Raw genomic sequence first — 72,089 nt, 5'->3', positions numbered from 1 at the left:
TGTTTAGTTGACAGGACATGCATCTATGTAGGATTTAACTGTTTTAGTTAATCCATTCCATATGTATGAAGGGGTAGGACTTAGCTTTTTGATCTAATCCATCCCTGATATGTCACCGTCCCATACCGGTACATTTAATGCAAATGATCCACCAGTGATGCACATTCATTAGAACATCAAGTATATCCATGAACCAGCATAATAGAAAATAGGTATTATTAAGATCGTATTATGCATCCAGTATATGATTATAATCATAAAACTCCTGTTAAATTGTTATAGTACTGTTAAACAATTTAAATTATCCACATCCATCCAATTGACAAAACAAAAACTAAATCAGTTCATCAATTAACAACCATAGCAGGGTATAATGATTTAACCATAAATCATTCCTTTAAATTGTTAAAGTAATGATAACTAACTTAAATTATCCAATTCCATACAATTGATCGAACATAAATTTTAACAGTTCATCAATTAACATCCATAGCACAATATAATGACAAATAGAGTTATAACTGTGCACATTATACTAGACTGCCAAAAATACCTCCATACTAGTCCAGTTTGTTTGCTAAAACAAAACTAGTAATCACAACCTACATCATCCTTGACAGCATGCCAAGGAATGCTTAAATTACATGATGTCCCTTTAATCCTCACTATAGATCATGTGTTTGATATAACGACACTCAGAAATCTACCCAGAGTATATCTTATGAAACCCCAAAAGTATTCCCATACAAGTCCATTTAGTTCGCTAAAATAAAGCTAGCAACTAAAACTCCTACAACTCCTATCGGCATGCAACCTATCAATTAAAATTATAGGACGACCCAAACCATAGCATAAACAACCCTCTTGGAACTGAAACATGTCATTTATATCATTGGTATAAATTCCAAACACTTACCTTTATAGCAGTTTATTTAATTTGCTAGCCAACCAACGATTCCAGTTCTCCTTCCTTCTTGACAGTATTGGATATTCTTATTTTAAAATTTATGTTGTCCATTCCCATGACTTGAATCAATACATCTTAGGTCTTAAACATGCTCTGTACACCATTTAAGAACCCCCATGAAACTCTAAAATTACCCTTTTGCCCCTAAAGTATCAAAAATTACTAGAAATACCCCCGGAGGGGTTTCTGTTCAAAGGAGCCGGCTCCCCCCCATGGGAGCCAGCGCTTCATCTTCTAGAGTCAGCTCTCCCTCATGGAGAGCTGGCTCTACCTTCTTGGGAGCCGGCTCCCTCATTTAGGGAGCCGACTCTCTTCCCCTGAGAGCCGTCTCTGCTCCATTGCTTCGTCTCTGCTTCGTCTTGTTGCCGTCTGTGCTTCCGGCGAAGTCCAGTGTTCTATTCCATACCTTTTTAAGATTATTAAGGTTCCATTAATGCTCTTAAACCCCTTGAGAGTCCTCCTATCCTAATGTGAACCAATTGACAAACAAAACTTAAACTACACACACAGTTTATGCAAGAATAAGTTTAAACTTTAAAAAGCAGAACAGATTTCAGAAAACATCAAGCATGAATAAAGTCTATTTTTAAAAGTTTAATTAAGTTCCTGGAGTCTATATAAGATGCACTGAACACAAGTTTACATGAGAGGAATAGATTGAAACTTGCTTTAGGATTCCGGTTTGAAACCTTCACTGCCGTCTTTAAGTTTCAGAATTTCCAAGACTGCATTCCACCTCTGACCACCATTCCAGTTCTCTGTTGTTTCTTAATTCCATCCAGAAACAACCCCTCTGTTCTTCCCCTATTCTTCCCCCTTTAGCCTCACAGCTTCTCCCTTAAGTCTCTCTCTGTTCCTCTCTTCTCTAGTTACGGGGAAAAGGGTTTTTCAAACCCTTGCAGACATACAACATATATATATGTATATATATCTACCCTATCAACCCTAATCCTAATCCCAGCCTAACCATATGTCGGCTAATTAATCTCTATAGAAGAAAAACCCTAATCATACGACCATACAAAAAGAATCCATACCAACTAAGTCATTGTAAAATACACGTCATTAATCCAAGTAAATCACAATTATTTTAAATAATTAAAGGAAATCACAATTACACAGCTAAAAATACAACCAACATACAATTACAGTTAAATAACTTATTTAAAGAAAAACCAATACAATAAATAAAAAAATTTAAATAACCACTTTCAAACAAATAATAAATAAAACAAAACACCTAAGTCACATAATTAAATTAATTAAACAAAACTAAATCCCCATTTTACCCTTTTGAAAACTTGGGGTATTACAGAGGGGTATCCTTAGCCAGCTCCAGCTCAGTCCTCATCAGCTGATTCCAGACTACAGTCTTCAGCTATTACATCTTCATCCCATTCAGATGAGGTTGAGCATATACCTTCTCCTTCACCACCACCGGCACAGTATGGCCAGGACTGAGATAGACCTCTCCCAAGATACTCACGCATTCAGGTGGCACGTGAGTCGGTGTTTGAGATTACCTTCTTCTCCCGGTCAGTCTTGATTCAGGTAGACTTTGACGACATCGAGCGGCACGGCATTTTAGCCATTTTGGCGCCAGTTACTTATCCTGTTTTCCCGCGGCTAGTTCGGCTATTCTTCCAGAACCTTCGGTTGGCCTTGGGTAATCTATCAGAGCTGCAGAGCACTATCGATGGCTAACCCATCTGGATCACAGTTGACACATTAGCCAGAGCTTCTCGGTGCCTTCCTGTTTACCCTCCTGACCTTCATTATCATATCTTGAGGAGGCCTTCTAATGGAGACATGGATATTGCATTGATAGGCCACTATGCAACTGGCAAGACATTTGCTACATTGATTTATTTGCCTGATGATCTTTGGTTCTACGATTCGGTCTTGTACCGAAACGTATTTATGGCTGGCCATAAGATCCAGAGGTGTTTAGACTTCTTGGCTGCTTTATACGCATTCTATATAGGCCATTGGGTATCTATTCCGGCACTATACCGGAGTGTCATGATGAAGCTCTATACAGACTACATCAGCAAGGCGAAGCCCAAACGGGCTAAGTACCTTCCATTCGCTCATCTTATTACTCAAATCCTACGGGACTAGTGCTTCCCTTTCTATCCACAGGAGTGTTCTGAGACAGGGGCTTACAACTTCGTCAAGAAGGACTGGAACAAGATTTATAATGCTCTTATCAAGTGCCTGGAGGACGATGCTATCTTAGCAGATGAGGAGGTGGAGCTTGCAGAGATGGAGGCGGCAGTAGCAGCAGCAGTGCCAGCAGAGCATGATCCAGCAGACCCACTGGCGGTTGCGGACATGCATATGGATATTGATTTGGAGCGAGAGCCAGCATATGAGTCACCATATCACTCTCAGGCAGGGTCGCCATTATATGTCCCGGAGCTTAGTCAGGATGAGCATCCTTCTCCTGACCCAGTCATACCTAATGCGCCAGCACAGACACCCGGCCTAAGAGAGCGTATATAGATTTTGGAGGACGCCGTTGTTTCTCTTCGATCCGATGTGGCCTCCCTTAGCACTGATGTTGCATCTCTCTACTCAGATGTGATGGCTGTGCTACGAGATGTATCTAGAGATATCTGGGGATCACGCCCTGCTCGCCCGACCTCCGCTGCCTGATCTCTCTATCTCTCTACTTTCATTTATATATCTGTGATATTACTGTTACATTGCTACTGTTTTGATATTTTTGCGGCCAGTCTATTAGCCCTGATACTGTGATGTGTTGTACATTATTTCTTTTTATGCATGATATTTTTGGATGTCTGGATTTTATATTGATATATCTGTCTGTGATTGACTCTATTTATCAGGTGCATCCCAGTGATTTCAGTAAGAGAGTGCTGCCCAAAATTTTTCAGGACCATCATTTTCCTCTCTCCTTAGTTCATTTCTTATCCTATTTACACCTATATGTCCACTGTGCACTGTTATTATCCCTTTTGTTATCTGATGAGTTTTATCCAAGTGCTATCTTTTCAAGACCGCAGTTAATTCCAAGTTTGGGGGGGGGGGGGGGGGGGGTTATACCACCCACTTTGGATATTTGCATCCCTGCCATTCTTTGCCTTAGTTGCACTGGTATACTATTTCCTTTTGTTCTCTTTGCACATTGAGGACACTGTGTCATTTAAGTTTGGGGGTAATGAGTGTTAATTACAATATTTGCTTCCAATTCAAAATTTTAAGCATGACTTATGTATTTGAGGGATTTTCTATGATTGGTCCATAACTAGCTGTGATTTTGATCTTTTGAGGACTATATTGCTTAAAATTTAAAAATTGCTTGACTTGAGAGTCCAATACTCTTTGTATGCCTTATGGATGCCATTTAGGAGTAAATTTTTTGAAAGATTGATATCATGCTTGCACTTGTGGTCCACATCATCCTGATTTTATGATTGTTTTGAGATCCACTCTAGGATTCTACACTAGCACAGGCATACACTAGCATTCATTTGTGGGGTACATGCTTTGTTGATTATTGAATTGGTTATATCCCAATTGAGCTAGTAGTGCATTGAAGGCATTCATTTTGATAAAAAGTGGATAACAAACCCTTTTCATTGAGTAGCCAGGATTCTAGCCTTATCAAACATTGAATTTCTCGCGCTGAAAGGTGGAGGGCCCAAACTCTAGGTTAATAATTGAATTTGAAAAAAAAAAAAAAAAAAAGAGAAAAAGTTGCAAAAGTAATAAAAAAAGTGAGGACTTCTCCCAAAAGGTGAGAAGTGGGAAATGATTAGATGGAGGTTGTTTTGATTTGTAGCCTAGTTGATTTGAGCTTGTAAGTCCTTAGGGGTGTTTGAATACCTAACGCCCTAAAGCCGTCCGATTTGGGAGTCTTTTACCTAACGCTCGACCTCATGGATTACTAGAAAGCTTAATAAACAACACATTGCACCATGCTTCCATTTTTTATCCTTAGGATTTAAAAAAAAAAAAAAAAAATCGAGTGAAAAGAATAAACGCACCTAGATCAATAAAGCTTTAATAAAAGGTCCATTCTTTGTCTTGATGATCGGTACTAGATTTGTGTGCTAGTTTGAGGGTAAGGATGTGATTATTTCTTTAGTTGGCTTAGATAACAACATATTTGATGCTAGTCCACTCAAAAGGATTCTAGAGTTGTTTTGATTTACATGATCATTTTCTTGATGTGTGGAGGATCATATTTGTTTGCTTGATGTTGAGATTTAGGGAGATTGCTTGGATATGGTTGAAAAATTGCATAGTTGAGGTAGTTTTCTTCTAATACTTGTTTGGAATATTGGTGCCTCTTTTGTGAGAATGAGCTTAATGTTTGTGGGTATCATTTCTGGAAACCCTTACAAGACTTCACTCGTGCACTAGGGGTAACCTAGGGGTTTAAAAGGCTTGTTATATATGCTAAATGCAATCGTGTTCCCTATGAAAGTGGCATTATCCATTTATTACTTTCTAGTTCGTAGTTGTTTAGTTGTTCATTTTAATCCATTACTTTGCAGTTCATTGCTAGGGACTAACAATATTTAAGTTTAGGGTGATGATGAGTGCTGAAAAGTGCGCAATTAAACCCCTTAAGCTTAAGTATTCTAGGACCTTTATCTATCTTACTTTCCCGTCTTAGACTAATTTCATGTTATTGCCCTTTTCAGGCATTTATCCAAAAAAGAAGTTAATTTAGCCATATAAGAGCATTAAAGAAGCTAACTCAAGCTGGATGGAAGAAAGGAGCAAAGTGGAAGCAAAATGAAGCAAAGTGTGGAGATCAGCATGTTCGATCGATCTCAGCAATCCTTCGATCGATCTGGAGTTAATCGATCTGGACACTTTAAGCTGGATCCAAGCCTTTGTTCTTATCCAAAAGAATTCATTAAGTTCGATCGATCTAACATCTCTTTGATCGATCGAAAATATTTGATCTTATCCACACTTATCACCCCACCTACTACTTTTGTCTCTTTCCCAAAATATCCCAAAATATCTCAGAGATTTGTCTTTATTCAAAAAAGCACCGCCAAGGATGATCGATCTCTGCAGCATTCGATAGATCTCACCTAAGTTCGATCGATCTCAACACAGTTCGATCGATCGAACCTCCTCAAGTCCGAAAAAAATAAGTTCCAGCTCATTAAAAGTTGGCTCATGGTGCAATCATTGCAAGGGCCCTTGTGCACGAGTCCAGACCATTGGGTGTGACACTTGAGCCTCCTATATAAGGATTTTGAGCCATTTTTACACATATCTATCATCTCATAATACTTAGAGATATACTTAGAAACTTTCTTAGAGGGGAAGAAAAGAGAGGAGGGGAGGCTAGAGATACATTCTTGGGAGTTCTTCCATTCTCTCCATGGTGGGGGAGCCGGCTCCCTTGAAAAAAAAACCCCTACGGGGTGTTTTCGGATGATTTTATGAATCCAGGGGTAAAAAGGGAATTTTTGGAAAGTTATGAGAGATTGTTAATGTTAAAAATTAACATGTTAAAACCCTAAAATAGTTAGTTAGAATGGTGTGCTAATTGTAGGAGACATCATGAAATACAAACAGTTAATGGGCATGCTGTCAAAGATGGGGAAAGGTTTAATTGCTAGGCTGTTCTAGCAAATTAAAATGGACCAGTATGGAAATTATTTTTTGGGTTCTATATATATGATTGATATATCATATCTGAGTCCCAGGAATGTTGGTATATGATACTAATGGATTTCATGAAATTAAAATAAAAATATGCATGCTGTCACGGGATATAGAAGTTTATTTGCTAATGGTTGTTTTAGCCAGTTAAACGGACCGCCAGGAATGTATTTAGGATTGGAGTGTATGTGCTCAGTTTATACTTCTAAGTATCATTATAGCTTGCTGTGGATTCATAATGGAGGATTAAATGGACATCATTAAATGTATATAATGATTTGCATGATGTTAAAGATTGGGGAATGTTTAAATTGCTAGTCTGGTTTAGTAAACTTAATGGACTAGTATGAAAGGATTTAGTTGGGATTTTGGGTATAATGTGCTCAGTTATTACTTCTGATTGTCATTATAACATGCTACGGATGTAAATTGATTTACTGATATATTCTCTGTTTTGTCAATTGGATGGATATGGATGGTTTAAATTGGCTATTAATACTTTAGCAATTTAAATGGAAGTTTTATGATTATAATCATATATTGGATGCATGATAGGATCTTATCAATATCTGATTTCTATTATGTTGGTTTTTGGATATACTTGATGTTCATTTGAGTGTGCATCATTTATGGATCATATGCATAATATGCACCGGTATGGGACAGTGGCATATCGGAGATGGATTAGATCAAAAAGTTAAGTCCTACCTCTTCATACATATGGAATGGATTAACTAAAACAGTTCTGTCAATTAAAACAGTTGAATGACATAACGGATGTTTGCTTTACTTTTTTGTACTAGGAAAGATTTATATATATCTTTATGGTACCATGATATGAGCTTGAGTCTCCTAATCACGGTTAGGGTGCGTATATTGCCTCTGATGGAGAACTGGACCTAATGACGTTCCCTGGTAGGTCTAGGTGTGCATGACTACGCTACGTGCATTTTGCATGTTACCTTCTACTCAGGTGTGATGACTATAGGTTAGTGAGCGTCCTATAGTGTGTATCTATTTCTATATGGATTATTTTAGATATTGTCGAGCTATCTAGGATGTATCTGCGTATCGGGTTTATGTATGGATTGTAGTAGGATGGAACTTGCGTGTAGGCCTAACCCACTCTAATTTTTCAGATGTTCGTCAGTACCAGACTTAGAGCTTGATCGTGTTGATGCAGATACAGACACTCACTCTTCCGACTATATAGGATTTTCTTTCTTATTTTAGTTTTGGATTTTGATTCTGTAAATTTATTTATCGCTTGGGATTATTAGGGGTCCACTAGATGGATTCCTGAGTTGTACGGATCGAAAAGATTTGAATTATTTAATCTTTTATATTTGGAGGATTTTTACATTTAGAATTCTTTTCAGCTTATTATTTATTTCCTTTTAATTCTTTTGTAATCTGCTTGTTTACATATTAATTGTCTCATATCCCTTGGATCTATGCTTGGACTTGATCACCCGTGGCTCTAGAATCGAGGGGTATCATAATTAGTATGTCACCTTACCGTCTCGTCTGTGGTAAAGGGTGCCATCTTCCTATAGAATTCGAATACAGAGCTTTCTAGGCTATAAAAAAGCTCAATTTTGATATGAACTTTACTGGACCTAACAGGAAGCTTCAACTAACAGAGCTCGAAGTATTACGTAATGATGCTTATGAGAGTGCTAAGATTTACAAATCAAAGACTAAGGCATTTCACGACAAGCATATCTTTCGTAAGACTTTTGATGTGACGACCCAAGCCCGGAGGTCCGAATCGTTAGCCAGGTCCTTGCTTGAACCTGAGGTCACCTAGGTCAATCTTATCATTTCTAATGTCAAAATATCATAAGTAGGATCAAAATAAGTTCTCCCAAAGGCTCAGAACATAACCCAAGAGTCAAAAGTAGGATGATAAGGAAAGAAGAGCAAAACAAATCCAACAGGTGCACTTCGGTCAACCGAAGTGGAGCTTCGGTCGGCCGAAGCAAACCCTCAAGAACTGGTCAACCGAAACCCTCCATCGGTCGACCGAAGGGTGAGATCCTGAGAGCAAGAGGATGGTTCGGTTGACCGAACCCCATTTCGGTCGACCGAAACATGCAGATCGTGAGAGCACCTACTTGGTTCTGTTGACTGATGCACCATTTCGGTCGACCGAGATGGCTCCTTCGAGCCCTGAAGCTGGAACTGACCTGCTGCCTTATGGAAATGAAAGGGGGACTAAAATGGAGACTTTGCAATGGTTTGAACTTGAGTTAAATCATCAATCATGAGTTACTCTACGGTAATAGATAAGAGAACCAACACGTAATCAACTTAACACATCATTGAGATCAACTACATGGAGTTATGAACTTGAACTTTACATCATGAACAATTTACATCAAAATGGATTTAAGGTTCGAGTTACATTATCATTTACAAGCCAAATGAACTTAACACATTTCGTGACATGTGCTTAACAAAGCGAGTTCAAGTTCTACAAAATATATATCCAAAGTGTCCTTCGAGTTCTATCAAATCTGTGGTGGATTATCATTCGCCAATTCCTTTCCATGACCTGAAAAGTTATAAGTATATGGGGTGAGCAATTTGCTCAGTAGATGGCACTTAAGACACGCTTCTTGTGTCTTTGTAAATCCATACAAATAATAGAGTAAGGGGGATGGGGATCATACCATATCGGGATAATACAACACAACCACTAATCTCAACATAAACATTGTAATGCAATGGAATGCTATGCTATGCATGCTAATGTCACTCCCCATTTTCAACATTCAAACCATCGCTTTAAAACTGTTAATATAACCCGCCCTTTGGTGACCCCACAGTGACACGAGAGAAGGATTGGCTAGTGTCCCTAACCTTTGGTACCCCCGCGGTGTCATTATGGGGCCCAGCTAGCTCAACCACGCTAGGGCAATGTCCCTAGTTCCTTTTAGGCTATATTAACACTCCGGCCCTTTGGTACCCCCGTGGCGACCGGATTTTCATAAAACAAGTTCATCAAAAACACTTCCCCAAAATTCCCTTTTTCATTTCAAAATGATTTCTCCCATTCATGCCCAATGTTAGTGCATAAATGCATCAATGCCATGTCCATGTTCATATTTCTCAATTAACTCAAGTTTGACTAACAAAGCTTGGTTCACAAGAATTGATAAGGAATTTACAACATGCCTTCATATATTAAAATTTTAACATTTTAGACATACTAAAATTAACACATAGGCATGCTCTTCACATGGATCATTTAATGCATATAGTCACACAAGTAACATTCATGTATACACAACAACCAAACAATTTGCTAGGTTCTATACAATTTAATCATGCTAAGCAAAAATTCATGTAGAATTAACTCATTAAAGCATAAGATTTCATGGATTAAGAATCCCTACCTCTTAGAATGCGAAAACCCTCAAAATGGGTTCAAATTTTGAAAATTAAAGGGAGACCCGAAGCTGAAATTGTTGGTACTCACGTGTAGAGCTCATCGTGGTCTCCATTTTGCCTCAAACGACACAAAAAAATTCCATGTTTTGAAGATGGAATCAAAGCTTGAAGTTTGTTTCCAAAAAGAAAAGAAAAACAAATGAAGAATGAGAGAGGAAAATAAAGTTACGGGGAGAGAGAAAGTGAATGATCAAAAATGGTCTCTAGACCATTAGAAGTGTGAGTGGTGGGTCCCATCACCAACCTTTCTTTTCCCTTTTTCTTTTATTTGCAATTCTACACCACAATTAAATATAATGCACCACCACACAATTACTACATAGCTCACATAATTCAAAATGTATGAAATGCAAATGGACTCAACTAAAATCCCGTACAAAAAATGTGAAAAGACAGAAATGCCCTCGCATCAACGAAATTTCAGAAAAATGAAAAATGCTAAAAATTAGAAACATCACAATTGAGCCTGGGAAGAAGGTTTGGTTGTTTAACACATGACTGAAACTTTTTCCTGGCAAACTGAAGTCACGTTGGGAAGGTCCTATTGACCTTGAATCTAAGGCTTTTGATGATCATAATTCATTAATGATGTTCTATGCATACTAATGTCTACCTTGAGCAAAATTACAGATCTAAGCTTTAATCAAGACAAGACATGACACAGAAAAGCAAAAATGAAGAAGCATCATGAAGGCATGAGAAAAGGTCAAAGGAATCAAGACTGAAAGACAAGTCATCAACATCTCATCAAATGGGGTTAGCCAGGATGGTGAGCTTTCTAGGAAACTTTATATAATGAGTTGTGGTCTTCATAAAAAGGTATTGCATTCATTTGAGAAACATATCCTTGCAATCTTATGACCTTTTTATCATCATACACATACTTCATATCTTCAAAGAGTATTGAGCTTCAATTTATTCATACATACTCTAGAGTGAGTTGAATCTTGTACCTTAGATCTAAGAAAGATCATCTTGTACTTCAACAATCTTATTCAACTCTTGTAAGGGCTGGTGTGGCCCAAGGAAGACTAAGAGAAAGTGTTTCTCTTAGCATTTAGAAGCAAAGAAGGGCTTCTTGTAAAAGGTTTGTTCTCCACCCGTAAAGAGGTGCCATAGTGGATTGGGAAGTCTCAAGAGGGGTCATGAGCCGAGGAGTAGGAGTTTCCGAATCTCGCTAAAATCGCCGAGTACTTGTTTGTAATCTCTCTCTTTATCTCTTATATCTATTGCTTCAAGTTCTTTTGAATTTATTTCTTGATAATTGCTGATAGGTGTAACTTAGACTTCAAATTGCTTTGTTAAATTATTATTGAGAAATTTACTTTGCTATTGCACATCAATTGAAATTAAAAATTAACCATTATTTGCTAAAACTCTATTCACCCCCCCCCCCCTCTAGAGTCATTAATTGGGCAATAGGTCCATATATGGTAATTTCTGTTACACCATATGGTGCAATTGAGATACAAGATTGTAAAACTGGACAACTGTCTAAGATCAATGGACAGAGACTTAAATCCTACATAGAGGGTAGTGTGCAGAGAGGTATAGTGGAGGCAGTAGAACTTCATGATCATATTTACTTGGACTAGAGAGGTTAGATTTCGTCGGGCTATTGGCATTAAACTTAGCATGTTGTCGAGCTATCAACGTTAAACTTAGCATTTGTAAGTTGTACCATAGTTTTATTTTATTTTTATTTATTTTAGTTTGTTTTTTAATTATTTTTATAGGTTTTAGGTAATTTTTTTTTGTTTATTTTAGGTTTAAATTAGATTAGGTTTAAATAAAATAAGAAAAGAATAAAAAATAGAAAAATAGAAAAAAATCTAAAAATTTGTTTCAATGCTTGAGACTGAAATTTGGGGCTTGAGCATCAGTTACTAAAGGCTAGAGCTTGAATTTAAAGCTCGAGTCCTCCATCATCATGAACTTTAGGATTTGTGGCAGCAGGCTCGAGCTCACATCTTATAAGCTTGAGCCTTAGGTTTTTAAAATTTTAAAATCAAGAAACTGAGTACTCCGTCTTCTACTACATAAAGGACATCCATCCCTTATGACATTTATCCCTTATAAAGTCCCTCCAAGTTTTTTCCATATTCATATCTGGTGAAGCTTCACATTCTCCTCGCAGATTTGCAGGAAATATAGAGGTAAAGTTCTTTTTCTTCATCCTCTTTCCATTGTCTCTTCCTTAGATGAATAAATTTCTACATCTAGAGAGGAAAACATGAGTTACTCCTTGGATGAATGATTCTTTAGACCTTTATACATTATCAACATATATGAGTTGTTTAGATCAATTCTTGATTGATTTAGGAACTGATTTTTGAGATCTGTTGTGGTGAAGTCCAGGTAAAGCTCGAGCTCTGCAGTTTTAAGCTCGAGCATTGGTTGAAGCTCGAGCCCGAAAGGTCAACCTCGAGCCTCAATTTCCAGATTGCAGGATTTTGGGAATTTTGGGTGATTCTAGGGATTTTATTGCAAGATACTATTAATTGAAACTAAAGATGGTTCATCTTGCTCCTTCTAAGCATGCTAGGGTGACTAAAGATGTTGTGCCAAGTGCTTGGAAAGAAATTCCAATTTCTTATGAGACAACTTTTGATTATCAAGCATTCATCACTGATCCTCTCACTAGATGGGCTATGAAATCTTTTAGTTATAGGCATCTTTTGCATCTTATGGTTCCTGTAACTAATATTACATATCCTTGCCTTGTTTGCTTGTTTTATCTTAATCTGGTTTATAGTGAGGATGACCCTTGGGAGCTTAGGACTATGATTGATGGGCATGAGTTGATTATCAATCCTTGTGCCATTACTGTAGCTTTAGATTATTATCATACACTTCATGAAGTGGTAGATGAGAGGCGTAGTTATCCCATTTTCATACCTTTCCCTTGGGTACCAATTGCAGAGAATTTAATTCAAAAGTTGTGTGATGGACGATTTGCCAGGAGAAAGCGTAGTAGCACTACCAAGGCCAAAATTCCTAAGAGGTTATGGATTCTAGATTCTATCATCTCTGCTAATGTTCATCCTCTTGGACATAAGAACATTAGGAATATTGATTTTCTACAGGCGCTTTATGCTATTCAGTTTGAGCATTGGTATTCATTTCCTAGGATGATTTTCTGTCAGCTATTGGAGTTTTGGTCAGAAATTGGACCACACAAGACTGTTCCTGCACATATGCTACCTTTTCTATATATGATTACTAGATTGTTAGAGCCATAGGGTTTTATGGTAGGTCCAAAAGAAAAGTCATGTGATGAATCTCCAAAGTTTGGAATGAGGGAATTGAATAAAGTATGGGCACATATGCCGGCACATTGCCGCAATGCAGTAGAGTTTGGTGATGAGGGATACATAGCAGTTACTGCTAAGAGGGAAGATGATGATGAGGCTACGGAGGATAAGATAGATCTCTTCAATAGCCAGTCGCCACCGCGAAGGATGCCAGTTCTAGCAGCCCAGCCTGAGAGTTCTTCTTAGGCTGAGATTCGAGAGCTTCAGGCCAGGGTGGCCGAGCTGCAGGAAGGATAGATGGTGCTGCGGCAGATGCTGACTGCGCAGTAGAACATATTAGAAGAATTACTATGCCGTACTCTGTCCGCTCCATCTACTTTTATAGATACTCCTCCACCTCATATGGATTAGCTTTCTAGGGCATTTCTATATTTTCTTTTGTTAGTTAGGCATTTTTGATGACTAGGACAATATTTTTGATGTATTTATTTCTTTATGTTGTATATCTATCCTAAGTCTGTTATTTTGAAAGCATTGTACTCATTTTGCTGATATATATACATACTTTTTGCCTATACTTTCCTTGTGTTGCTATTTGAGCTACTAGTAATATTTCTCTATTACTACTCCATATGCTTGATACTCTGATGTGTGTTGGAGTTTGTTGATTTTGACAGATACTGCAGATTAAGTTTGGGGGTGATTTATTTATTTAACCTTCTGTGCTTTATATTGGTCTATCTTTGCTAGTCTGCATGTATGGTAATAACTTTCTAACTCTCTTTGATTAACACACTGAGGACAATGTACACAATAAGTTTGGGGGCAAGGTACTTGGGAGAAATTTAAATTTTTGCTCACACAAGGACATGATTTGTTAGTTGATATTATAAGCATGAGTTTGAGTCTGTTGATTGTTGTTTATTCTGTTGCAATCTTATGTTGGTTAGAAATGGTTTGTATGCTAAAATATTGTGAAAAGGGATTCTTGGAAAATTTTGAAATCAGTTGGTGGCCTATTGTCCACTCTGTTAGAATGATCCTTGTTTAATGAAATTAATCTTTGAGATGCTACACTTTGCACATATTCACACTTGCTTGACTTATGTGGGGTAAAAACTAGAAGTCTTGTTTTGTTTTGAATTAGACTGAGATGAGCAGGTAGCTTTGATAATTTTGATAACCAATACATATAAAAATAAAAAAATAAAAAATGGGTACGTATGCAATGCAATAAACGAAAAAAAATCTTCACCAATGTGAATGAAAGAAAAAAGAAATTGAAGAAAAGAAGTAGAAAAGGATTAAGTTTAGGTCTATACCTAGATTACTTGAGTGATTAAATCCTTAGGGGTGTGTTATGACACCTAATGCCCTAAGACTATCTGGTTTGGGAGTCAATGGCTGAAAACTTGTTACATAAGGGGTTTAGGTTGCTTAGATTGCTTGAACAATTAGGTCCGGAGGGATGTTTTATCACTTAAGGCCCTAAGACCATCTAGTCCGAGAGTCATTGGCTGAAAGTTCGTTACATGGGTAATCTAGAAAGCTTAATAGACCTAAACATTGCACAATATCCTTTTTGAAAAATTACATACCTTAAAAAAAATAAAATAAAATGCCTTGGGAGTTGGAATTTGAATAGTTTGTCTGTGAGTTGAGGAATAGCAAGGAATGAATGCAAGTATGGATAGTAAGCCACACGTTGAATTGTAAGTTCACTTGTAAAAAGTGTTTTGGGGATTAAGATTGTTGAATGAATGATTAAACTGACATGTGGGGACCATGGTTGCTAAATTAAAATTGAAAGTTAAAAGTTTTTCTGATTACATGATTAGTTGTACTTGCTGTATTAGACTGATTAATGAACTGCAGGGATAATATGATTTAAAAATAGGCTTGAATGAGCTTACTGTGTAATTAAGGCACTGCTTTGAAAAGTTTGTGGGTATCTTCACAGGAAACTTTCACAAGACTACAACTTATTCACTAGGGGTAACCTAGGGGTTTAAAGGCTTGTTGCATAGGCTAAATGCAACCGTGATTCCCATAAAAGAGGCTTTTTTAGTTCTCTATTGCTAAGGGACTAGCAATATATAAGTTTGGGGGTGTGATGAGCGCTGAATATTTGATATTTGAGCCCCTAAATATACGCATGTTAAGACCTAAAGTGATACTTCTATCCATTGTTAGACTAATTTATGTTTAACGTGTGTTTATAGGTACTTTTCCAGAGAAACGGTTAAAATCGGGACTTTATGATGATATCGGAATTTACAGAGTCGTTGTCTGTCATTTAGAGCAAGCCGAGAGCTTAAATAGTGAAGTTTGGAGGAATTCAGAATCCAAAGCTTGAGCCCAAGTCTTGAGGCACGAGCCTTACAAGTCAAAGAAGAAAAGTCAACAAGGTATTGAAGCTCGAGCCTTGTACCTTCGAGCTCGAGCCCCAACTATTAGTGCTCGAGCCTAACCAAGGGTGCTCGAGCCTTGACCTCTAAGCTCAAGCACAAGGCGTCGGAATTTGAAGAGTTGATTTCCAAGCTCCTAGACCTCGTGCCTAACCTCAAGGATCGAGCACTATTACACAAAGCTTGAGCCTTGAGTCCCTAAAGCTTGAGCCTGGTACCTAGTGCTCAAGCCCATGAAGCTTGGATCGAGCAATGTTAAAAGAGATGAAACCCGTGAATATTCTAGGTGTTGAAGAAAAAAACGCTTCGGAAAATAATTGAAGAAATTTGGCTAAGCGTCAAAGTGAAGATCGAGTACCAATCCTTGAGGCTTAAGCACCAATTCAACAAAGCTCGAGCTTGAACCTTAAAGTTTGAGCCTTTGTTCCTCAAGCTCAAGCCTTCCATGATATGTTAGATTTAAGTTATGGGAATGTTCTCTTTTCAAGCCGTATCATTCTAGATGGGCCAGAAGACCTAAAAGCACACCAAGCCTTTATTTTCTTCTATAAAAGAAGGCATAAGCCTTGATAGAAGAGGTCCCTTTTTTTTCATATTGTTTTAGAAGGCTGATACTGTGGTGGCGGCTTTAGAGTTTTCACAACCTTAGAAGGTGAAGATCTTGAGAAGAGAAGTGCTGTCCGTGACGATGGAGACGACTCCAACACATATGACATCTGGCATCGTCATGAGTAGCTAATTCCTTTCTTAGGGCACTGATGTAACCCAATTTAGTATTATGGTTTGATTGTCCTTAACTTTGGGATATTTTTAATGTATATTATGTTTTTGATTATATGACTATAACCAACTGAGACAACTCAGTTGGATTTAATATTTTAAATAGATTTTAAATTGTTATTCCCTTGTCTTAGATATAATGGTTTGTTTTCTATTCTCAAGCTATCTTATTGGACGGTATCTGGCCTACCGGTCATAGGAATAGAGGTCATATAATGGTGTTCCAACATTTTTATAAAAGAATGTTTTCACAGTCTATGATTAGGAAAGATGGATTATTTGTAAAGTAATTAAAGTAGTTAGTGTAGGTAGGTGGATAGTCCATACTAACCGTAGATAGGTTATAGTTAACTGAATTTTATAGAACATCTTTCTTTAAAACCCGAATTGAACGAATGTTATTCAGTTCAATTCATTTAAAACATAATTTGTTAAATTCCCAGAGTTGAAACAATTAACCATAATATGATGATTGTGGTGAAGTCAAAGCCCTAAGACCTTTTTCTCTCTAATAACGTAGTTTAATTTAGCTTAATTTTAGTTTAATTTCAGTTTTTAATCGTGACAATCAATCAAACAATTTCACCAGTTACCTGTAGACCATTGAATGAATTAAAAGCCAAATATAAATACTCATCTCCCTGTGGGTTCGTCCTTCTCTAGATAGTGTTATCTTACAAGGATTCGTTCTATTGCGAGTGGATAAATAAATAAAATAACATCTAGTCGAATCTTAATTTGAGATGGGTTGTCGCTCGCCCCTTCTTTCCCCAAACCTGAAAAATGTTAAAATAATGGGGTGAGCATAAGCTCAGTAGAAGGTGTCTAAGACACCTCTTGTGACCTCGTGAATCTAAGCAATGAATAGAAATAAAGGGAACGGGATCATGCTATATCGAGGAAGAATACAATACAATTTCAAGGGTAAAAATAAAAAATATCGTGCCATGAAATGGAATGCTGTGCTATGTCACTCCCCATTTCAAAATCACTTCCATTCATCACTTTTTAAACTGTTAACGTAACCCGCCCCTTGGTACCTCCTTCGCAACACAAGAGAAGGATTGGCCATTGTCCCTGACCCTTGGTAGCCCCGTGGTGTCATTTGGGGCCCAGATAGCTCAACGACGCTAGGGTTTTTCCCTCATTCCCTCTAGGTCACATTAATACAACGAACCCTCAGTACACCCTTGGTGTCTGAGTTTTGACAAAACCTTTTGTCAAAAACCTATTTCCTAAAAATCATTTTGTTTCCTTTTAAAATCATTTCCCCATTTCTTCCCAATGCTTATGCTTGAATGTATCATGCCATTTCATGCCATGTCAATACTCATAATCATACATTTAATGCAAGTCTAAATCACTTAGCATGCTTTACAATAATTTTCAAAAAAAATACAACATGCTTACATTCAACAATAATTAAGCATAGTAAGCATTTAGAACATAAAATTAATTCATATAAGCATGCTATTTTATGTAATTTCAACTAAACATATAGTTATATACTTTATTTGCAACAATTTAATCATTTTAAAAGAAAAATCAACACAATTAACATACTAGACAACAATTCAAGAAGGAAAGTTCACAAGGGAGCAAGAAATTGCGCATTAGAAACCCCTACCTCACTTAGATGCAAAAACCCCCAAATGGGTCCAAAAATTCGAAATTCCTAGGGTTGTCCAAATGAGGAATTGCTTAAATTAATGCGTAGATCTCGCCGTGCTCTCCGTTTTGCCACAAACGGCACCTAAAAATTCCAACAATTGAAGAAGGAATTAAAAATTGAAGTTTCGAAGCAAAAAAGAAAAGAAAGTGTGAGAGGAAGAGAGTGCCGGGGAGAGAGAATGAGAGAGAGAAATGTGAGGCCAAAGTGGTGGCCTCTAGGTCACTAATATGATGGTGGTGGGTCCCACCACCGAAGAAATTTTTTTTTTTTTTTTTATAACTTTTATTTCACACCACAATATAAAAATACCACATAAAACACATAAAATAAATTAAATGAGGTGCAAATTCCAGTAGTGGGTCTCACACGGGACTTTCCGGTCCGAAAAATTGAAAAAATGCCGAAATAACAACCCTTGCATTTTAAAGAGTCCTGAACTCAATGAAATGCCTCAATCAACTCTCGGACACACCAAACACATCACGGTGTTCGATACGCAAAACGAGAAAGAACGAATAGAAAACTCTAGAAAATAAAAAATGGTAAAATTTGAAAACATTAGATTTTTGTATAGCATTGGGCAATGAAATGGGAAAATTGATTTGAAATGAAAGAAAAGGGGATTTTTGGGAACAAGTTTTGATAAAAGGGTTTGTGAAAACCCGGTCACTTAGGAGTTGCCAGGGTCCGTGGTGTTAATGTGACCTAGAGGGAATTAGGGAGACCGCCCTAGCATGGTTGAGTTACTCGGGCCCCAAATGACGCCATGGAGTTGCCATGGGTCAGGGACAGTAACCAATCATTCTCTCATACCGCCATGGAGTTGAAATGGGACGGGTTATGTTAATGGCTTAAAAAGTGATGAATGGAAGGGATTTTTAAATGGGGAGCGACATAGCATAGCATTCCATTCCATGACTCGACATTGTCTATTTATGACCTTGAAATTGTGTTGTATTTTTCGTGGCATGGCATGATCTTGATTTCCCTTATTTCTATTCATTGTTTGGATTCACGGGGTCACAAGCGGTGTGTCTTAGGCACCACTTAGTGAGCAATTTGCTCACCCCTTTTGTAATATTTCTTTTTTTCACCATTTTCTATTTTTTGAAATTTTCTGATTTTGCGAGGGCATTTTTGTCTTTTCTCGTTTTGCGTGCCTGTCATCGTGGGGTGTGTCCGATAGTTGGTTGGGGCATTCCATTAAGTTCAGGACTCTTGAAAATGCAACAGTTGCCATTTCGGCAATTTTTCATTTTTCGGGCCGGACGGTCTTGTGTGGGACCTGTTACCAGAATTGTCGCGTACATGGGTTTTTGTTTAGGTCCATTTGCATTTCATTTATTTTATTTAATGTGTTTTATATGGTAATTATATGGTTGGTGTGCCCATATATATGTGTGGTGTAAAAAAAAAAGGAAAAAAGAAAAGATATTTCTTTGTGATGGGACCTACCACTATCTCATTTTTAATGGCCATAAGGCCATTTAGGCCTCAATTCTCTCTCTCCTTGCACTAGCTCTCTCTCCCTCATTTCTCTTAATTTTTCTTTTCTTTTTCTATCAAAATTTCAAACCTTGATTACTTCTCAACCGTTTGGAAATTTTTGGTGCCGTTTGCGGCAAAACTGAGAGCTTGTTGAGATCTACGCATTGATAGGAGCGATTGCTTATTTGGTGCACCCTAGGAATTTTGAACCTAGGCTTGGATTGGGGATTTTTGCATCCAAGTGAGGTAGGGGTGTTTAATTTACGACTTCTTGGATTTTTGTGAGTTACCTTGTGTAAATTGTTTCCTAGCATGCTTTAATTGTGTTGATTCCTTTAAAGTGACTAAATTGTTGTATGTGGTGCATATGATTATGTGTATTAGTTTGTATTATGTGAGAAAGCATGCTAAAATGTTTATATTTCATGCTAATTATGTTACATGAGTTGAATTTTGTGACTTAGAAGCATGATATAAAATGTTGGAGATTTTCTACAAAGCATGTATATTATGGATAGTTGATTTGTGTGGAATAAGATTTCTTGTTGGCATGGCATTTAAATGTAGAAAACATGCACGCACTCATTAGGAAGGAAAGGGGAAAAATTGGCTTTGAGAGAAATAAAAATGGGATTTTGAGAAATGGTTTTGAAAAAGGGGACAGACATGCATGGCATTGCATATCATTTTATGGCAAGTTCATTCTTGACTTGGGTTGTTGATATTGATATTGTGGTTATTTTCTCCCCGGCATGGTATGAACCTAATTTATGTATTTTATTCATTATGTGGATTCACGGAGTCTCAAGAGGTGTGCCTTAGGCATTCCCTACTGAGTTTTATGCTCACCCCATCATATTAACATTTTTCAGGTCACGGGAAGAAGGTGGCAGATGATTATCCACCGTAAACATGGGCGACACTTAGAAGAATATTTTGTACCCTTTGTATTTTAAATCCGTTTCTTTATAAAAAAATCATTTTGGGATGTACAAGTTGTAAAAGATGGCTTTGTAATGTAACTTTGAATCATTAATAACATTTCGTTATAAATTGAATTAAATGTAAAGACAATGTAGTATCATTTAAAAAAAAAAAAGTGTGTTGGGATAGGATTGGATGAATTTCAAGGTTCCTACTAAAGCCTTTCTTCATTTTCACAATTGCAGCATTCCAGTAGTTAAAACCTAGTTCGCAGAGCCATTTTGGCCGGCCGAAATGCCTATTTCGATAGACCAGTTCTTCCAATAACCTCATTCACTATTGAAATCACAACCGGCCGACCGAAATGCCTGTTTCAGTCAACCGGTACAAAGGGGGATTCACTTCGGCCGGCCGATGTTTCACTTCGGTCGACCGAACTATCTCTGTTTGGTTTTTTCTTTGTTATTTTCTCTAGTGATATCCATCTAGAATATTGGAAAGTTGTATAGAGCCTTGTAAAGCGTAAATATGACCTAAGAATAATGTTTTTGACACTAGACTTGAAGTGTTGACTTAAGCGACCTTGGGTTCGGGTAAAGACCCGGCTAGCAATTCGGACACACGGATTCGGGTCATTACAAAATTGGTATAAGAGTTTTATGTTCGAAAACCAGAGGACGATGGGTAGGGTTGACCTAGAGGATATAGAATTAAGTTTGACGGTGTTGTATGCTTACGTGGTTATCACTTGTTTAAATTGAAAGAGTGATTTATCGCTATATGTTTACATGCATGCTAAATGATAATGTGATTATTATTATTAAGTTTATTGTTTAGTAAATGTGAAAGCATGCCTATTTGCTAAATGTTTATGTGTAGTTAATTATATAATTAAGTTGCCTAATACATACATGAATTGTTACATGTTTAATTGTTAACCGTTTACTGTTGATGCAAGCATACTTAATTGATTACGTATTTAAAGATTAAGTATTTATTTCTTATGAAAGCATGAATTATATAATGTGATGACTTTTATTTGAGCACGATAGTTATGATCCTATTTTAGGACGTAGTTGCACGCTTAGGTTTATGTTGTGGTTCACTAGAGAGTGGATGTAGGCATAGCTTATTTGTTTCGTTGTTGACAGGTTTGAGTATTCATGGCAGTGTTGTGTGTTGGGTTGCGGAAGGTTTTGACCCACGTAAGTGATCGAATGAATAATGTAAGCACCGTAGCTCGTGGATTGAGCTACTTTATGTCTTCTTGTTTTAATCATTTAGTTGTCTTTGTAGAATCGTGTTTGAAGACAGGGTTTCAGTGGGATAGGGCTAAGATAGAGAGGTAGATAATAATCCACAAGTACCAGAGGACGATGTTTTATTAGCGAGGGCTGTAGGCTCAGCCTTTCAAAATTTAGCAAGTACCACAGCTCCTCAAGTAGTACCACAACCGGTTATTCAGCCACAGGAGACAGAGATGGAGTGGAACCTTAGGTACCTACTCCAGTTTAATAAACTCATGAAAGTAGCATTTGAGGGAGGTCCAGACCCATTGGTAGCAAACGATTGGTTACATAAAGTTAAAAAGCATTTCAGGGCAATAGTCGTGCCTAATGATCGGTTGAAGATCACCTTAGCCACGTATAAGTTTATTAGCAATGCGGCAGCTTGGTGGAAGACCATGACTAGCACGCATGATATTGATAGTATGAGTTGGGATGCATTCAAGAGTCTTTTATTTGATAAGTATTTCCCGCAGACTAAGAGACGGGAATTGATAATGCAGTTTGACAGTCTTGAATAAGGTGACATGTCAGTGACAGAGTATGAGAATAAGTTCGCTTCTCTTTCACGTTTCGCTATAGATGTGTTAGGGAATGAAGAAGAGAAGACATGGCGGTTTGTATATGGTCTAAATCATTTTATTAGGCCGGGGCTGACGGTTTTGGGATTAAAGAATTATTCAGAAGTGGTTACGAGAGCACTAATGGTAGAGGCAGAACCTAAAGATTGGCAAGAAAGGAGTGGTATTGTGGTTTCACAAGAATGAGGTACGAGTCTGGGTACTTCTTCTGAGTGCCAGGATAGGAAGTGGCACAGAGGTGCTTCATTGTTTTCTCAAGAGCAGTGAACGGCATGTGCTACTCCTATTGTTGGTGCTTCTTCAGGGTCTTTTAGGGCGAGTGTGGTATGTTTCCATTGTAGGTAGCCAGGACACCGCAAGGCGGAATGTCCTCTTGATAGACCTCGTTCCAGAGTTTGTTTTCAGTGTGGTTAGTCGGGCCACATGAAGAGGGATTGTCCACAGAGGAGATGAGACATTATTGTGATTGATTCTTGCATAACGGGGGATACCTGTGAGATTGGGTAGATGCCTGTGCACAGTTATGCTGGATGTAATGGGGGCTACCTTTGAGTTTTGTAATCAGGGTTACCTGTGACTGTGTTGTAACAGGGGATACCTGTGAGTCATGTCAGTTGTAACGGGGGACACCTATGAGCAGGCTTGTGTTGTAACGGGGGATACATATGAGTCGTGTCAGTTGTAACGGGGGATACCTGTAAGTCAGTTTGTGTTATAACGGGGGACATCTGTGAGTCGTGTTGCATGGATGTCTGTGAGTCGTGTTGCATGGTTGTTTGTGAGTCGTGTTGGATGGTCGTATGTGAGTCGTGTTGCATAGTTATTTGGGAGTCGTGTTGCATAGTTATTTGGGAGTCATATGTGCATCTTGTCATGTTGTTGCTAGTGCGTCATGTCGTGTTATAACGGGGGCTACTTATGAGTCGTGTTGTGTCGTAATGGGGGATACCTATGAGTCTGGTGCAGTAACGGGGGCTACCTGTGACTGTTATAACGGGGGATACCTATGAGTTCTGCAATGGGGGATACCTGTGAGTTCTGTAGCGGGGGATACCTGCGAGATTGGGTGTGATAGGAGATGCCTGCACACTGTTGTTCTGGTAACGGGGGCTACCCGTGAGTTTGGGTAGATGCCTGTTCATTTTGTGTAGTGTTGGGTTCATCTGTGTCAGGATGGTGGACATATCTCGTAGTGTGGTTTCGGACTGGACGATGTTGATGATGCTTAGTGTGAGCCCTTGGGGCAGGATATAGATCGAGAGGTTGTGCATGGGTTTCATGTTGTAATGATGTACCAGTTGTGACCGTTATGTATTAAAGTAGTGATGTATTTATAAGACTATATGAGTATTCCAGACAGTTATATTGGATAATGATGTGTATTTATTGAACAGTTGAGTTCTCATTTAATGGTTTTATTGATAGATTAATGACGAAAAGGTTTTAGCCATGTTACTTTAAAGGTTATTGAGGTAGTGGTCAGCGTTACCTAGTTGTTTCTATGAATAGAAGGTCTAGATTTTCGCTTATAAGGTTTTTCTTTAGGCAGGATGAGACGCGATGTCTAGGGAGTCGTTGTCTAGCCCTAGTGTTTTGGAAAGGGGCACTGTTCTCTATTACGTGTGGATGTTAGGTGTATGAGTTGCCGATCGAGCTATTTCGTTTTTGTGTAGCTCCTCTTTCTTGGCATCGCGTATGCAAAGTATTGATAGGTTCATGTTCAGTTTTGTTACAGTAGAGGGACTCGATCTTCCTCCTTCTTGTTTTAGTCCTAGGAAAGGACTTTGTTGCCCGTGAGTTTTGTATCTCCACATAAGGGATTGTGCGTGTCTGCGGACGGAAGGACTTTATAAAGTTTCCTCTTTTATTAAGGATTTAGAGTAAGGGTGATAAGCGCCGAATATTGCATATTCAAGCACCCTTTCTTGCTTGAGTTAGGTCCATTAATGAAGTATAATGTACAGTTTTACTTTACTTGTGTACTTTTGTCTTGTTTCAGGTCGGTTTCCCCGAATATGATTAAAAAAGCGGTTTTGACATCATTCTTGTTGAAGTAGGTGCGCTGTTGCTGGGGACCGTCTTTTCGGCTAGGCCTCTTGAGTCCTTGTATGCATGGAGTTCGTGGCTTAGTGTTCAAAGTGGAGACCGCGTCAACGTTCCGGCTCGAATAGGCTTACAAGAAGCCTTGATGAAGTTGCAGCCACAAGGCCTCGCGGGCACCTGCCAAACTCCTCAACTCTCTGCCTTATTTGGCGAAGCCCCGCAGAGCTCCCGCGGAGCCCCCGCTGAGACACCGTAGGCGCCTGCCGCGCCACCGCGGGCGCCCGCCGTTTATGCCAGTAGCTCCCCTCAAACTTTGAACACCCGTTGGTGCCTTCCAGCGTTCCGCGGGCGCCCGCGGATCTGCAGATGACAGTTACCTACTCTGGATTTCCTACTGATTTCGGTCCCCTTTTGCAATTTTTGTGGTCCTAATTGCTCTAGGGTGGTTGGAGTTTGTGAGGGGGGAGGATAGAAAGTAGATTTTGTGGTAGAGAAGGAGGAGGCTTGTTTTGATCTCTTATATCTCTTTCTTGTAAAGTTCTAGAGGGAGAGGGAGGTGTTCTTGAGGTCTTGGGTTCTAGCTTCCTTGAGGTGCGAAAATGGAGGGTGGATTTGCTTCTTCTCCTTCTTTCCTTGCATCCATGGGTAACTAAATCCTTCTCTAGGGAGGTGATGAAACCCTTCCTTGTAAGCATGTTTAATTTTTGATTTATTTTGGGGAATGAAATGTATCTATGGGCCAAGTTTCATAATCTAGAGCATATTACAATGTGTAATGAATGTTATTGTTTATAAATGATCATGTTGAATTAAGTGCTCTTGTCTTATATTATTTGTTCTCATGGTTATATGGCTAACATTTTCATGGTGACAATGGAAATAAGATTATGAAATGTTTTTAATGGCATGGTTTTTAAGAAATTTGTTAATCAATAGCTTAGGACTTCCTTTTGATGGGTTAATCTTGTCTCTTGACTCCATGTGCTTTTATCATTTGGTTGAGAGTTTGATAATCTCTAGCTTATTGAGCATGTCTAAGGCTACACCATAGTTTAGGTAGCTCAAGCATGTGAAGCTTTGATAGGTTATTCTTGCCTTGTAATTTAATGAATTTCTTGAAGATATTGTAGTAACCATGTGTTGTTATGTAACATGGTCACATATATACATTATTTCCCCAAGTCAATCATATATTTAGCATGCGTAAAGGGTTGGAGTAGATTCAGTTCCCTAGTCTTCTATTTTTGAATTTCTTTTCTCTAAAGTTCTTGCAAGTTATTATTTTATGCATTTTAAATTCTTAATTTTAGTGACAAACCAACAAAACTCTATATCCCCTTTCATTATTCAAAAAGTGATTCTAGACACCTTGGTTGCCATAAACTAGCAATCCCAATGGTTCAACTTACCCGACCAATAGCCCTATTTTACAATGATTTGTGCTATTGTAAAGGTTGATGTATAATTGTCACAACCGAACAGAGGGCTTGTTCTGGATCGTTCGACTTACCTCTATGGTATGAGGTGAAGTCCTTGGTTTGGTGGGAATCATTTTGTGAGAACTTGCATTTTTAACATTTTCCAGACATGTTGGCATTTATGCATTTTTATTTTATTATCGGGATTATGATTAATTGCAAATGTGGTTATTTTATTTAAATGTCATTTAATTATGAGGGGCATTATTGACTTTTATTGTGTAAATGACATTTATTTATTTTGTTGAGAGGTATTATGGACCTTTTGCTATGCAAAGGACATAGTTGGTATTTAGAAATTGTTAGAGGGTATTATAGACTTTTGTTATGCAAATAGCATATTTGGCATTTGATTATTTTATAAAGGGCAAAGTAGACTTTTAATATGCAAATGGCATAGTTGGCATTTAGAATTAATGGAAGGATTTTTTAGTCATTTCATTAGGTCTTGCTTTTTGACTTCATGAGAGCTTGACACCTAGATGCATGACGAGGCTATGTGTTGTATTTAATTTTTATTTTGCAATTGAAAGGTGAAGATACAAAATATAGTTCTGCATATGCCATGTTCGTACTTTCCTTTTTTTATATAGTCACCTTCTTGTCTTGTAAATTTGGGATTCTTGTGTTAAGAATTCGGGGAGGGTTTGTGAACAAAAAAGATTCCTAAGATCATAGACTTCCTTTTTGATGTTGAAGTTGTGAGCATTTTCTACCCGTGGGGTTGTCAAAATCTGATTTAAAAAGGGAAGGGTTGGTTGAATTTCAAGAGGTGTTCTTCACTTTTTTTACAAAATTGGTGGCTTTGCTTCCTTCTTGGAGTTGCTTTAAATTGTTGTTTAGCTGTTCAAGCTTCTTTTGGAGGTAGGATTATCTAACCCTCAATTCTTTTGCCTTTAGTGAGTTAATCTCTTTCAATTTGAGTTGCAAAGTGTAAAAGAAACAAAACTGAAATTCTGTGCTGCTCAAACTTAATTACATGCTACTGCTTTGCTCAAAATCATGTAAATTCGTAATTTATCTTTTAGAGATCATTTGATATTATGATAATATAGTTAATTAGCTTTCATTGACAATTGGTTTCACTTAAATTGGTTGAGAAATGAATTTCTTATGAATTTTTGAAGTTAGAATGTTCTTGCTGGAAATTCTGGGTTGGGGCAGTTTCTGTCCGAGTCTTTCTCATCAAACCTACTTTAAATGGTAAGGTATTTTGATGAAATAAAATTTCATCTTGAAATATAGTCTTTGACATTTCAGTGGCCTTTGGATTCACTCAATTTGGACGAAAATTGAATTTGCTATGAATTTTTGAAGATGGAAGCTATAGGCTGGAAATCAGTTTCTGGCATATTTTTATTTCAAATTTTTGGATCAAAACTATTCCAATTGGGATGGGATTTCATTAAACTAAATTGACACTTTCAAAGTACATTGTTTAAGCTTTCATTAGGCTTTGGAATCACTCAATTTGACTGAGAATTGAATTTGATATGAATTTTCAAAGATGGAGGTAACAAGCTACGTATGAATTGTTTTGTTGTTTAGAAACTTTGGGACATGACACAATTGTGCATTCATCTTGCATGGTCATGGGGTTAAGATTGGAATGGAAAAAGGAAGTGAAAGCATCTCATTAGATTATTTTGAAAACTGGATAACAGGGAGGTGCCTTGTATCCGTGAGTTTAGAAAGTGGGATTGAATCAATGATTTTCAAAACCGGAAAACGGAGTTGCCTTATATCTGTGCAGTTAATGGGAATCTAGAGTAGATGTAGGGAGTGGCTCTACGCGTAGTTGTGTCATTAGAGCCCCAAATGATTACAAGGAGGTGCCTTGGATCAGGGATAGATGACCAACTCTCTTCTCGTGGTACTGGGGAGCAGCCCTGGGCAGATTACATTAACTTTTTGTGATGGAAATGGGATTTTGGGGTGTGAGAAGTGTTATCGACATTAGCATTGGCATTGGCATTGCATGACACTTCATTTTATTATCTCATATTATATGTTGCTTTCCCGAGCCTGTATGACCCCTTTATCTTTTATTCGTTATTTGTTTGGATTCACGGAGGTATTAAGGAGTGCGCTTTAAGCAATTCCTGCTGAGTTGTGGTTGTCATTCCTATTTTATTCACATCTTTTTAGATCATAGCATGGATGGTGTGGAGGGTGTTCCTCCTCAGCTGTAGACAGAGTCGGGGATGGTGTTGTTGTGTTATATTTTGCATAATAGTCTATGTTTTGTATTATATTTCTTTAGAATATTTCTGGCATGTAATAAATATTATTTCAGAATTTAAAACTTTAAAGTTGTAATATTTGCAACTTATCTATTTATTTTCAGTCTTGTTTTTGTAAAGGGAAATAGATAGGTAGATGTGTGGTTGAGACAGGTTATAAGGATATTTATTGATTTTAAGACTGTGATTATTTGTGTGTTGTGTTCACAATCCAGACTACGGTCTAGGGCCGTGACACATTCCTAGAGGTCATAACCGATGCGGCGTGTGACGCGACGTGTTAACCACTATGTATGTTTTTTTAAGGTCTTGATGTTAGCAGTGGTATCTAGTAGCTGTGATGCGACTCGTGTGTTGAGAATGGTTTGACCGTGTGTCGTGAATCGCGTGTTTAGAGTAGACATAGAGATTGGTATATATGTATGCTTGAGGATTAGACCTGAAGAGAAGAATGATGTTGGTGTTGAGGTCAGATCGACGATGGGAATAGCTTGGCCAACCATTTATCTGAGTCAGTCTTTCCCTAACATAATGTCGGGTCAAAGGTCAATTATTATTGCTTTTAGTATGTTTAGTGATGGACGAAGTATGGTGAGGTGCGTTGTGTATGTGTGATTGTATGATCCCATTTTTGAGTGAGTCTCATTTGGAATAGATGGTATTCTTTGCACATGTTCTGGTGATTGTTGTGGATGAAGGGGTACTTGGTACGGGACTACATGTCCAAGGAGTTTTAGTTGTTGGATCTGTTGATCCTTGAGCTATGCTAATAGGTTATTTTCCCGGGTACCTAATGGTATATTTGACAAGTCGAATGGTTTCCTTAATTACAGTCGTGGGTGTTCAGCTATGATGTAGCTGTTGAAGGCAGTAGTTATCAGAGATGATTTTATGGGTACCTTTGGATTAGCGAGTTGAGCTCGTATGTTGGTTCGTTAAGCGGTTTTGTAACCACTATTTTGTGGGCCTTAGGATGTTTGGTGCAGATTATGTGAGGCACTGCTGGTTAGACTTACCGTGTAAGGGATTCAACAGTTTCCTGGTGGGATGTCTCGTGTGAACCACGTTAGTGCGATTTTATGTATCGGATTGGTTTTACCTAAGTTGAGTGTAAAAGTGGTTGGTTGAGTGTCGTGGTGACTTGGTTAGAAGGATGATAATCCTAATGTTCTCTTTGGTTAGGATTTGGTGGAGTCACGGAGTGTGGTTAGGGACTTGTGCCTTGTGTGCTTATAGGTGACGATAGAGAGTTTTGTTCGGTACTGCAGTGCCTTTTATCATTCAGTTAGTTGATTGTGGGGGATGTGGTCAAGTGTGGTTGTGGTCACTGTTTGGTCGAGGTTGTGTTGAGTCACAAGCACAGGGTTGCAAGTGAGATGAGACGTGAATTCTTCGTGTCGAGGTTCTCGGTGTGGTGTGGTGCGTGGGGTGCTCGGAGACATACTCCGTTTTAACATCCTTTCATTTTTATCATATAAGGTGGGTTAATTTCGGGGACAAAATCTTTTAAAGCTGAGGAGATTGTAATATTTCTGTTTTTCACCATTTTTTATTTTTTGAAATTTTTTGATTTTGCGAGGGCATTTTCTTCTTTTCTCGTTTTACGTGCTAGACACCGTGGGGTGTGCCGGGTGTGTCCGAGAGTTGGTTGGGGCATTCCATTGAGTTCAGGACTATTGGAAATGTAATGGTTGCCATTTCGGCATTTTTTCGTTTTTCGGACCTGACAGTCCCGTGTGGGACCTGTTACCAGAATTGTCGCATACGGGGGCTTTTGTTTGGGTCCATTTGCATTTTATTTATTTTATTCAATGTGTTTTATATGGTAATTGTATAGTTGGTGTGCCTATATGTATATGTGGTATAAAATAAAAGGAAAAAGGAAAAGATATTTCTTAGTGGTGAGACCCACCACTATCTCATTTTTAATGGCCATAAGGCCATTTAGGCCTCAATTCTCTCTCTCTCGGCACTAGCTCTCTCTCCCTCATTTCTCTTCATTTTTCTTTTCTTTTTCCATCAAAATTTCAAACCTTGATTACTTCTCAACCGTTTGGAAATTTTTAGTGCCGTTTACGGCAAAACGAAGAGCTTGTCGAGATCTATGCATTGATAGGAGCAATTGCTTATTTGGTGCACCCTAGGAATTTCAAACCTAGGGCTTAGATTGGGGCTTTTTGCATCCAAGTGAGGTAGGGGTTTTTAATTCACGACTTCTTGGATTTTTGTGAGTTACGTTCTGTAAATTGTTGCCTAGCATGCTTTAATTGTGTTGATTCCTTTAAAATGACTAAATTGTTGTATGTGGAGCATATGATTATGTGTATTAGTTTGTATTGCGTGAGAAAACATGCTAAAATGTCTATATTTCATGTCAATTATGTTACATGAGTTGAATTTTGTGACTTAGAAGCATGATAAAAAATGTTGGAGATATTTTACAAAGCCTGTATATTGTGGATAGTTGATTTGCATGGAATGAGATTTCTTGTTGGCATGGCATTTAAATGTAGAAAACATTCATGCACCCATTAGGAAGAAAAGGGAAAAAAATTGGCTTTGAAAGAAATAAAAAGGGGATTTTGAGAAATGGTTTTGAAAAAGGGGAGAGACATGCATGGCATTGCATTCAATTTTACGGCATGTTCATTCTTGACTTGGGTTGTTGATATTGATATTGTGGTTATTTTCTCCTTGGCATGGTATGAACCCAATTTATGTATTTCTATTCATTATGTGGATTCACAGGGTCTCAAGAGGTGTGCCTTAGGCACTCCCTACTGAGCTTTATGCTCACCTCATTATATTAACATTTTTCAGGTCATAAGAAGGAGGTGGCGGATGACCATCCACCATAAGCATGGGGGACACTTAGAAGAATGTTTTGTACCCTTTGTATTTTAAATCCGTTTCTTTGTAAAAATATCATTTTGGGATGTACAAGTTGTAAATGATGGCTTTGTAATGTAACTTTGAATCATTAATAGCATTTCGTTGTAAAATGAATTAAATGTATAGACAATGTAGTATCATTTTTTTTTTTAAAAGTGTGTTAAGACAGGATTGGATGAATTTCAAGGTTCCTAACAAAGCCTTTCTTCATTTTCACAATTACAGCATTCTAGTAGCTAAAACCTAGTTCGTAGAGCTATTTCGGCCAGCCGAAATGCCTGTTTTGGCCGGCCTATTCTTCCAGTAACCTTATTCACTGTTGAAATCACAACCGGTGGACCGAAATGCTTGTTTCGCTCGATCGGTACAAGGGGGGATTCACTTCGGCAGACCGATACTTCACTTCGGTTGACTGAACTGTCTTTGTTTGGTTTTTTCTTTGTTCTTTTCTCTAGTGATATCCGTCTAAAATCTTGGGAAGTTGCATAGAGCCTTGTGAAACATATATATGACCTAAGAATGATGTTTTTGACACTAGACTTGAAGTGTTGACTTAAGTGACCTTAGGTTCGAGTAAGGACCCTGTTAGCAATTCGGACCGACGAATTCGGGTCGTTACACTTTTATATTAACATTTTCAGGTTACGGAAAAGAGGTGGCGGACGACGATCCACCACAAGTTTAGACGGGATTGGAGATCTACTTATTTTGCTATCTTTTGTATTAGAACTTTAGTATTTTTTAAATGTAATCTTAATTATTTTGTGAAACTTTAGTTTAATTAGTATAATATTGTAAGTTATGGACTTTTAAATTTTAGCTATATTTCATGGACTGTAACTTGATGTAATTAAAGTGCGTACCTTGTAAAGGATTATGGGACATGATAGATTAGTTTTAAGGCCAAGTGAGACCATTGCATTTTTATGTATTTCAACAAGTTGTAGAGGGACTTTTTCTGCAGAGGTCATGTCGAAATTTTATATATTATTTTTATTATTATTATTATGTAACGACCCAAATACACTGGATCCGTATCATTAAACGGGTCCTTACCTGACCCAGAATCATCTGAGGGTAATACGGTACTTTCACGTTAAATTTAAACATTAACGTCTAAAAAGGGCAAGATGGTAATTTGCTACAAATCACATGGTTTGAGACCCAAAGGACATAAATGTATTTTACTTGTATCACATAATAAATAAAATAAAGTCCCGGGCAACGTGGTCTTTTCGGTGGTTAAAATATAATTATTGCATTTTATTGGGTCATAAAATAAATACTTGTAACATAAATTGGGTGCCAAAATGTAATTTGGGAAACTAAATAGAACTCATATGTGGAACGTGAACCGGTCGACGTATGCACATTATACGTCAACTGGTTTGGGTTATGAACAGTGGAAAACCCACTGCGGAGATGCCGGTCGACGTATGGAATTTTTACGTCGACTGGTTTGGGGTCAGGATACCGACATATGGGAAGCCATACGTCGACTGGTTTGCATCATGTGCAACAATGACCCACACTGTCAAGATACCAGTCGACGTATAGGAAGTTATACGTCGACCGGTTCTGGGTAATTCTCACTTCCACTTCCCACTGTCCAGTATGCACCCATATACACCAACATTTGATAATTAACTATCCACGCCACTGCACTCACGTACGAAATTAAACACATTACAACATCTAATACAATAATAACAACCACGTTGTTAACGTAATTTACCACACGTTAATTTAAAATACACAAACTGATTTTGAGTGAATAAGGCGTAATTACATTACCCAATGACCATGCACATGATACTTCCACGTATTTTATATGTTGCCAAAAATAATGCATTTTGTGTCATGCACTTTACAAGATAAGTTCAAGTCCCACAAAATACATTAAAAAATGCCTTTAAGTTCCCTTAGCTCTGTGGTGGATTATTATTTGCCAATTCCTTGCCATGACCTGAAAAATGTTAGATATATTGGGGTGAACAATTTACTCAATAGGCAGCACTTAAGACACGCATCTTGTGTCTCCGTGAATCCATACAAAGAAAGGAACGATAGGAATATGGATTATAGCATGTCGGGAAATAAAACATCATATCCAATCTCAACGCAAACAATACGATGCAATGTAAATGCAATGCATGCCAATGTCGCTCCCCATTTTCAAAACCATCCATCTGTCACTTTTCAAACTGTTAATGTAACCCCCTTTGGTACCTTCTCAGCGCTGAGAGAAGGATTGGCTACTGTCCTTAGATCGTTGGTGACACCGCAGCGTCATCGTGGGGCCCAGATAGCTCAACCACGCTAGGTCAATTTTCCTAGTTCCCTCCAGGTTACATTAACCTACCGGCCCTTTGGTGACTCCGCGGCGATCGGGTTTTCACAAAACTGATTCAACAAAACACTTTCCCAAAATTCCCCATTTTCATTCCAAAAATCAATTCTTCCCATTTCTTGCCCAATGTAGATGCATAGATGCATTAATGCTGTGTACATAATCATTATCTCACAATTAGTTCAAATTTAGTCATCAAGGCATACATTCACAAGAATTCTCCAAAGAGAATACAATATGCTTTTACATAATAGAAATCTAGCATGATGGAATTATAAATTCAACACCTAGGCATGCCCTTCATACATCATTTATAGTATATTAACAACACCATGAACACAAAACTTAACATACATCATGCTTTTTACACAATCAAGTTTACACACACATTCACATAAATTCACATATTCTTACTTAAGTCATTTTAAACTAAAATCAAAGCAATTAAGCATGCTAAGGCACAATTCAAGTAGATTAATTCACTAAAGCGCAAAAACTTCGTGGATTAAGAACCCCTACCTTAAATGTGATGCAAAACCCTAAATGGGTCACAATTTTCGAAGGCCAAAGGGAGCACCAAATCTAGAATTTCTGATACACAAGCATAGAGCTTGTCGTGCTCTTCGTTTTGCCTCAAACGGCACTCAAAAATTCCATGGATTGAAGATGGAATCAAGCTTCAAAGATTTAAAGTAAAATGAAAACGAAAAAGCAAGAACAAGAGTGAAATAGAGGAACTTACGAGAGAGAGAAATGAGAAGGCAGAATTGTGGTCTCTAGACCACTTTTGATATAGTGGTAGGCCCCACGAATTTTATTTCTTTTCTCTTTATTTTTTACTTGAAATTTTACACCATATAAAATGCATCACCTTTTAAATGTCACACCATCATATAAATTAAGATGCACCAAATGCAATTGGACCCAACCATAATCCCATACGTAAAACGTGAAAAGACAAAAATACCCTTACTTCGACGAAATTCCGAAAAAATGGAAAATGCCGAAAATCAGATACGTCACAATCTACCTTCCTTAAAGAGATTTTGTCCTCGAAATCTACTCTCCTTAAAAGAAGGAGGTTCACAACCACAGTCTTTCCAAGAACACCTCACAAAATCCCGAGACTAAGAACTCAACAACCATATTGCCTTTGACACCAACGTCAACACGCAATCATACACTGCCGCCAGAAAACTCAATGATCACCACCCCATGAGGGAACTCATCACTCACAACATCATGCATAAAACCCACTGAGTCCTATACTCGACTTAAGACCAACACTGGTCTCCTCTACACTACTACATAATACTTTGGAGCTCGAAAAAGGATGGTCACAAGACCTCGGAACATGACAGCATCCTATCATACTCATCCTTCTAAAGGGCAATCTAGACCCTAAATGAGGAACCTCATCTGGCACACAATCAGACTCAAACCCAATCTACACGTCACTGTCCAACCAATACTCGTCATCCAACATATGGCTATACTCCTACAAAATCATATAATGATCACCAACCACACTAACCGATAATTATAATAGTGGTCAACCTTAAGATAACAAAATGATGAATCCCTCAACAATTATTCAATCATGAGTCACCAAAACAGCAAAATGTACTACCCTGTATTCTGAACACAATTCCTCAAAACGAGATCCTCAATAATGAATGATTGTACTACTAACTTGTTATCAAACACCCAATACCATCTAACACCTTTTGTCACCCAAGATAAATCATGTAAATCCACATTGTCATATCAATACAATGCACAGTACCATACTCTCACTATCACCAACAAATCGGAACGATCATTGACCTTTGACCCGACATCGTGCTGAAGAGGGATTGATTAAAGATAAATGGTTGGCCAGGCCATTCTCATCCTCAATCCGATCTCAACACAGACATCATTCTTGTCATCAGGTCCGAACCTCAAACATAGTCTCATACAGTCCACAAAACAACCACAAGATCGATTCTCTAATCAATCCATCACTTCAAATAACCTCAACAACTATACAATCACGTACCAGCACTAAGAATCTTAATCATTTCTCAATCACATAACCCATAACAACTAAGAGTAACATGGCATCAAATATATTAATCATCGACTAGCTCATAAGATCCCTATTCTCCCTATAGCACCATACCACACAAACAACTCCCTAAGATCATTCAATCAATTATTACCTCTTTAGAACATATAATATGACTGTCTCATACCTGTAACCTCAAAATCAAAGTCAATCATTCCTATTATCCCTCAATAGAATCACATATTCACTTTCTCCAACCACAAAATTCTAAAGCAATAACGACACTTATCCTCAAAACACTACTCGAATCAGACACCTACAAAATCATCCAAGTACATGAGTCATATCATATCACGTCACTTATTCATCCTCAAAATTTCCTTCATGACAACATCCTTGCCGCCACCGCAATTAACAACACTAGAAACACAGTTCCTATTCAACCAAAACCTCTACCGGCGAACCCCAACAGCATAACAAACCACCCCTAAACCTGTCCACCCACGGACGTGCACAACTCTTAATTGGAGAACAAGACTCACGACAATCAATGTCCTAGCCAGGACTAGAATAAACGGAAAGTGTAACAAGCCCCGCTCTCTCAAGAGACTAACGACTCAAGCCTGAGTGTACCCGACCACCTGTCACACGTTATCCATCAATTGTTCAACCATGGACACCTAATCTCTTCTGAGACGAAATGAACTCCTTACACGCAAGGAGTAAACCCAACTGGAACACACACGGAACTATGAACACAATTCTAGACAACTTTGCCACAAACAAACCGTCACACCCTATCAACATAAACACCTCGCATAAGATACTCCAAAACGCCCATGCTAACCTAAACCAATCAGAGAAAAGCACCATCACCCTTAACATACTAACACTAGGAACCATCACTGTACATTGGACACTGCATCCCATCCTACTTGATAATCCCCTAATGTGAAACTTTATGAATTATAACGACACTTAATCATCTGTTCCACCTCTACCTTGTGAAGGCGACACTGCCTCAATCACTATATGCGCAAGACCCGTAACCTCAATCACAACTGTCCACTGGCTCCTTAAAAGAAAAAGGTGCCCATCCGGTAACACCACTCTCACTAGTTCTAAAAGTTTAAGCTGTCTACAATCACCTCAACTGGCATACAATCCCCTCACATACCTGTCAATACAGAACAACACTCATAATTTTCAACCTACATTTGGATCATACATCGAACCATTATGCTCGTCAATGCCAAACTTCTCGTCATAACACCCTCATTGCCATTCATTTAAGACAACGGTTCAAGCCCATCACCCCATCAAGCCATCAAGCCACTACCAAGCAATTCTTTTTTCAATAACCTTAATATAACACCGTCACAACAATAAAATGAGCACTAACACCGTCACAACAATAAAATGAGCACTACTCTCAATACTTCCTATAACGACTAATATTTACTATTTGTAAATATCATCCATACGGCAATGCCATGCCAACAAAACCTCAAAATAAAATGAGCATAAAAATCCAAAATGCTCAACACCCAACTGTCTCCTTAAAACCATCAATAATGCGATCAATCCCCACTGTCTTCCTGAATACTGGGATCACCCCTAAACTAACTTACTCTACATTACAAGAACCTCAAGTACTAATACCCTATGATAATCCTTCCTAAAATGACTGCACAACTCTAATCCCTTGGAAATAACAAGTTTCCACTACCAACCACTCCTTCAGTAACTCGACATGAAAACACAGATCATTCATGATACTTGACACTATAGTCAACAACCTACTACAAGAAAAAGGAATTATACGTGGCATTCTACAAAAACAACCCCCAGAGGAAAACAACACTACGTTAAATGGTCAAACACAAAGACTATAGCAGACGACGACTACAAAACAATGGTCTCCCATTAGTATCCAACTAAACACTCAAGTCATACCTACAACTGATCTATCTAGCAAAACAAAAGGGTATACAACTGTTACACCCTGAACATTGTCATTACCTAACCAATCAGTACAATTACTATCCAACACAATGGGATGTCCACATAGATTTCATCTGAGTTGTGTGCTCGTAGCTCGCTCAGTGTGTTAACCTTCTGGTGCCACCTGCACATGCTCACACACACCCGCCCACAAGGCCACAAAACAAATAAATCAAATAGAACAGGCCACCAAGCCCAAGAGGTAACTCCTCATCCTGGCTCAACACAATCTGTGACCAATACTCTATGGTCGCCAAACAACATCACACTTAGTTTCTACCTTCTTCACTGGAAATCATAACAAAAGGTGTAACCTACTCATCCCGTCGCCAACTCAAGATCAACCTCAACTTTTACTCCCAAAATGACAATCTAAAGAACAAACTCTCAACCTTAAACATCAGTGAACTTCTAAATAAGAATCCAAATACCAACCCGTACAACACTTGAATCTCACAAGTCACACTCTGCAACCCACCTCACATCTTGTGACATCACATCAACTTTGCATACGTGAAAAGAATCCCATGACTCACATACCTTACTCTACTAATCCATCATCCCAAGAGTCCATTCGCTACACCGAGGAAACACAACACAAACTCTCGCCTGTGCAAGAAAACGAGGACTCCCATCTCGGAAGACACCTAAGATTAACTCTTCCACCGTTACTAGTCTCTAGGGAAAAGACTCCTAATGGAACAATGCGTCTGGATCAAATCGGACTCAAAGGATCATGCTATTCATATCACCCATGCTCACAACACTGATACCTTTCCCAGTCGGAGGTGATAATTCGTAAAACTAATATAACATAAAAACGCTCCTGCTAAACAATTACATACTGAAAACATAACTCCTATTCATGGATCATTTAAGTTAGTGCTACACATATATAATATATAAGCATATGATCACATAAGCAAATTAGCACGTAGGTAATTAAATAGATAAGCAAGTAAACAAGTAAACATGATTCTTCAGATATCAAAACACGTAACAATTAATCTCATACGTAATGCAAATAACTTCCCATGCAATCCTACATAGGCCTCTACCCATCGTCCTAAGGTTTTCGAACCATGGCTCTGATACCATTATGTAACGACCCAAATACACTGGATCCGGATCATTAAACGGGTCCTTACCTGACCCAGAATCATCCGAGGGTAATACGGTACTTTCACGTTAAATTTAAACATTAACTTCTAAAAAGGGCAAGATGGTAATTTGCTACAATTCACATGGTTTGAGACCCAAAAGACATAAATGTCTTTTACTTGTATCACATAATAAATAAAATAAAGTCCCGGGCAACGTGATCTTTTCGGTGGTTAAAATATAATTATTGCATTTTATTGGGTCATAAAATAAATACTTGTAACATAAATTGGGTGCCAAAATGTAATTTGGGAAACTAAATAGAACTCATATGTGGAACGTGAACCGGTCGACGTATGCACATTATACGTCGATTGGTTTGGGTTATGAACAGTGGAAAACTGACTGCGGAGATACCGGTAGACGTATGGAATTTTTACGTCGACTGGTTTGGGGTCAGGATACCGGTTGACGTATTGGAAGCCGTACGTCGACTGGTTTGCATCGTGTGCAATAATGACCCACACTACCAAGATACCGGTCGACGTATGGGAAGCTATACATTGATCGGTTCTGGGTAATTCTCACTTCCACTTCCCACTGCCCACCACTACATCAAAAGTGGTCTAGAGACCACAATTCTGCCTTCTCATTTCTCTCTCCTGTAAGTTCCTCTCTCTCACTCTTGTTCTTGCTTTTTCTTTTTCATTTTACTTCAAATCTTTGAAGCTTGATTCCATCTTCAATTCTTGGAGTTTTGAGTGCCGTTTGAGGCAAAACGAAGAGCATGACGAGCTCTACGCATGTGTACCAAAAATTCCAGATTTGGTGCTCCCTTTAGCCTTCGAAAATTGTGACCCATTTAGGGTTTTGCATCACCATTTAAATATCACACCATCATATAAATTAAGATGCACCAAATGCAATTGGACCCGACCACAATCCCACATGCAAAACGTGAAAAGACAAAAATACCCTTACTTCAACGAAATTCCGAAAAAATGGAAAGTGCCAAAAATCGGAAACGTCACATATTATTATTATTTTGGTATCTTTTTGGGTCGTTACAGTACGTGTATCGTATCGTATTTGTATTTTGTATTAGTGTTCATGATTTCTAGGTTTTTAGCGTTCAAACTCATCACCCTTGCTTTCATTTTTTTTTGCCTTTAAGAAATTTAGGCATTGTAATGACCCAAACCAAGGGTCTAGATCGCTAATCAGTCCTTAATCAAACCCGAGGACACGCTAGGGGCAAAAGGTCATTTTTTAATATGAGAGGGTAATAAGATCTCAAAATAGTCAAATGAAGTCTAAAAAAATTATTCTAGTTATTCCGTGATACTCGGTGAGGTTCTATGGTCATCAATATGAATTCCCAAAAAAACCCTTACCCGGTTCAAAGGGAATTTTGACGCTATCCCACTAATGACCATAACTCTCAACATGAATGAATTTTAAGGTTAAGGTTGGTCTCATTGGGAAGCTAACTCAAAATCCTTGAAAATAGACTTAAGAATGTCCCTATTTGGGTTCGGAACGAAGAAGTTATGACTGTCCGAAATTAAAAGTTCCAAGTTGACAACTGAAGAAGACAAAATGGTGAACTGGGGGACTTGAACCAGTTCAGTGGGGCTGAATAGGTTCAAGATGGGTAGTGTGCCCATTCTCGAACCAAAATCCCCCCTTGAACCAGTTCAATGGGGCTGAACCGGTTCAAGATGACCAGAACCTCAAAAATGTCCCAAACAGCCTAAAATTGTGATCATGTGTACTCTAGCACTACTTTGGTCCCATGGTGACCTTACTCAAAGCCCAAACCTATCCCAAATCTTCCATATAATGATGAAACTAACATTGCTAAGTGGTACTAAAATCGAATAAGACCAAACACGAGTCCGATACATCATTAAAATTAAGCAAATCCGTCATACATAAAAAAAATATGGCCTTAAGGCCTTACATAGATATTGAAATCATAATGAGGCCACAAAATACAAAAAGAATGGTCTCGAGACCATTTCCAACCATGTGGAAGATACAAATTGATCCCTAATATTATTTATAACAAAAGGGCTGAAATACACATTAAATACAAAAGTGTCTAAGTTCGTCAGCCCGACTAAACTGGTGGTGGATTGTCATCTGCCACTTCCTTGCTCTGACCAGGAAAAATATTAATAGTAAAGGGGTGAGCAAATTACTCAGTAGGAGGTGCCTAAGACACACTTCTTATAATCCCGTGAATCCAAACAATGAATAGAACAATAAGGAACATGATCATGCTACGTCGGGAGAAATACAATATCAATTTTAAGTCCAAATGAATAAGATGGTGCTATGAAATGCAATGCCGTGCTATGTCGCTCCCCATTTTCAAAACCATCCATCACTTTTCAAACCGTTAATACAACCCATCATTTGGTGACTCCTCGGTGACACGAGAGAAGGATTGGCTACTGTCCCTGACCTTTGGTACCTTCGCGGCATCATTTGGGCCCAGTAAGCTCAACCACGCTAGGGTGTTCTCCCTAGTTCTCTCTAGATCATATTAACGCCATGGACCCTTGGTAGCTCCGCGTCGCCCAGATTTTTTACGAAATCACTTTAATAAAAACTTTACCCCAAAACCCCTTTTCATTCATTTCAAATCACTTTGCCCTTTTTTATGCCCAATGCCATGCATGAATACACCATGCTTCTCAAATGATATGATAAGAGGGAATTTCTAAAACAATACAAGTTAACATCCACCATACACAAAACTTAGAGGAAATTTAAAAAGGGCAAGTAATCCACATGCTTCATATTACAAAATCGAACAAATTAACACAATAAGCATAGAATTTCAAGCATGCTTTCCCATACAACCTCAATTAACATACATAATCATATACTCTATATACACAATTAAGTCATTCTAAAGTAAAATCAATGCAATTAAGCATGCTAGGCAACAATAACAAGGAATTAACTCACAAAGGTACAAGAATACATGGATTAGGGACCCCTACCTCAAAAGGAAGCAAAATCCCCAAAAATTGCCCAATCCAAACCGTAATTTTTTAAATTCTAAGGTGCACCAAATGGAACTTGGCTCCGATTAAATCGAAGATCTCGATGCGCTCTCTAACTTGCCGCAAACGCATTAAAAATCTCAAAAAGGTGAGAGAGAAATTGTAGTTTGAAGTTTGCTCAAAAGAAAAAGAAAAGGTGAGAAAGAGAATGAGGGAGAGAGCAACAGGAGAGAGAGAAGAAATGTGAGGCCAAAATGGCCTCTTGGCCATTAAAAGTTGTAACAATTGGTGGTGGGTCCCACCAATGAAAAAAAATCTTTTTAAATTTAATTTTGCCACCACAAAATGCATATGCACTAATATATATATATATATATATATATATCATAGCCACCAATTAACAATTAAACAATTAACTTATACATAAAATTAATCATGCATGGTATGTAATTGACCCGTGACACAACTCTCGTACACAAAAATCCTGATAGCGGCTCCCACCCGGGACCGTCTGACCTGAAAAAAGGAAAAATGCCGAAATGACAACCCTTACATTTCCAAGAGTTCTAACTCAAGAAATGTCCCAACCGACTCTCGGCACACTCCACGGTGTCTGGCACACAAAACAAGGAAAGACGAAAATACCCTTGAAAAATCAGAAAATTCCATAAAATGAAAAATGGCGAAAATCGGAAACATTACAGGCATCCATTTGTTTCTACCTTGACTCAACTCTCACCATCCACGTTGAAAACTTTGGAAGATCAATGAATAATTTTCACTCTCTCTATCATCCGTCTCTCATCAACATCATAATTGTTGAAAACAAAACCCTAGCTATCATTATTTTTTAAAATTTCTCATAAATTAATTTAATTTAATTTTTTTAAAGAGTTTTCAATTTGATTTTGCTATGGTAGTTGAACAATTTTCCGATCCGTCACTGATTTGATCACTGATTTGAGGAAAGCACCCTCTTCTTCAGCAGAGGTAGAAGCTACATTCGGTAAAGAGAACAAAATAACAAACAGGACTAGGAAAACAAAGGTATACATGTCAAATCAGGACTAAGGTTAGAAATCCCATGTTAGAAATGCCATGATATTGTTTGATGTGTTGCAACTGATAGTTTAAAGCTCTAATTTGTAATACTATTATTGTACAGGTTCCGTATAAAAAAATTAGTTTAACTGACTAAACCATAAAAAGTTCAATGGAATTGAGATTGAAGCATTACTTGTGGTCATGATTTGATGTTGAGTTAGCCATTCTATCGAATCTTTTATTTTATTTTTCCTTTCTTAAAGTTTTTCTTCTTTTTAGTCGTCCAGCATCTGAATCTCAATCCTGAAATAGAAGTGTCTTCCACTATCAACTACACGTGATGCATATAAAACTAGCATTTTTTTGGTCCTACTGTCATCAATCTAAACAAAACATGGAGACTCATATATCTCATCTTGAAACAACCCTTAATTCATTGATATGAGAGGAGAAAATGTAGAAATCTTAGAAACACAAATGGGAAGTCAAAATTACATGAAATCAAACAGTTGTCCTAATGTTATCATGTGGAACACCTCTGGTAAAGGCAGCTTTTGAGCTGATAACTGTTGAGAAACTTGTTGCATGGTTGGCCGAGATTGTGGACTGGATAGCAGGCATCCAAGAGCTAGCTTCATCATAAACACCACATCCTCTGCAACTTCATTGATCGGCTGTGAGAGACGCTGGTCCAATACATCTTTCAGCAGTGTATGACCGGCAGTTGATGATGACGTCGATGTTGATAAAAATGTGACGAAATCTCCAGGATGGCTTCCAAGAAGTGCTTCCATTGTCACCACTCCAAAGCTATACACGTCACATTTTTCATTGACTTCCATTGTGGAAGCAAGCTCTGCAAAAATTTTGTCCAGAAAAAGAAGCTAATCTTAGCAATAGAAAATAAGTTTTTAAAGCTTTTTTAAAAGACCAATTACCTGGAGCAGTGTATCCAATGGTGCCTGCAAATGAGGTCCAGTTGGATGAGTCAGGGTTCAAAAGTCTAGCTGTGCCAAAATCAGAGAGGATTGCCTCATGCTCTGAATCTAACAAAACATTCTTGCTGGATATGTCTCGATGAATTATTGGAGGTGAGCAGTCATGGTGCAAGTAAGATAAAGCATTAACCAAACCTTTGATAGCATTTACCCTCTTACTCCATCCAAACTTCATCGCTGCTTGATCATCGGTTAGTATACTTTCCAAGCTTCCCCTTTCCATGAACTCATAAACCAAAAGAGCGTGTCGCGTATGCAAACAGAAACCTAGGAGCCTCACAATGTTGCGATGTCGTACTTCTGTTAGTGCTTGAATTTCGCAAGTAAAAGTTTTCAAACTGGCCATCCTGTCATCATCCTCTACTGCTCGAAGTTTCTTCACAGCAACAACTTGACCGTTTTGCAGCTCAGCTCTGTATACACTTCCAAAGGCACCCTCTCCAATGCAATATTTGGAGTTGAAGTTCTCTGTCGCTTCAATGATCTTCTCATATACCAGCTTTCCATCATAGTTCAATACTGCGAACAAATTATCATTCTGTGCATCTTCTGGCTCGGTTTTTCCTTTGTTCCTCACTCTCAGCCAAACGAAAGATAAAACACCAGCAATGATAAAAAGAAAAACCAAACTTCCCAAGAAAGAGACCGCTATCAAGATCAAGCGACCATTCTTACCTTTTGCCTTGTGGATCTTCATTGAGGGGCAGGACTTTAGACCAGTAATGTTACCACACAAGCCTTTATTATTTGTAAATGCTTCTGTAGGAGCATCACAAAAGGCTTTGTTGCTTGGAAGAGGGCCCTCCAACCGATTGTAGGATATATCAACAGATGTTAGGCTTAACATTTCGTTGAAAGTTTCCGGAATGGAACCAGAGAGCTCATTGTGGGAAAGATTCAATATTTCTAAGCGGCTCAATGTTCCGAGCTGTGGTGGTATTTCTCCCAAAAATAAATTCTGACTAAGGTCGAGATATTGAAGTGGGAACAAAGTACTGATCTCAAAGGGAATACTTCCCTCAAATCTATTAATGCTCAAATTCAAGTTTATCAGTCTAATGCAATTACTCAGTATTTCCTTGGGAACCAGACCACTCAGATTATTTTCAGCCAAGTCAAGATATTCCAAGTCAGAAAGCATTCCAATTTCTGATGGAACATTGCCTGAAAGTCTGTTATTGCTCAAAGTTAGATTGAATAATGAAGTCAACCAACCAAATTCCCTGGGAATCTCTCCTTCTATATGATTACATGAGAGGTCAAGTGTTTGAATTGACTCCCCAAACTTTGCTGGTATTCTACCAGAAATATTGTTGTGGGAGATTTTCAAGCTTCTTAAGCTTTGACACTTTCCCCAATTAGAAGTAAGTTCTCCATACAATTTATTATTACTCAAGTCAATGAAGTTCAAATTCGGATATATGCCAAAGTCTTCTGATATATTTCCAGTTAGTTGGTTGCTTTCAAACCTCACTCTAACCAAGCTAGTGCAGTTTTTCAGACTACTTGGAACAGGACCCACAAAATTGTTGTTATAAATGGTGAAGTTTTCAAGTATCCCCGAGAGGCATATATTTTGTGGCAGATACCCAGACAGCATGTTGTCACCTATATGCAACACATTCAAATAAGTCCAGTTATTTAATTCTTGTGGTATTGAACCAGTTAATTTGTTGCTGAACAATCTTAGAAGAGAGAGGGATTTCAGCTTTCCTATTTCTGCAGGAATGAAGCCAGATAACTGATTTTCTTGGAGGGTGAATTTGATGAGCTTTGTCAGGTTTCCTACATTGGAAGGAATTGGTCCAGAAAGTTGGTTTTGAGAGAGGTATAGTATGGTCAACTTTTCCAAGTTTCCAATGGAAGCAGGGATTACACCTCTAAGATTGTTCTGGTACAATGAGAGCTCAGTAAGCGAGCTCAAATTTCCTATTTCTTGTGGTATAGAACCCCTGATGAGGTTTCTGGAGAGGTAAAAGATTGTTAGACTTGCGAGTAGGCCCATTTCAGATGGAATTCTCCCAGAGATTTGATTTAAAGAAAGGCGAAGATAACGAAGTTTGGAGAGGTTTCTGATATGTGATGGAATGGTCCCATAGAGTGAATTATTAAAAAGGTCAAGACTGTGTAAGTTGGCAAAGGATGAAAAGTTGAGACTATGGAGGGAACCTTTCAAACCATAACTTGAAAGGTTTAAACTTGTGATGCTTCTTGACTTGCTGCAATTGATTCCGGCCCATTTGCAAGGGCTGCCTCCAACCCAAGAAGACAGGAGAGACTGGCTTTCATTGTCAAGGTTAGCTTTCCATGTTAGAAGAGCCTTTGCTTCCTTTTCTCCCACTGTTCTCTTTGGAGCACCCAGAGAATTAGTTACAGAAGCAGCAACATGAGAAGAAGAAACCAACACAAGGACATAGATAAATAAGAATAAAACACATAGGTTAGAGAGTACTTTTACTAAAAATCTTACCATGACTTTGCTTTAGATGAGCTTGGCTTCTCAAGTGGCAGTAAATTTGATGGTTGGGTGGGAGACCTTTAACAGCTTCACAAGGTATTTATAGATGGAACTGGCTGCCCCACTGCTTGGGAAAGCCATCTGTAATAGAAATTTTATTAAATTATTTCCTACCATCTTAGGGGAAATAGTCAAATAAACTTTTCAATGACTATTCTCATTTCATATGCAATTACATGGGAATAGACAACTAATACTACAATACTCTTGCTTACGAACGGTAATTTCTTATTCGATATATACAATTACATTGGAATAGACAACTAATACTACAATACTCTTGCTTATGCATGGTAAGTTGCCATTTTTGACTTTTGGGCCGTGGTCATGGTAATACTTTTTTTTTTTTTAAGTGACGGAGCAAGAAAATTGTTTGAATGGGGTGGCCTTGAACAAGAGAAAAAAAGAATTCAAACTACCATAATAAATATATATATATATTTTTTAACATTAGTTTGTATTTTTATTGAGTACAATGCAACTTGATTGAATTTTTTGAACCATAAAAAGAAAAGAAATGAATTTCATTATTATCAATATTTAAATACATGCGTACATTCATACATATAGAGTCTAGAGAGAGATTATCTGAGTATATGAGGACAATGAAAACTATAGTTCTTGGAAGAACTGAAAACTATAGTTCTTGGAAGAACTGATCGATCTTCACAATTGTGCGTGTGTTTGTGAGTGACAGAGAGAGAGAGAGGGAGAGATGGGGGCAGATAAAATTATAGGTGTGTAATATAAATAAAAAAAAAACTATATTACCGGTGAGTAATATAGTTGTACTTTTAGAATTTGTCATAATTTAGTTGGAGTGGGAGCAAGTAGTGACATTTTGTCATAATTTAGTTGAAGTACTTTTAGAATTTTAAGAAAATTATAGGTGTGTAATATAAATAAAAACTTTCCGTTGGGGCGGCAGCGCTATTTAGATCCATGGATGACAACCATATTGTGAAACAGGGTTTTTTTTTATTTGTATTAGGTGGTGTGTCAAAGGAAGATATAGAAACCATTGAGACAAATATTTTAATTTGTACTCGGTGGTGTGTGTTAAAGGTAGATATAGAAACCATTTAAGATCAACCAAATTCAAAATTGGATACAATATTGTGAATCAGTTTTGGGCACTGCTGGTCATTTTCAAACATAATGGTCGCTAATAATTGTGAGTTGCACAGTGCGAAAGCTGTCAGTTACTCCAGTTTAATATTTGGTATTCCTAATGACATAGAAGGAAGTGAAAAGGTCTCTTGCTTAATTTTGTGATTGTTTAAACATCCACCAATCACTCATATAAACAATAAAGTAAAATAATTTAAGTTTGAGAGATCACACCGTGATTTTTAGTATTGAAACCCTTCAGGGAGAAAACCACGAAACCTAGCCGTCTTTGGCGAAATGAATCCGCTAAGAGAAATAATAGACCTTACCTTCAAAACTTGAATCCCTGAAGTTCAATCTCGTGATGCTTCAATTGATATTGCAAGAAACTCCAAACCAAGTGCATAGGACGGCACTTATATATGTTTGGATGGCTAGAACTAGTGGCATTGTAATTTGGAGAATTGGGTTGTTTAAATTCTTCTGTTTTATCCAGATCAACCATGATTTTCCTTTTTGCTTTTCCAATAATCTTTCCAGAGGGGCTACGCACTTTGAGGGCTTTGCTAGAATGTTGAGTAGTGGTTTGCCCTTTGAAATACTAATTTCTCCATTAGAGGATTCTTCATCAGAAGAGGAGAGCTGGGGTTAAAATTCTTTTTTGACAATAGATGGTCCCTGCAAAAGGAAACATAAGCAAGGTCCAGGATATAAAAAATTAAGTCCAGCCATGTTGAAAATACTTGAGAATTTTTTCCTTTTCTCTTTGCTTTATACAAAGCATCTTCTTCTTCTTCTGGTAATTTTATATTTTCTTCTTCGAGTTCTTCTTCTTCTTCATCGTCACTTGAGGAAATACTTTCAACGCTTACATCACCACTTTCGGCCACTCCTTCAATTTTGTTGGACATTGCAGTAGTCTTTTCTCTACCTTCATCCTCCTCGCTCTCCTCGAGTATTTCTTCTTCCTCATCTAGAATTTATCAGATCAATTTTCAGTATATAGAAGACTGACAGATTTCAAAAAGGAAAAATGGAAAGTAAAAATTTGCAATAAATATATTTGTACTTGGAGATAGGGGCTTGAAGGAAGCTAATATGGAATCACAAACAGTCTTGTGATTTTTTGTCCGGGTGAAAGAAATATAAGTTGACCACCATACATCAAATTCATTGGTTAACCGAGGCTTGCTACTATGGCCTTGGAAGTTAAAAATTGCTCTTTTTGCTGCGTAAGCTTTGTCAATTGCTGCAAATTGCTCAGCATCGATAAGCCTTACTCATTGGTTAAAGAACCTATTATAGGACTTGTAAGGTGGCAAAGGAATCATTTGGGTAAAATCCATTTGCCTAGCCAGTTGAGCTGGATTGTAGAACTCAATGCCTCATAAGCTATTCTTTAGAGTGGGCTGGGCAATGCTGTAATGAAGATTATGGGCAAGAAGAAAGCTAGCCCAAATATTTTTTTAATCTTTAGAATATTTTTTGGTAGACACTCCAGGGGATGGAACCAACCATGACAGCATGCAACCAAGGGAGGTAAATGGGTTAAAGAATCCATCATCACCAGTCTCATATTGGTTGTTGAAATATTTGAAGTTTTCAGCAAAACTGAAAGGAGAAGGGTCCGCTGTTGCCAAAGAGTAGCACATGAGAGATTTTCCAGTTTGAATGGCTAGTGGTGAAGTTCTACTTTGGAAATACACTTTAAGCCACATCTGGAATAACCAGAAGGGACCTTGGAACCTTGAGAATTTTGAAGTAAGCAAGTCATTCAAGCCTCTGTACAAATAAGAAAGCACGAGAGGAACCAGGGCTAAATCTCCATTTATGGCTAATGAGATTGCCACTTGAACAAAGTCTTTTGTGACTTGGCTAGATCGAACACACAATAAATGGCCAGAAAGCTAACAGATCAGGAAAGCAATGTGTTATTCTTCTTGAACTGGCCAGTTTTCTTACAATGTTTGATAAAAGGAAGGTGAGAGGAGATGAATTTCTTACTTCTAGTGTTTTTAGTAGGGAAAAGGAATTTATTAATGTAAAAGGGTGGCACTTACATCATCTCCATGGGGCTTAAAACCTGTAATGCAACAAATATCCCTCAGAGTGGGAGACATCATGCCACATTTAAGGTGAAGGGAATCAGTGGTCGAAGACCAAAAGAAGAGAACTGGAAAGAGGAGGTTCGGATCAAGTGTAATGGAAGACTTAGTGATTTGAATGATGTCAAATATGCCTTGCCTTTTCCATTGTGAAGAAATATTTTCATCTTTGGAAAAACGACTCACCCAAGAAGACCAAGATGAACGGTATGTTGGCTAATTTTTGATGTTGAAGGAGGGTTTCACCTTTTTTCCTTTCTTTGAGATAAAAGGAAATTTCGACTCAAAGGGGAGAGACGGCTTACATTGAGGGTAGAATTCGGCTAATTCAGAAGGGGCTATGTTGGTGAAAGCTGGACTCAGCCCAACTGAAGAATCTTTGAAATGAACTAGAGGCTCAAGATGAAGTCTAGCAGGGTTTAAAGACTTCAAAAGCATTTGAATATGGTGGCTATGGCTTCGGGTCTTGACTTTGGTTTCAATGGAAGGGGCTGGCAGGGATAAGCTAGTGGTTTGTTTGGAGGGTTTCTTAGGAGCCATAGTTCATGATTTTCACAGATTAAGATTTCCTTTCCTTTAGGGTTTCTGGGTGGAGAGAAAGAAAGTAAAAGAGAAAAGAAAGGGCTTTTTGTGGTTAAGTGATGAGGATGGAAGGCATATGTATATATATATAGGAACAATGAGGGAGGTATTAAAGTTCAGATACGCTTTTCGAGGATTGGTAGTTGGGGTTTTCAAAATTTAAAAGGGAAGTTTTATGGATTTTGGAAGTTGAGTGGTGTAAAGCCATAAATGGATAAGAGGTTTATGGGAATATGGAATATGTTTTTAGGAAAATGTGGCATAGGGAAAATCAAGAGACTAGTCGAATAACGTGCAGGAGATCTTTTAATGATTACGTTGAGTTTCCAAAGTCCAAGGATGTCTTTTAAGGGTGGGTAGTTGGAGGATTTCAAAATTTAAAAAGGAAAATAGCAAGGATTAGGGAAGTCTGACAGTTTTAGTGCCATAAATGAATAGGACTCCTGATGGAATACAGAATGGATGATAGATGAGATTGTTGCAGATGAAGCCGAGGGAGCAGCCATGTGTTACATAGAAGCTTTCCTTTTAATGATTATCTTGAGTTTCCAAGAGTCTAAGGACGTATTTAGAGGGGGTTTAGCTGGAATTTTGAAATTCAAAAGAAGGAAGTAGTGCGATTTTTTGGGATGTCATAAATGGATTAGATCTTGTGAGATACGGTATTTTTATAATTGGCGGCAAAAGAGATTGGTATGGGTGGAACCAAGAAGCCAACTGTATGAAAGATTGAAGGTTGGATGACCGTGATGGTTACATTGAAGATTAAGTGGGCCATGATGGCAAAAATTTAAATCCCATGCCTTGTCAACAAATTGTTCCACAAGGCATGGAATTTGGGGGGCATATGTTTACTCCATTATTTTTTGCTCAATGGAAAGAGGACAAATTGTGAGTTTTAACAAGCTTGCCATATTAGATTAATCTACTAATAGAGAAGAGGTACATGGCGAGTTCTAATGGAACTTGTCACGCCAGAGCGTAACTCTGATAAATTTCCTTTAGAATATTAAAACCATGGGGAATTGTTAATTGAAAGAAAGTGGTGAGTCCTATTAGGACTTACCAACTTTGGATATAATGTTCTAAAAGTATAGGAATGTGGCATGGAGTCACTATCATGAGTGCAACCTTATATGAATATTCAAGTCAAGATCAACCAACCAATGGCTCATTAACACGTTGATCGGTTGATCAACTATACATCAACCTTCGCAATAGCACGAATCATTGTAAAATAGGGCTATTGGTCGGGTAAGTCGAACCACTGGGACTGCGCTAGTCTATGGCAACCTAAGTGTCTAGAATTGTTCTTAGAATGATAAGGGGTTTATAGAGGGTTTTGTTTGTTTGTCACTTAAACTTAGAACTTAGAATGCATAAAATAGTAATGTTCTAGGAAGTAAAGAGATATAATACAAGTAGAGAAGCCTAAGGAAATGAATCCACTCCATCCCTAAACACATGCTAGATTAGAGCTAAATTGGGGAAACAACATAAATATGTGACCATGGAATGCTACAACCAAAATTGCTACATTCCTTCAAGAAATTCATGAAATCAATGGCAAGTATAACCTATCAAAGATTCACATGTTTGAACTACCTAAACTAGTGTATAGCCTTGGAGATGCTTACTAAGTTAGAGATTATCAAGCCTTTAATCACATGATAGGAGCACATGAAGTCAAAAGTCAAGAATAGTCCATCAAAGGAGGGTCCTAAGCTATGGAATATCAAGATTCTCATACAACATGCCAAGAAACCCATTTCACAATCTCATTTCCAATGTCACTATAGAAATGCAAGGCATACAATCATGAGAAAATATGATCTAAGACAAGATAATACATTCATCATAATCATTTATAAGAAATTAGGCTCATTACATCAAGTGTAACTCTAGATTGTGAAATAATCACATATATACATCATTTTCCCCAAAATAAACTAAGGCTAGAACATGCTTACTAGAGAGGGCTTCATCACCTCCCTAGAAGAGGGTTTAGTTACCCATGGTGGCCTTAGATTGAAGAAGAAGCTTGATCCTCATCTCCATTTTCGTGCACCCTCCTTGAAGCTTCAAGAACTCCTCCTTCCTCCTCTCTTCTCTCTCCTATATCTTGTAAAAATGTAGCTTGATCTATTGTGTGGCTCTTATCTCTCTTATCTACCACCAAAAGGCCACCAACCAACATCTCCAACCACTTCATTAAAGAGGGAAACAAAATGAAGAAACCAAGGTGCAAGTGGGCTGAAATGAGCCATTTCCGAAGGGCATTCTGCCCAAAATTCAAGCACTCTAAGCAAGGCCTCGAGCACTCGAATTTAGTGTAAAAAGCTCCATGCTTCACTTGCTCCGCCCAGACCTACTTTGGTTAAACAGCCATAACTTTACGCTCCAAACTCCGAATGATGAACCATTTGAAGATTTAGAAAGCTAATTCAGAGCTCTAAATATTTCATGTTTTGGTGGAGATCCAATTCTCAAGGATGGTTGGTCGAAAATGAAGATCAAGGCAGAATTTCATTGCTGCCAGGCAGTTCTGCGCACCTCTGGTAACAAGGCCATAACTCTCTGCTCCGAGCTCCGAATGACAAAACGTTTGAAGATTTAGAAAGCTAATTCAGAGTTCTAAATCTTTCATGTTATGAGGGAAGTCCAGTTCTCGAGTTTGGAAGGTCAAAATGGCAAGTAAAGTCCAGGTTCTACTGCTGCCAGAATTCAGTATTGGCACCTTTTGTTGCTCAAGATTCCACAAGGCCTTATTCTTGTTCCATTTTGGCCAATGAATCTGAAAATGCATAAAAACATAGAAATGAAGATAATCTACATAAATTAACATACAACGGACTTTACTAATGCAATTTAGGGCGCTTGAATATACAATATTCGGCGCTTATCACACCCCCGAACTTACATTTTGCTAGTCCCTTAGTAAAACTACAATGAAAAACTTAATGAAAAGACAACCATGGGCTTGCTACTACAAAAATATCATCCATGGTAAAATAAGATATATACATTGCTCAAAAATAACTTGAAATAGAAAAAGAGCTGGAGATGGGGTCATTGGGAAGACTACCTTGCATATATGAAGCATTGATACAAAAATTGGCTAAATACATTTCCACATACATGCATCAACATCAAAGTCTATATAAATAACTCAATTATCATCTCTTGAATGGAAATCAACTCTAGCTTCAGTGAAAGTGAATTGGATTCTCAACATGCGGCTTTTACTTTCTTTTCCAATTCCAAAGCACAAGTTTTCAAATCATTGAATTCCCCTTTAAATGAGGTCCCTAAGGCATGATTTTATTTACAAGACAACTTTTGTTGCTTGTTGACAATTTATTGTAACTCATAAGCGAAACATAGAATGGTTGTGCAATGCTGAAGTCCCTTAAGCTTTCTAACCAACTTATGTAGCAAGCGTTAGGCCAACAACTCCCAAACCAGATGGCTTTAGGGTGTTAAGTGTAGAGACACTCCAAAGGGCTTAATAGCTCAAGTTGGAAAGGCTACGAACTCTAGCGAACCATGTTTATTACAATTTTTTTGAATGACCGTGCAATGTTTAAGTCCCTTAAGCTTTCTAACCAACCCCTGTAGCAAGCGTTAGGCCAACAACTCCCAAACCAGACGGTTTTAGGGTGCTAAGTGTAGAGACACTCCTAGGGCTTAATAACTCGAGTTGGAAAGGTTACGAACGTCAACTGATCATTATTTTCTTTCTTTCTCAGTTTTTTTTTTTTTTTTTTTTTTTAGATTTTTTTTATATTTTAGATTCATGCCAAAAGTATTCATCCATTAGGTTCATCAAATCAGATTAACTAGGCCAAGGTCAAGGTCAATCAAGTTGCATGCCTCGCAGTTAAGTTTCCAATGTGCATCTGTGCATTATGAAGCTTAAAAGAGTGTCAAATCCAGCGAGAATTTAATTGAGACATTTATACAGACTAATTTGAATCTACATGATCATTTCAACTCAAATTTTTCTTTATTTTCAAAAATTTCAAGTGCTTCTATACACAAAGTTTTAAACATATGCTTCATCTCCAACAAGTGTCAAGTTATACTATCATTGCTTAACAAAAATTATGAAACCAAAAATGCATAAATGCACCCCCAAACTTGAATGTCACATTGTCCTCAATGTGAGAAGACAAGTAAATCAAAATAAGCACAGAGAGGGTTAAAGAACAAAAATACCAAGTGGAGTGACAAAGGCAAAGATGTTCAGCTATGTGAGTGCGCAAAAGCGTCTCCCAAACTTGGACAGGAAGACCTGTCAAAACACAACTAATATACACATGTAAAAGCATAGGCTCTTAAGAAAAATCAAAACAGAATTAAAAACACTAACCTGAATTGTAGTGCAAGATAAAAATCCAAACAAAACACAAATGCAGACATTAGCCACAAGTGTAAAATGGATAGTAAAAGAATGCCAAAAGTGTGCCATTATTTTTTTATTTTATTTTATTTTTTTGAATGGCATGCATGAGGGTGTTGTGGAGGAATTAAGGATGGGGTTGATTGAGTGTGAAGGGTGGTGGGTGGTTAGGGAGTGAAGGTGCCGAAAGAGAGAAGGCTTGTGTGAGGGTTGGTTGGTGAATGAGAGAGGGGTGAAGGTTGGGGTGGTGGTCGGTTTGGTTGGTGTGTGCATGGTGTTGATGTGAATGGTTGGGATTGTGTTGGGAGGGTGGCCGTGGAAGGCATGCATGGTTGAGGATGATGAGGGGTTGCTGAGAGGTTAGTTTGTGGGTTGAGGTGGTGGAAGTTGATGGTGCATGCAAGATGCCGAAAGGGTGGGGTTGGTGTTGGAAGCTGAGGGAAATGAGGTGTGGGTTGCTTGGGTTGCATAAGGATTGCATGGTGGATGAGATAGAGAGATTGGTGATTGGGTGTGTTGAATGAGAGAGAAAAAAGGTGGAGGTTGGTTGGCTTTGGGTTCATGCATGGGAGTTGCTGAGATGAGGGGGCATGGTTGTGTGGCTTGGTAGGGAGAGGGATGGTTGAGAGGGATGGCATGCATGCTGTTAGAGGAGGTTGTGGGTTGGAGAAGAGAGAAGATGGTGGTGTTGGTGTTTGATTGAGGTTGCATGGTGGAGTGGGTTGAAAGAGGGAGATAGGAGTGGATGCCGAGAGGGTTGGGTGTTGTGAGGTTGGTTGATGGGTGGTTTGGTTTGTAGATGAGATGGCCGAGAGGAAGAGAAGGCGATGAGGGTGAGGCAACGAGTGCTCGGGGCGTTGGCATGAGGTGTTCGAGCACTCGCTAGGGGGAGCTCGAGTGCTCGAAATGGAGCCAGTAGGTTCGGTATGTTGGGGTTGGCTATGGAGAGAGAAAGAAGGTGGAGTTCGAGCACTCCAAATAGGATCGACGAGTGCTCGAACTGAGAGCAGTGAGTTGGGTGGGTTGGTGCATGAAATTCGAGCACTCGAAATGCCTGCTTCGAGTGCTCGAAATACAGGCAGAGAGGAGAATGGTTGCATGGTTGTGTGGGATTGGCAAGCACTCGAAATGAAAGCTAGAGAGCTCGAAGGGAGGGCAGTGAGCTTGGGATGAGATTGGTTCACATTTCTAGCACTCGAAAATGGACTTAGAGCGCTCGAAATACAAGCAGTAGCCTCGGAATGGTTTTGTGCAAGCTTCATAGAGCTTTCGAGCACTCCAAAGAGGAAATAGAGTGCTCGAAATGAAGGCAGTAGCATTGAGGTTGAGAGATGAATTTTTGCATGCATTGTAACATTATGCAGTGAGGTTGAGAGATGAACTTTACATGTCATTCCATTAGGTGCCTCATTCTTATGCATTGTGAATGTATACATGATCAACTAAGAGCTGAAGAATTGATAAAACCTTGCAACATGCTTCCAAATCAATGCATGGATGGATTATTTTCACCTTGCATGCATGTAAAATAATGAAACTTTGCATATTAATACAATCCAATGCATGGATGGATAATTGTCAAACTCTACACTTCATTGCAATGCAAGGAAAATTTTGAAAATTTTTCAGATTGTGCAATTTTCCTCCAATGAACTTCATTCCATTCCATGGAAAATTTTGAAAATTTTGTTTTTAAACTTTGCAATTTTTTTTTTTTTTTCAAACTTTGCAATCATCTCAAATGCATGGAAATATTTTTTTTTTTTAAAAACTTTGCAACTCCATTTTAATTCAATGCATGGAAAAATTTAAACTTTGCACTTTCATTCCAATGTAATGCATGGATGGAAAATTTTGAAAACTTTTCAACTTCTTTCTAATGCATGGACAATTTGGAAATTTTTTCAAAATGTAGTACCTTTCCAACGCATGGATGATTTTGAGAAACCATGATCCAACAATGCATTGAAGATGAGAGGCTATGCATGTGAGTGCCATGTCGAAAGTCCGAGAAAATTGCCTGATAGAGCCAGAAACTTCCGGGAATGAAAACAAGAGTTGAGAAGGTCTAAGAAGTCAGTCTAAAAATGTGGAACACAACTTAAGATAGTTCCAGAGAAAGTTAAATTTTGGCATTTCTTAACCATTTCCCATAAAATTTCATGGCTCAGGCAATTGAACATTAGGGAGGCATTGAAGTCGAAAGAATTGCTCCCCATGGGTGCTAAATTTAACGTCGATAGCTAGACGCACCGAGATCAGGTTAGTCCTCCTTACCCTATACCATGTCTCTCTAGAGAGTCATAGGTCCCCAAATAGGATAATTCTTTTAAAAGTGGACGAGGAAGACTTTGAAGACAAAAGTGGAAAAGAGGTAACGGAAAGACCTCAACCCACTCTTCTTTCTCAATGAAGAACTTTGGACTATGGGGCTGATTTGGATTATAGGAAGATGGATTAGGTGAGGGTGCACCAAGCAACGACTTATGAAGGGTCATATTGAGCACGGGAATGCTCAACAAGTTATCCTTCAGAATTTCAACATCCTCCCCACACTTATCCGGTGGTTCGGGCTCAACAACTTGAGACAACTCAAGTGAGGGAATAGGATGAGGTGCAAGCTCCCAAGAAAGAGATACATTTGATGTTGACCAAGGAAGAGAATGAATAGGTGGATGAATATTAAGCAAAGAATTCACCTCCGAAATGGAATTGTCAACATTAAAATCCTCACAATTGAAATGAGCCAAACAAGCTTTTAGAGGATCCTCCATTGAAGGAGGTGCATCAAGCAAAGGATTATTTAGGGGTTGTTCTGGAGTTTTAAAGGATGCAATCTCATCATCTTTTTCCTCATTTTTAACCACAAATTCTTCCATTTTATGAGTGGCAACAATTTGATCTTCAACCACTATTTCATCATTTTCATATATGATGACCACTTGATCATTCTCATGATGAAAGTTACTAGGAGTAATCTCATCATTCATAGAATTTTCTTTTGGATTGGCCATAAATTCAAATGAAAATGTTTCCTCCTCTTCATGATTTTTAGCATTAATCCTTTGTTGAATTTGAGATATTTGGTCATCTATCATTGCACTAACTTGGGACTGGTGATATGGTACCACTTGATTGATAGACTCTACTGTGGATTGCATGCTAGCAAGGGAGGCCAATAGTTGATTGTTGGAGTCCATCATTTGCGTGTGCATAGACTCCATCATTTGTTTGTTAGCAACAATTAGCTCATCCAATGGAGACGGTGGAAAAGGAGAAGAGGGCGGGAAAGAATGATCATTGGGTTGAAAAGGTTGCATATGAGATTGTGGGGTTGAATTTCCTATGTCATGCCACAAGAAGTTTTGTTGGTCTCCCCAACCCGAGTTATAACCATTGAAGTATGGATCACTACCCGATTCAGAGAAATTTGCATTTGGTTGCTCTAGATAAAAATCCGAGAATTGTCTCGTTGGAAGACAATCTCTTGTATGATGTGTATTACTAGAGCAAAAAGCACAAAACGCATGTGGTGTGTAGAATTGAGTTGGGAGATAATTATTCTCCATCTAGGAGTTAAACATCAACAACACACAACATAATCAACACAACAATTCTTTATCATCAACTCCACATACAATGATATTCCCTTTCTCCTCAATTATCAAGACAAAAATTAAAATGGCCACGACAAGGACCGATGCTTGGAATTGAAAATACACAATTGAAAAAGCATCGACAAGGGCTTGCAATTTATCTACTTCTAAGCTTAACACATGCACGATATTCACAATTTGAAACTAGAAGTCACGAGATTTACCTGGGGTCCTCTAGACTTACAATTTGCTAGCATTCCCACGGCGAGCTTCGAGTTCCTAGAATCTCACTTACAACACAAAAATGGTTAAACCACACAAGAAATATTCACAAAACACAGTATTCACAATCAAACTAAATTTAACCCTAGAAACTTCGGTTGCTAAACCGTTTGCAGTCCCCGGCAACGGCGCCAAAAATTGATCGGTTGATCAACTATACATCAACCTTCGCAATAGCATGAATCATTGTAAAATAGGGCTATTGGTCGGGTAAGTCGAACCACTGGGACTGCGCTAGTCTATGGCAACCTAAGTGTCTAGAATTGTTCTTAGAATGATAAGGGGTTTATAGAGGGTTTTGTTTGTTTGTCACTTAAACTTAGAACTTAGAATGCATAAAATAGTAATGTTCTAGGAAGTAAAGAGATATAATACAAGTAGAGAAGCCTAAGGAAATGAATCCACTCCATCCCTAAACACATGCTAGATTAGAGCTAAATTGGGGAAACAACATAAATATGTGACCATGGAATGCTACAACCAAAATTGCTACATTCCTTCAAGAAATTCATGAAATCAATGGCAAGTATAACCTATCAAAGATTCACATGTTTGAACTACCTAAACTAGTGTGTAGGCTTGGAGATGCTTACTAAGTTAGAGATTATCAAGCCTTTAATCACATGATAGGAGCACATGAAGTCAAAAGTCAAGAATAGTCCATCAAAGGAGGGTCCTAAGCTATGGAATATCTAGATTCTCATACAACATGCCAAGAAACCCATTTCACAATCTCATTTCCAATGTCACTATAGAAATGCAAGGCATACAATCATGAGAAAATATGATCTAAGATAATATAATACATTCATCATAATCATTTATAAGAAATTAGGCTCATTACATCAAGTGTAACTCTAGATTGTGAAATAATCACATATATACATCATTTTCCCCAAAATAAACTAAGGCTAGAACATGCTTACTAGAGAGGGCTTCATCACCTCCCTAGAAGAGGGTTTAGTTACCCATGGTGGCCCTAGATTGAAGAAGAAGCTTGATCCTCATCTCCATTTTCGTGCACCCTCCTTGAAGCTTCAAGAACTCCTCCTTCCTCCTCTCTTCTCTCTCCTCTATCTTGTAAAAATGTAGCTTGATCTATTGTGTGGCTCTTATCCCTCTTATCTACCACCAAAAGGCCACCAACCAACATCTCCAACCACTTCATTAAAGAGGAAAACAAAATGAAGAAACCAAGGTGCAAGTGGGCTGAAATGAGCCATTTACGAAGGGCATTCTGCCCAAAATTCGAGCACTCTAAGCAAGGCCTCGAGCACTCGAATTTAGTGTAAAAAGCTCCATGCTTCACTTGCTCCGCCCAGACCTACTTTGGTTAAACAGCCATAACTTTGCGCTCTGAACTCCGAATGATGAACCGTTTGAAGATTTAGAAATCTAATTCAGAGCTCTAAATATTTTATGTTTTGGTGGAGATCCAATTCTCAAGGATGATTGGTCGAAAATGAAGATCAAGGCAGAATTTCATTGCTGCCAGGCAGTTCTGCGCACCTCTGGTAACAAGACCATAACTCTCTGCTCCGAGCTCCGAATGACAAACCGTTTGAAGATTTAGAAATCTAATTCAGAGTTCTAAATCTTTCATGTTATGAGGGAAGTCCAGTTCTCGAGTTTGGAAGGTCAAAATGGCGAGCAAAGTCCAGGTTCTACTGCTGCCAGAATTCAGCATTGGCACCTTTTGTTGCTCAAGATTCCACAAGGCCTTATTCTTGTTCCATTTTGGCCAATGAACCTGAAAATGCATAAAAACATAGAAATGAAGATAATCTACATAAATTAACATACAACGGACTTTACTAATGCAATTTAGGGCACTTGAATATACAATATTCGGCGCTTATCACACGTGGTGAGTTCTACTGAATTTGCTTAGGTAGATTAATTCTTTTAAGATTTGAGTTTATTAAAGAAAAGTCCTATTCTTATAGGAAACCAATTAAATGGATATTTTCATTTAATTACGAAATCAAGGTTGATTAAGCAAAATGTGGGGCTGGATTTTCTCCTAAAATCTAGGGAGTTCTCAACAACTATGTCTGATTAAGTCAAGCAATGAGGAAGTGGGGTGTTGTTTCCAGAAATATAAAATATATTCCTAAATATATATATATTTTTATACAGCCCACGTTGGGATAAAGGAGTTGTAATTTTGGAGGCCACGACGCCATAAATTTTGAACATGGAAGAAAAGTTTCAAGAAGAGGAGCTATAGGAGTTATGGATGCAATCCACGTTAAGAAGAACTGAAATTTAGGAGTTCATGGCATCGTGAAGTCTAAAGTCGGAAAGGAAAAGGAGTATGGGTGATGATTGGTGTCGTGGATGTATATATATTCATACATATGTGTACACTCACAATGAGGAGAAGTGGCTGTAATTTTGGACACGATGCCATGAAAGGAAGGAAGTCCAATTGGAAAAGTTACCTAAAGCCAAGGGAACGTGGATGTGTGTATAATTTTTACATACATGTATTACGGAGGGAAGGATTCTGCAGAAGGAAAGACTTTAAAGAACATGGGATAAGTGGCCAAACAAAATGCATCAGTTGAAAGTGGTGGTCTTACATACAACTACTACCACTAACTGAAGTGGTTGTCAAAGAATGTGGATAACAGGGTTACTAAAATCGTGCTTGAAGCAAGAAGAACCAGAAGACATGGGACATGTGTCAGTTTATGGAGAAGACAAGTAGAAGATCCATTCTAAAACTACCCATGATATAAGTTCGTGGAAGACTAAAGGGACATGGTTCAAGTTAAACCTCAGAAGAAATCTACAACAAGAAGGAAGGAGGAAGAAGATGGTGGTAGAAATAAAAGGAACTGCCGAGAACATGGGACACTTGGCAGTATCGGACTAGGCCAAGTGGAAGTTGTTGAAGTCGCCACATCTCAGTTATTGCATGCAAGGAGGTCTATAAATAGTGCACCAAGTATTAACTTGGAAACCCTGCCTGCCCAATACACAACACATCAATTCAGCATCTTTGCTATTCACGTATCTCTCATTTCAATAATGAATTTACATATTGTCTAAACCTAGCACTTTGCTAGTCCATGCACTTTCCATTCCAGCAATGAATTTACATATTTTTTATATTGAGTCCAGTACTTTGCTATTCCATATAGCATTCATTTCAGCAATGAATTCTTATAATGTTTGAGTTAAGTCCAGCACTTTTTCCGTTTCTTCTAGCCGAGCACTGTATTTCCATGTCTCTAAATTTCCAGTTATACACTTCAATTATCTTAATTTCCAGTCCTGCACTTTAAATTACTTTAATTTCTAGTCTTGCACCTTCAATACCATCTTCATTTTCATTAGCCATAGAATAGTTTGAAGTCCTTGTTCAAAGGCAAAAAAGACCCTTCGAAGGTGGTCATTCCAGACCTTCGTACAATCATCTGATCCTTACAAATTTCCTGTAACGACCCGGAAAGATACCAAAATAATAATAATATCTATAAAAATTTCGGCATGACTTCCGCAGAAAAAATGTCCCTCTACAACCTGTTGAAATACAAAAATAAATGCAATGGCTTCATTAGGCCTTAAATCTAACCTATCATGTCCCAACGCACAATACATATATTATATTACATTCCCAAAATGGTTACATACATACAAAAGTCCCGTTCCTCTATCTCATCTAAACAAGGGACACATTTTAGTTACATCAATTTACAGTCCAAAAATGTAGTTATAATTTAAAAGTCCATAACTTACAACATTGTACTAATTAACTAAAGTTTCACAAGTTAGTTAATATTACATTTACAAAATATTAGAGTTCTAATACAAAAGATAGCAAAAATAAAATAAGTTTCCGTGCTCATCTAAAATCTTGGTGGGTCGTCGTCCGCCACCTCATTTCCTTGTCCTGAAAAATATTAAAAAAATAATGGGGTGAACATAAGCTCAGTAGGAAGTGTCTAAGACACGCTTCTTATATCCTCGTGAATTTCACACAAAGAATGGGCAAAAAGAAACGGTGTCATACCATGAGGCAAACATAATCTCAACCATAGCAACAAGAATCTAGCAAATGTCAACAAATCACAAAATTTTCCCATAATATCATGAAGTGCAATGTTATACAATGTCGTTCCCCATTTCCGAAACAATTCCGTTTCAACAACCAAACCGTTAGTGTAATCCGACCCAAGGCACCTCCAAGGCATCACAAAAAAAAGGTTGACTAACTATCCATGACCACAAGGCACCTCCAAGGCGTCACATCCGGCCTAGTTAGCTCAACCATATTCCCTTCTAGACTACACTAACAACACGGATCACTAAGCGCCTCCTAGGCATCTGGTTTTCGCAAACACCTTAGAAAATATTTTTCCAAAAACAATTTCATTTATTTTAAAACATTTTTCCCTTTTTCTTTCCCAATGGATGCATGAATGACTAATGCTTCTAATCATCAATTCAACTATAGGTTTTCACACATTCCATTTGCATCATCATCACAATTTAATAAGAATTTCTAAACATTCATTTTATTTATTTATTTATAATCATAGCATCAATTCTTTCAAAGTAATAAATATATAAATAAATAATCATAGAACATACAACATATCAACACTAAGCATCAACACTAAGCATGCTTATTTACTGAAATGAAAATGGATATATATGTGAACTCAAATAACACATAGAACACATTTATCATTTTCATTACACATAACTACAACAACAACAAACTAGATAATCTAAAATTAGCATGCTTAGGATCAAATTTATGGAGAAAAATTCACAAAAGACACAAGAAGTTGTAGATTAGAACACCCCTATCTCAAATTGATGAAAACCCCCAATTTGAGCCCAAGAACCCTAGAATTTTGAACTCCCTAGAGTGCACCAAATAATGATTGGCTCCTATCAAATTGAAGGCCTCGATGAGCTCTCCGACTTTGCTTCACAAGGTTCTACCAAATTTCAAAGGGATAGAGCTAGATCAAGCTTGAAATTACAAAAAGAGAAAAAAAAAATAAGAAAACTGCCGAGAGAAGGCTAGACGTAGCTGAGAGAGAGGAATAAAGGAGTCTGCATAATGGCCTTATGGCCTTTTTATGGTGGTTAAAATATTGGTGGGGCCCACTGGCTTTTAAAAATCTAATAACTTAACATACATACATATATATATATATATATATATATATATATATATATGTAAAAACTTAAAACATTACATTTCCAATTGGATTACTGAAAGTACAAATAATTTTTCCCTAATTGTAGAGAGAGAAACTTTACACTCCCAATGATTTTTCACCACTTTTCCCTCTTAATCCCCTTTATTTATAGACGGTTATAACCACCACTGAGCTGGACCTACCTTGTTCTCTTTTGGTTGGACTCGACTCCCTCATTTTAACATGGGCTTCTGAAATGACTTTATGGACCTGGGCCTATCCGGCGCGAACTTGCTCCATCCCATTTGTCCTCACCCGACCCGTCCTATGCAATATGGATCACACCAAACCCGGGTCATTTTGGTGTCCTCATCTGGCCCCAATAATCTCTTTCCTCATTAATGAGGGTGAGATTATTGAAAGGACACGATCTTGGTCTGATGGCTTGGAGCAATGACTCGAGGAATCGAACGGCTGGCATAAGAACCCAAGTTTCGAGATCTGCAGCGCCACTTTTTGCCTTGACCTTTGGAGTTTCATGTCGCTTTTACTTCTCCTCTTTATAAATTCTGGTCTCTCAACCTTCACCCTTCCTCTTACCTTTCGCTTCTACTCTCTGTTGCTTTCCTGCACATTTCGGCGATCCTTTTTAATTTCTCCGGCAAGTTCTTCCGGCAAGTCCTTCCTTTTTGATTTTTAGCTACTGTGCCGTCGCTGAGTTCATCACAAACTGTCAAGGTTAGTTTTTTTTTTTTAAAACCTCTCCTTAAAAGACGCCTTTACTGCCTAGGACTCTTCCCCTTTTTTATGGCTTCCCCTAACCTGAACGTCATTCGATCCAAGAATTATATTCCTCGCGACGTTTCTCTCAGAGTCTACCCAACAAACTTAGACGAGAGATCTGGCGAGGGTCTTCTTCCTGGGGAAGTTTTATTCTCCGCCGTTCACTTGAACGTCATTAGGTTCCCCGTACACCTGTTCTTTTGTTATGCTTTCAACAAATTGGGGCTCTGCCCCCTACAAGTTAACCCAAACTTTCTTAGGGTAATTTCAGTCCTCCTACTCTTGAATCGTGATAGGGGTCTCAATCTTGACATTATTGACCTTCTCCTCTGCTATCGGATTAACAAGATTTCTCAAAACGACTTGTACTATCACTTCTTTCCTATTGACAAACGGTCGATCTGCACTGATAAAAGCTCATTTGAAAAAGGTTGGAGGCGGAATTTAATTGTGGTTGGTGGGAATTGGCGGACTCCGCTTGGCCATTCCTTCCCTATCCCTTTTTCCTTTGGAGCATGTTCTGTCTCTGGCTACAAAAAGCTGAAAACACATCCTACCGAATGCCACTATGAAAGTTGTCTTCCCCGTTTTTGCACTTTTCTTTATAGATGCCTTCAAATTCCCCATGATGAACTAGTTTATAGCGTCTACAGGGCTAGGCTAGATACCTTGCAAGAAAGTGTGCTGAACGATGTCCCTTCAGCTACTGATTTGCTTACATCTGATAATCTCTCTGACATCTCTCTTTTAGGGTCTACAATGGAGAACATTCAGATCTCATCGTTCAGCAGGAGGAGGCGTCCTGCTCCCACCCCTCTTAACGCTCCTACCACCATTTCATCATCTACACCTGCTTCCACATCATCTCTCCTTGCTGTCTCTACCCCAGAGCAAGTCGCGGTTGCCCCAGTTGTGATTCAAGTCTCAAACCATTCTGCTGATGCGCCCTCTGAGCTCACCCATGCTGAGAACCCTATTATGGGCCATACTGCTGAAGTCCGTCCTGCTGCCCCTGTCATCATGCCATCAAACATCTCGTCCAACACTTCCTCAGAGAGCACTCAGGATGCTAGAAATTCTGAGGACAATGGGGGGCCAGCTAATGCTGTTCTGTCGGAAAAGAGTTTAGGAAAAAGGCCAATGCCTGAGGGCGGTCATGATCAGAGTGACATCCCACCGACCTGAAGGATCAGGACGGCTTCTTTCAGGGTTACTGAACCATCGCCCCTTGCCCGGTTCTTCATTCCTGAAGGCGAGTTGGCCAGAACCTCTGGTCCAATTCCATCCGTTCTTCCATAGCGACCTTAGCTCAACCGTAAAGATGGATCAACCATTAGCCCCACTGACTCAATATACAAGGACCCCCTCACCTCATTTGCTTTCTACAAGGGTTTCTGGACCCCCAAAGACCTTGAAATCCAGAACAAGCTATCCTTTGGTGAGATGTTCCAACGGTTCCCAACCACTGCTATGGAGATGACTCTTCTTCTACTGAAATGTGTTCCTTTTCTGTTATGATTCCTTAGTAATTAGTCTGACCTGAATTTCTTTTTCTTCATGCAGACTCTATCGGGATGTTCACCTTTCAAAAAACAATTAAAACTCTGAACAAAAAACTTAAGTCTCTCTCTGTGGGCCTTAAAAGGTCTGTTGAAGCAGAGACTCTTCTTGAGGCTAGAGTTGCTGAGCTAGAGTCTAAGCTTAGGGACTCAGAGAAGGGAGTTGCTGACCTAAAGGCAGAGAGAGATGGTCTGGCAAACGAGAGGGATTCCCTCAGAGTTGAACGGGATTCCCTGAAGACTGAACGGGATTCTCTTCATGAAGAGGTTGACATCTTAAAAACTGAGAAGAGTGTGGCTCTAACAGAAAGGGACTCTCTCAAAGCTGAAAAGGGAAACCTTCAGCACTCTTTCATTGCTGAATGGTTATCGCATGCGAATTCCCAAGAAAAACTTCTAAACGAACGGTCTTCCCTGATGAACATGATCGGTAGAGTCGAAGGGGGTATGAGAGCTCTCCTTGCTCGCTTTACCAGGACCAGTGCCATCTGGTATGATGAAGGGTACAGAGACAGTTTTGTTGACCGTTCTCCCCCTAAAGGTGAATCAAGTTCTTATGCTGGTCCTGATGAACTAGATGCTTCTCTGGACATCCACCCCCCAAACAATTATCAAAATCCATCATGCGACCCAGCTGAGAACATTTTTATTGAATGCATAGAGGTCGCATCTTCAGGAATTGTCCCACCCTTTCATCCCCTGAACATTCTTCCCCTTTCTACCATCGTGCCCTCGTCCTCTGTTGCTGCCGACAGACCTATGCCTGCTGAGGGGGTGATTCATTTCAACTCCCCTTCTAAGGATGATAGGGCAGATGAGAATGGAGAAGCTCTCGATGGTCCAGAGGAAGATGGTGGCAAGAATGACAAGTTACAGCCTGGAGAAGATCAGAACTGACACCCAATAGCAATTTTTTTTTTTTTTTTTTTTTTTTTTTTTTTTTAAATCTGCATGTATGGTACTATGTACCTTGAGGCCTTTTTGGTTATGAATGATAATGCTTTTGCTCAGCATCACTTTCCTCCTTTGAGTTTTCTATTTTCAGCTTTGCAGTGTATTTTCACAAGTGCTTAACGTTCGGCCATGTCACCATTCTGTCCTTTTCTTACTCATTTGTGAGCAAGTGTTTGGCGTTCGGCTTGAAGTGCCAGCTGCCACTAACTTGCTGAATGCCTGGCGCTCGGCTTGAACGCCTCTTGCCACTGGGCTTTTTTTTTATTTTTTGAGCAAGTGTTTGGCGTTCGGCTTAAAGTGCCAGCTGCCACTAACTTGCTGAATGCCTGGCGCTCGGCTTGAACGCCTCTTGCCACTTGGCTTTTTTTATTTTTATTTTTATTTTTTGAGCAAGTGTTTGGCGTTCAGCTTGAAGTGCCAGCTGCCACTAACTTGCTGAATGTCTGGCGCTCAGCTTGAATGCCTCTTGCCACTTGGCTTTTTATTTTTATTTTTTGAGCAAGTGTTTGGCGTTCGGCTTAAAGTGCCAGCTGCCACTAACTTGCTGAATGCCTGGCGCTCGGCTTGAACGCCTTTTGCCACTTAGCTTTTTTTTTTTTTTTTGAGCAAGTGTTTGGCGTTCGGCTTGAAGTGCCAGCTGCCACTAACTTGCTGAATGCTTTGCGCTCAGCTTGAACGCTTCTTGCCACTTGGCTTTTTTCTTCTTCTTCTTTTTTTTTTTTTTTTTTTTTTTTTTTTTTTTTTTTTTTTTTTTTTTTTGAGCAAGTGCTTGGCGTTTGGCTTGAAGTGCCAGCTGCCACTAACTTGCTGAACGGGAAGAGTGTAAATTTTTAACAAAGAAGAGACTTTTTATAAAGCATGGAAATTTGGTACACTTGCAAGCATGCAATTTAGGGCGTACACATTACTTGAAATTAAACTCTACTTTTACTGGTAGTACCTTTTCAGAGACGTAGCATTCCATGGCTTATTGACCACCCTTCCTGTCATAGTTTCTAGGACGTATGCCCCCTTCCCTATGACCTCTGCTATTCTGTATGGACCTTTCCATGGGGAGAACATCTTTTTGACTATTCCCACCTTCCTTTTCAGAACCAGATAGCCAAGAGCGAAACCCCTGTGCCTCACCTTCTTGTTATGGCTATTCACAAACGTCTGTTGATAAGAGGCAAGCCTCACTGTAGCCGCATCCCTTTTTTCTTCCAACAAATCAAGATTGAACCTCAGCATTCTATCATTCTGCTCTTGATCCCACGCCAAGCTCCTTACAGTTGGAACCAAATGCTCGACTGGTATCACCGCCTCGGTGCCATAGGCCATAGCGAATGGGTTCTCTCTAGTTGGCCGTCTTGAGGTTGTTCTGTAAGCCCACAAGACGTTCGGTAGCTCATCTAACCATTTGCCCTTTTCATTCTCCAGCTTTTTCTTAATACAAGCAAATATTGTCCTGTTTGTGATCTCGGCTTGACCATTAGCCTGGGGATGACTGACTATTGCTAACTTCTGATTGATTCCATATTCCTCCAGCAGTTCTCTCACTTGCTTGCTATCGAGGTTGGTTCCATTGTCCATCACGATTGACCTTGGTACGCTAAAACGACAGATAATATTGTTCCAGATGAAACGTCTTACTTGAGTTTGGGTGACACTAGGGTACGGCTCTGCTTCTACCCATTTGGTGAAGTAATCAGTAGCTAGCAGAATGTACTTATTCTGCGATCTTGCAGTCGGCAAAGGGCCAACCACATCCATCCCCCACTGCGCGAAAGGCCATGGGGTGGCCATTACGTGCAGGTCTTTAGGTGGTTGATGTATCAATGACCCGAACCTCTGGCATTTATCGCATCTTCTAGAGAATTCTTCTGCATCTCGTGCTATGTTTGGCCAGAAATACCCCTGTGTCATTGCTTTGTGTGCTAAAGATCTTCCTCCGGAATGATTTCCGCATACTCCCTCGTGAATGGTTCGCATAATATGTTTAGCTTCTGCAGGGGTAGCACACTTCAAATATGGACCCGAGAAGGAGCGTCTATATAATTGATCGTGCACAATGGCATACTTTGCTGCGCTGGACCTAATTTTTCTTACCTCGTCCTTACGCTCGAGGAGTGTACCATTACGTATGTAAGCCATGATTGGATCAATCCAGCTCGGCTCATATGGTATAACATTAACATGTTGAGTGCTTGGATTAGGCAGCTCTTCAAAAATGGAAGGTTGGATCAGTATGTCGACCGGGATGACCCTAGCTAAAGTATCTCCAGAACTGGATGCACTACAAGCCAAGTGGTAAGCATCTTCGTTGTACTCTCTCGGCAATTGGATAAACCTGATCTGATCAAAGGCTTTCGCCTCACGCAGAACCGCAGTTCGGTATGCTTCCATGGTCTCATCCTTGGCCCCATAGTCCCCATTGACTTGTCGAATGACTAGTTGTGAATCACTATAAGCAATCAGATTCTTAATCTTCAGTTCTTTAGCCAACTTCAGCCCAGCAATCAACGCCTCGTATTCTGCCTCATCGTTGGTCGCGTTAAACTCTAGTCTTATCGCTTGGCTCAGCGTAGTTCCTTCTGGTGTTTGCAATTGAATTCCAATCCCGGCCCCCATTTGATTCAAGGAGCCGTCCACGAAGAGCTTCCACTAGGAACAATTATAATCTTCCACTGCATCTTCATTATCATAGTTAAGTAGGAAATCCGCCACCGCTTGACCTTTGATTGCCATCCTGGGCTCGTACGCGATATCAAATGAACTCAATTCAATGGCCCACTTGGTCATTCTCCCCGACAGGTCCGGTTTGTGCAGGATCATTCTCAAAGGGAAAGTTGTTAAAACAACGATTGGATGAGATTCAAAATAATGTTTAAGCTTCCTTTTTGCGTTGACCAGTGACAAGATCATTCGTTCGGCCCTAGAGTACCTTCTCTCCGATTCAGACATTATCTTACTAACATAAAACACCGGGATCTGCTTGCCCTCTTTGCAACGGATCAGAACGACACTGGTTGCTATACTGGACACCCCGAGATATAGAAAGAGTTTCTCATTTGGTTCTGGAGTAGACAAAACTGGAGGATTACGCATGTACTCCTTTAGGCTGGTTAGCGCCTGCCGTTGCTCATCCCCCTAGGTTTGTCTTCCATGCCCTCGAATTGTATCAAAGAAAGGTTTACAGCGGTTCAAAAGCTTGGAAATAAATCGGCTCAGTGCGGCTATCCGGCCTGTGAGTGCCTGCACCTCTTCAATTGTCTTTGGCTCTGCATTTCTGATCAAGGCTTCTGCCTACGCTGGGCTGACCTCAATTTCCCTATGATTGACTACATGTCCCAGGAATTGACCGGAGCTTACACCGAATGAGCATTTGGCCAGATTAAGCTTCATTCCATACTGGCGCAACATATCGAACACATCTTGCAGGTACGCTAAATGATTGCTCTTCTTCTTACTCTTGACCACCATATCATCAATATAAGCCTCGATAGTGCTGCCCATTTGGCCCTTAAAAATCTTGCTGATCAGTCTCTGATAAGTGGCTCCAGCATTTTTTAATCCGAATGGCATGACTTTGTAGCAATAAGTCCCTCGTTCAGTAACAAATGAAGTTTTCTCTTCATCAACTGGGTCCATAAGAATTTGATTATAACCGGAATAAGCATCCAGGAAGGTTAACCGCTCATATCCTGTGGTAGCATCTACCATTTGATCAATCCTGGGCAATGGGAAACTATCCTTTGGGCAGGCTTTATTTAGGTTAGTGAAGTCGATGCATACTCTCCATTTCCCCATTCTTTTTCTGCACTACAACAACGTTAGAGAGCCAGGCCGGGAACTGAACTTCTCAGATGAATCCGGCTTGAAGCAGCCGATCAACCTCCTCAACTATAATCTGATTTCGTTCTGGAGCAAATCTTCTTTGCTTCTGCTTCACTGGCTTTGCATTCGGATCCACATTGAGGGAATGGCAGGATACAGCAGGATTTATCCCTGGCATATCTGAATGGCTCCATGCGAATACATCCGCATTCCGAATCAAGAAATTAGTCAACTCTAGTCTCTCTTCTTTAGTGAGTCTGGTTCCTACCCTTGTTGTTCGGTCTGGTTTCTCATGATCAATCTTCACTTCATGAAGGGGTTCTGTGGTCAGAACTGGTGGCTCCTCCCCCCCATCCTTGCTGAGAGGAGGGTTCTGTAATTACTATTTTAGACTGGCTGAACGGATGGGATTTTTTCCTTTTCCAGTAGATTTTAAAGTTACTGAATAACATTCTTTAGCCGCAACCTGGTCCCCGTGTATATCTATCACCTTGGTCCCCTCCAGACCCAAACATCGCATCACTTGATGTAAGGTTGACGGAACGCCCTGAATTCTGTGAATCCATCCTCTGCCCATCAAGAGGTTGTATGATGGATGAATTTCCACTACCACAATACTTTCAGTCAAAACCCGCTCAGTGGCTTGTACTGTCAATTCCACCATTCCAATGGGTTCCACTCGCTTCCCATCAAATCCGAGTAACGAATTTCCTGTGGGTTTGAGTTTTTCAGATTCGATCTCCAGTCGGTCGAACGTCACCTGGGCATGACATTCGCACTACTTCCTAGATCAATCAGGACTCTCCAAACCAGGCACTCTGCAATCGTCAGACTGACGACTAGTGGATCTTCATGAGGAATCTAAACGCGTAGCAGGTCTGTTTTGTCAAACTTTATCGATGTGGATGCGTTCTGCTGGTGCAAAGCATGCACACTACCAATTCTTCTTTTCAGCTGGGCCTTGCGTAACCTCGTTCTGAGCAACTCTTCTGACTCCGTCGTTTGTTCAGGCCGGCCACGAATTGCATTTATAATCCGGATGGGCTAAGAGTTGTGTTGGTTCGGCCTCTGGTTCCGCTTGATTTGTTCAGTCGGGTGGTTATGCTCTTGCGCCGGACCTTGAACATAGCTTGCAAATTCCCCCTTTGTGATTAGCATCTCTACCTGCCTCCTTAGGTTCCTGCATTCGTTAGTCTGATGCCCAAAATCACTATGGAAAGCACAATGTTTAGTCTGATCCCTCTGTTCAAGAGGTTGCCTGATTGGTAGAGGAGGACGAAACTTATCTTTGTTCTCCTGGTATAGCCTTGCTAAGGTGACTCTGAGTGGAGTGACTGATTCCTCCTCCCTAGGCCTCTTCTCCGCCTTCCATGAGGGGTGACGTTGCAGTTGAGCTTGTTTTTGCCGGATCTTGGCTTTGGACTTCTCCTCCATCGAAATAATTGACGTCTTCCTTGAATTAACTGCTTCTTCCTCCTTAACATGAACAAAACCGTCAGCTCTCTCGTTCAGCTCGTCCATTG

General features: G+C 38.8%; 1 protein-coding gene across 1 annotated transcript; it reads right to left on the bottom strand.

Annotated features, from left to right (window-relative positions):
• Positions 1-43,187: 43,187 nt before the first annotated feature.
• On the bottom strand, positions 43,188-64,089 carry LOC132277721 (MDIS1-interacting receptor like kinase 2-like). The gene is made up of 6 exons (XM_059779565.1): positions 64,055-64,089; positions 48,890-49,104; positions 48,195-48,295; positions 46,231-46,293; positions 43,635-46,041; positions 43,188-43,552 (listed from the first exon to the last, which is right to left on the bottom strand). Exons 1-6 carry the CDS (start codon positions 64,087-64,089, stop codon positions 43,188-43,190), a joined length of 3,186 nt encoding a protein of 1,061 aa, XP_059635548.1.
• Positions 64,090-72,089: the final 8,000 nt, after the last annotated feature.

The sequence above is a fragment of the Cornus florida genome, unplaced genomic scaffold, assembly GCF_030987335.1.
Source record: "Cornus florida cultivar Cherokee Brave unplaced genomic scaffold, ASM3098733v1 CherokeeBrave_3.0.0_Hap2_Chr10, whole genome shotgun sequence".
Classification (NCBI taxonomy): Eukaryota; Viridiplantae; Streptophyta; class Magnoliopsida; order Cornales; family Cornaceae; genus Cornus; species Cornus florida.
Note: the sequence above shows the minus strand (reverse complement) of the source record. Positions and strands in the feature narration are given on the sequence as shown.

Bases quoted from the DNA above. Each gene is read 5' to 3' on its own strand.
- LOC132277721 (XM_059779565.1), bottom strand. From the start codon at position 64,089: ATGTGCAGGAAAGCAACAGAGAGTAGAAGCGAAAG. The intron at 49,105-64,054 runs GTAAGAGGAAGG...TTATTTGTACAG, and splicing joins ACAGAGAGTAGAAGCGAAAG to AGGCTTGAATGACTTGCTTA. The intron at 46,042-46,230 runs GTCTCCCACCCA...GGTGCTCCAAAG, and splicing joins ACCTTGTGAAGCTGTTAAAG to AGAACAGTGGGAGAAAAGGA.